Raw genomic sequence first — 72,089 nt, forward strand, 5'->3', positions numbered from 1 at the left:
TGGTACCTTGGTTTGCGAGCATAATTCATTACAGAAGCATGCTTGCAATCCAAATCACTCATATATCAAAGCTTATTTCCCCATAGGAAATAATGGAAGCCCAGATGATTCATCCCACAACCCAAAAACTAATGTACAGAATAAAATAACCCAAAAACTAATGTACCTGAATAAAATAAAAAAGAGAAAGATGCTGAGCCGAAGGAGGAGGAGGAAGAGGAAAAGAACCTCAGCCTGGGTGGCTCCCCGGTATTGCTGCTCCTGTCTTAGCCACCATTGCTTCCGGAGCTGGGCTCGGTAATGCTGCAGAAGCAGGCATGACTCTGTGTGGAGCAGAAGTGGTGAATCCACAGGCGGTATTCGCCATGCTTTCCCAGGCTCCGCAGCGTCCCAGTACACACACTGCAGGAACGTAAACACCACCGGACCTGTACACATGCGCCATCCATGTAAACACCACCAGCACTGGCCGAACCTGTACGCATGTGCTGACCCCGCCTCCAGAGCTCCAAACGCACAAAGTACAGGAGTTCTAACCAGGCGCGCAAGCTGCACAGAAATAGCCTCACCTCAAGCGAATGCGTGCACCGCCCATCTCCGGAGGAAGGCACCTCCTCAGATCCGGTCACCTCGCAACAAGGACACGCTCCCAGCGGGAAGAAGGTATTTGACTGTTCGTTTTGCGAGTCACAAATTTTGCAAATTTGTTGCTCATATTGCAAAACACTTGCAAACCATGTTACTCGCAAACCGAGGTTTGACTGTATATATTACCACAAAAGTGGATTTTTAATGGTAGTAACAAGTGGCATGATTTATAGAACGGTGCTGGTGTTTATATTAATGCATATATTTAGCAATGCTGAACAACAGGTCTAAACTAAATGTCTAAGTTATCCATATAACAGACAAATTTTGTCACTATGCTCTGCAGCTCTCACTATACTTTACTATATGGACAGTATCAGTCAGTTAGGTGTCAATTCAAAAATTAAAAACCTAAGAAATAACTACTCGACAATTGTCGCATGCGAACATCAATCAACTGATATACATGGAAATGAAATACTAGCGGACATGATTTGGAGTTCCTTCCACAATTTAGAATGGAATAACTACATCAAGTTATACAACAAATACTCTAAATCATCTTCAGAAATTCCAGAGAAAAAAAGGAAGAAATCTAGACCCAGAGCCTAACCATACTTACCAATCACAGTGAATTCACACTGATCCAGAGTTTCAGTCAATACTTTCAGACACATTCTCCTTGCATAAGATCCTAGGAGACTTCTAAAAACATGGTCCGCGTTTTGACAGAAAGTCTTCTTCAGGGGTCCCTGAGGGTCCTATAATGGTGAGTGAGTGGAGAATCTAATATGTGGTGAGTAGTGAGAAAGACGCTGCTTGAATGCACATATTAGATTCTCCACTTGCTCACCATTTTAGGACCCTCAGGGACCCCTGAAGAAGACTTTTTGTCGAAACGCGGACCGTGTTGGGTCCTGCGCCCCTAGTGGACTAGGTCCTTTAAGATTTTTATGTGGATTACTTTATTTTTATGTGGATGATTTTATTTTATGTGGATGATTTTAGTGTACTTTTGGAACTTTGACATTTACAGATAAAGTCCTTTTAAGGAACATCGTGACTCCACAGAGTTTCTTTTGTTTTCCTCTGGATTTTCTTCTCTGTGGATACTTTGGGGTCATTCTCTTTGGTTTTTGCTTGTTTTTTTCAGCATGTCCAGCCATCTGATTGCAGGTCACCTAGCCTGTAAGTATATGCAAATAAATAAGATCCTAGTCATTCCTTAAATCAGAGTGGGTTTTTTTTTACTTAAACACTTTACAGTGCAGGTTTTCAGTGGTTAGTGCTTTTCCCCCTTACATATATATTAAATCTCTCTCGCATAAATAAGAATCCTTAATAATTCTTATTCTATCCAACTCCTTGAAAGACTATAGTATATATATATATACACACACATACACATACATATATACATATATATATATATATATATATATATATATATATACATACATACACACATTAATAAGTAGGTTTATTAAATGGCTCCATATTTTTAGGACATGTAAATTAATTCCTGGTTTTTACCATACTTCACATACAAACTTATGACAATTTTCAGAAGATATTTAAACACAGCAGATTGCTCTGGATGAAAAGTGTTCTTCTCACAGTGTACAAAAGTAAACACAGGCTTTCACAACATGCATGCTTTGAGTTGAATTATAAAAAATTGTTCCTTGTATTTAGGTTGAGGGATTATCAAATGTGTATGTGTTCTTTTACCCCCTAGCTTCAGGTGAAGAGTTCATGGACATTTTTCTCATCATGTTCCATTAAGGCAAGAACAAGGAGAAGTAATGGGGTCAGGCCCTATCTAGGGCCAGGATTAGGGAGTACTACCCCAGATGTTGTACAAGAAATGCCATCAGACAACACTCAACTCCCTTCCTTCACTATGTTATCCATCTTCCCCATCCTTCCAGGCTGAATGGCTCACTATGCATCTTCTCAGTAGCAGGAGACATGTTTAATCTGACTTCATCTCCCTCTGTCTTGGTGTCATCTTTCATGATAAGAGCTGTGACATTTGGTCTCACAGAGGCAGGAGATGTCAGATTAAATGCAACTCCTGTTGTTGGCCATTAGGGATTCATCATGGGAGGAGGATTGAGCGTGGGTAATCTCATGGTGGCCTGTTCATCCAGAGAGAATGGGGAGGGTGAAAAACTGAGGGAAGAAAGGAATTAGGAGCAGTGGTGTACCTAGCATATGTGACACCCGGGGCCCATCATTTTTTGGCACCCCACCCACCCTCTGTACGAAAAACATGATTTTTAGTAACAAGCTACATGTTACACATGAGTACCTAGGAAAAGGCAGCATCTTACATACTGCAGTGAGCAGTACAACATCAATACACCCATTGCAAAATTAAACAAGCCAGACTAGTACAGATCAATCCTACACCGTCAATCCTAACAGAAAACCATGTCTTTCGAACACACAGAACACAGAAAACACCTTCGCCTAGTATGGAATATGTCACCACAAACTAACCCCTCCCCCTTTTACAAAACTGTAGTGTGGATTTTAGCCACGGTGGTAACAGCTCTGACTCTCATAGAATTCTGAGCATCAGAGCTGCTACCACCACAGCTGGCGCTAAAAAATGCTCCACAGTTTTGTAAAAGGGGGGATAAAATAGAAATACATAGACAAAGGTTAAATTGAACCAGCAAGAAGTTGGACTCTGCATACAATGCAACATCACAGAAACAGTGACACATGTCTCCTAAAGCAATAAATAAATAGAACCTTTTTGTTCTACCTTTGTCTTCTCTGGTTTCTGCTTTCCTCATCTTCTTGTTACTCTCTTCCTTCCATCCACTGTCTCTCTTCTCTCTGCATCTTCCATTTGCTCTGTTACTGTGACTCTCCCTTTCTCCCTACTTCCAAATTGGTCTGGCACCCATCTTCTTCCCTCCACTCCTCCCATAGTCTGGCAACTCTGTCTTCTTCCCTGCCAGCGTCTTTTCCCAATTCTCTCTTCCCCATTTCCCTTCAGCGTCTTCTCCCCACTCTCTCTTCCCCATTTTCCTGCAGCATCTTCTCCCCACTCTCTGTTCCTCATTTCCCTTCAGCATCTTCTCCCCACTCTCTGTTCCTCATTTCAATTCAGCATCTTCTTCCCACTCTGTTTTCCCTATGTGCTTTCAGCGTCCTTCTCCCCCCTCTGTCTTCCCCATGTGCTTTCAGCGTCCTTCTCCCCCCTCTGTTTTACCCTGTTTTCCTCTCCACCCCACCTTTTCTCCCTTTCTTCCTCCCTGCCCCTTACCTTTGTGGCGCTTTCTCTCCCTCCCCTCCCTGCCCGGACAACAGGTCCGGTCTGACAAACCTCCCTGCCCTGTGGCCGGCAATGTCTAAACTGTCTTCTTACAGCAGCCGGAGCTTTGTAGTTGCATATGGCTGCCGTAAAGGTCATCTCTGATGCAACTCAATTTTTTATCAGAAGAAAGGAAAACATTGGAAACTGTAGGCCGGTAAGTTTGACTTCTGTGGTAATGGAAACACTTTTAAAACTGAGAATAGCGCAGTTTCTAGAATCCAGTGGCAACAAGGATTCACTAGAGGCAGGTCTTGTCAGACAAATCTGATCAATTTTTTTGACTGGGTGACCAGAGAATTGGAGAGAGAAGGAGATGTGGTTTATTTAGATCTTAGAAAAGCCTTTGACAGTGTTCCACACAAGTGTCTAATAAATAAACTGAGTGCCCTCAGTATGGGTAGCAAACTGATAGACCGAGTCAGGAACTTGTTGAGTGGAAGGTGACAGAGGGTGATGATCAATGAGGGAATGAATGTTATAAGTGGTGTGCCTCAAGGCAGTGGCGTACCTAGGATATGTGGCACCCGGGGCCCATCATTTTTTGACACCCCCCCCTCCCCCATGTAAAAAAATATTTTTTGTAATAACCATGAAACGGAATAAATGGTCAGAATAGAAACAGGCAGTGAAAATTTTCTTTTATTGAACCTCATATATGTAACCATTATTCCAAACATAACATAACATAAATTATGTCTGAATTGTCATGACATCAGAAGTACATATGGAGTAGTTGCAGGTGATGCTTGGGACAGTTCTGATTGTGTTAGTTCGGTTTTATATGTTTTTTGAATAGAAGGGTTTTTATTTATTTTTTGAAGGTTTTGTAGTCTGTGGTTGAGGTCAATAGGTTGGAGAGTTGGGGGTTCGAGTGTTGCAGCTCGAATGGCTAGGAGGTTGTCAAACAGTTTTTTTCTTTTGACATTTTTGGTTGGAGGGTGTGTGAATGGTGCGTGAGTTCTCCTATGTCTGGTTGAGCTGGATTGAATTATTTAGCTGAAGAAATTAGTTACCCTCCCCCCCACCCATTCCACACACATTAATTCTCTTCCATTTTTGTTCCCATTATAAAAAACACTGATAAGTTCCCAGAAAAAAATACATTAAAATAAGAAGTGAAAACAAAGGCCCCTACAGATGGGAACATAACATAAGAATAGCTTAACTGGGTCAGACCAATGATCCATCATGCCCAGTAGCCCATTCTCATGGTAACCAATCCAGGTCACTAGTACCTGGTCAAAACCCAAAGAGTAGCAACATTCCATGCTACCGATCCAGGGCAAGCAGACACTCCCCCATGTCTTAATAACAGACTTTGGACTTTTCCTCCAGGAATTTGTCCAAACCTTTCTTAAAACCAGCAACGCTATCTGCTTTTACCATAACTTCTGGCCACTTCATTTTTAAGCTTAGATCTTTCCTTTCAAACAGAGACCTTGCTAGATATATCAAATACAGAAAGGACAAGGTAACTTCACAAGGACTTAGCTGTGCAGGAAATGTGAATCTCCTCATACACCTACCATAAAGTGCAAAAATGTGCAAAGGTCTATTTTTTTCTTTCGATCACTATATAGCCTAATGCCACATAAGCAGCGCTGTTACGAACATATTCTGAAGGTCAATGCTAAGGTTAACAAAGTTAAAATACTGACAAACCACTGGAAGAGATCCCAAAACAACTACCCAGGCACAACACCCAAAGACCCACTCAGTGTGTGAACCAGTTGACTGGAGTGGACTAACTGGGGGTTGGAAATGGGCCCGGAGTTTGCTCAGCAGAATTTCCCAGACCACCTCTTCCTCTCAACACATTGACACGCTGTCACCACCACCACCACCATTAGGAACACTTCACCGGGTAGGCCAGCAATGCTTATAAACTTTATAAAACACATTATTATATTTTCTTATAAAGCACATATTTTAACTGAACTCTCTGACATCCTCAGCCTTGCCATTCACATAAATAGAAGGAAGAAAAGTTCCCGTTTCCTGCTGTCTCATGTCCCCGGCCTTTACAATATTTTTCTTCTGCAGACCCTTCAAAAGTCTGACCAAATCCTTGTTTCACTTGCATTATAAAGTACTGAGGATGCCATCTCTCCACAATTCCAGGTCCTAAAGTCTAAGACAGTAGCGCAAACTAGTGCTGCCCGATTCAGGAAAAAAAAATAAAAAATTTTGATTCGATTCAGCCTATTGAATTGGTTTTTCGATTCAATTTTCCTGCCCAATTGGGTGGTTTTTTTTTTTTTCAAACATCCTGGTGGGTTTATTTTATATCTTTTTCACCCCCCTTTGGCTTCTCATAACCACATTGGCGCTGTGGTGTAAATAAAATAAAGAAACAAAAAGGACTTTTCCTCTCTGTTAAATCCTAGCTCACGTTTGCGGTCTAAGCTCTGGCAGGATACACATTTCAAATCTGACATATTGTAATCACAAAACAGAAAATAAAATTAGTTTTTTACCTTTTGTTGTCTGGTTATTTTTCAAATCTTGTTGGTCCAAGGCTCTGGTTGTCTTCTGATAACTTGCTTGCCAGGGTCTCCTTTCTTCTTTCTCCATGCTAACCATCCATCTGCCATCTCTGTCCTCCCCTTCCCTCCCCCAGATGTCTGGCATCTTTCCTTTTTTTGTCTCCCTCCACAGATCCACCTTTTCTTAACCACCCTTTCATTCAGCATCTCTCCCTCCTTCCCCACCACCCCAGGTTCCACCATCTCTCCCTTTCTTTTCCCAACTACCCTCCTATCCATTATCTCTATCCCCCCTTCCACACCATCCCTTTTGTCCAACTTCTCTCCCTTTCTGTTCCTTCCCTCCCTAAAACCATGGTCCATCATCTCTCTCCCTCTCCTCTATTTTCAGATCCATTATTTCTTCCCACCCAAAGTCCAGCATATGCGTGTCTCTTTGAACCCCCCCTTCCCTCCGTGTACTTCTACACCAGGGCCCCCCTCCCTGAAGGCCTGTCCCCCCCGAAGGCCTGCACCCCCACGAAGGCCTGTCCCCTCCTTGAAGGCCTGCCTGTCTGTCCCCCTTGAAGGCCTGCCTGCCTGCCTGTCCTCCCCTTAAAGGCCTGCCTGCCTGTCCCCCTGGCCGGCCTGCCTGTCCCCCCCCTTGAAGGCCTGCCTGCCTGTCCTCCCCCCTTGAAGGCTGGCCTGCCTGCCTGCCTGTCCCCCCCCTTGAAGGCCTGCCTGCCTGTCCCCCCCCTTAAAGGCCTGCCTGCCTGTCCCCCTGGCCTGCCTGCCAGCCTGTCCCCCCCCTTGAAGGCCTGCCTGCCTGTCCCCCCCTTGAAGGCCTGACTGCCTGTCCTCCCCCCTTGAAGGCCTGCCTGCCTGTCCTCCCCCCCTGAAGGCCTGCCTGCCTGTCCTCCCCCCTTGAAGGCCTGCCTGCCTGTCCTCCCCCCTTGAAGGCCTGCCTGCCTGTCCTCCCCCCTTGAAGGCCTGCCTGCCTGTCCCCCCCTTGAAGGCCTGACTGCCTGTCCCCCCCTTGAAGGCCTGACTGCCTGTCCTCCCCCCTTGAAGGCCTGACTGCCTGTCCTCCCCCCTTGAAGGCCTGCCTGCCTGTCCTCCCCCCTTGAAGGCCTGCCTGACGTCAGAGGTGGGGCGGTCAGAGGTGGGGCGGGACCGCGACAGAGGAAGCAGCACCGAAGCACCATAGGGATCGCTGGCATCGCGATCCCGCTGCGGGCAGCTTCTCCGCCTCAAATGGTTGGGAGGGGCCGGGGGGAAAATCTAGACGTCGGGGGGGGGGCGGAACTGGACGCCAAGTCCGGGAGCACCCCCTCAGGGCTTGCACCCGGGGTGGACTGCCCCCCCGCCCCCCTATTGGTACGCCACTGCCTCAAGGTTCGATTCTTGAGCCTTTTCTTCTTAACATTTTTGTAAGCAATAATGCTGAAGGTCTGTCAGGTAAGATTTGCCTCTTTGTAGACGATACCAAAGCCTGCAATAAAGTAGACACCCCAGATCAGTGGTCTCAAACTCAAACCCTTAGTGGGGCCACATATTGGATTTGTAGGTACTTGGAGGGCCGCAGAAAAAAATAGTTAATGTCTTATTAAAGAAATGACAACTTTGCATGAGGTAAAACTAGTCCTGCATGAGGTCACTAGTACCTGGCCAAAGACTAAAGTGTAGCGACAATCCATGCTACCAATCCAGGGCAAGCAGTGGCTTGCCGCATGTCTTTCTCAATAACAGACTATGGACTTTTCCTCCAGGAAATTGTCCAAACCGTTCTTAAAACTAGCTATGCTATCCACTCTTACCACAACCTCTGGCAATGTGTTCCAGAGCTTAATTATTCTCTGAATGAAAAAAATTTCCTCCTATTGGTTTTAAAAGTATTTCCCTGTAACTTCATTGAGTGTCCCCTAGTCTTTGTAATTTTTGACAGAGTGAAAAATCGATCCATTTGTACCCATTCTACTCCACTCAGGATTTTGTAGTCTTCAATCATATCTCCCCTCAGCCGTCTCTTTTCCAAGCTGAAGAGCCCTAACCTTTTAGTCTTTCCTCATACGAGAGAAGTTCCATCCCTTTTATCATCTCGGTTGCTCTTCTTTGAACCTTTTCTAGTGCCGCTATATCTTTCTTGAGATAGGAGACCAGAATTGAACGCAATACTCCAGGTGAGGTCACCCCATGGAGCGATAGAGAGGCATTATAACATTCTTAGTCTCGTTAACCATCCATTTTAAAAAATAATTCCTAGCATCTTGTTTGCTTTTGTGGCCACCGCCGCACATTGGAAAAACAAGACAGGAAGATATGCTAAAGACGTTTAAATACCTACATGGCATAAATGTGCATCAGTTGAGTCTCTTTCATTTTAAAGGAAGCTGTGGAATGAGAGGGCATAGGATGAAATTAAAGAGGCTATTACAGCCAAGAAAACATCCTTTCCTTTAAAGAATGGAAAAAGGATCCCAATGAAGAAAATAAGCACTGGCAAGTTAAATGCAAAGCATTGATAAAGAAAGCTAAACCAAAAAAAAAAAATATGAAGAACAACTTGTCAAAGAGGCAAAAACTCATTGTAACAATTTTTTTAGGTACATCAACAGCAGAAAACCTGTGACAGAATCCATGGGAACTTTGGATGATCAAGGAGTAAAAGGTGCACTCAGGGAGGATAAAGCTATAGCTTCAGTCTTTACGGAAGAAGAAGCACAGTTACTTACTGTAACAGGTGTTATCCTGGGACAGCAGGTAGATATTCTCACATGTGGATGACATCATCCACAGAGCCCTGGTATAGTCAGTGAAAAGTGTAGTATCACTTTAAGCTTTTAGACTGCCCGCACTGCACATGCGCGAGTGCCTTCCCGCCTGATGCCAGCTCGCATGGTTTTCAGTTCTATGCCCAAGTGAAAAAGCCAACTAGGGAAGGTGGGCGGGTTGTGAGAATATCTGCCTGCTGTCCCAGGATAACACCTGTTACAGTAAGTAACTGTGCTTTATCCCTAGACAAGCAGGCATAGGGATTTTCATATGTGGGACTCCCTAGCTTTAGTAAAGGGATGGAGGGAGAGTAGGATTCCAAGAACTCAGAAAAATTCAAACTGCCTCGCAAAAACCTAGACCTAATGTCTGATATGAGAGCGCAGAGGCAAGGGAAGGAACATAATGGAAAAAATGCTCTACTAAAGGTAAAAGGAGGATTCTGAGAAAACCTATATGCATGGCAGTTGGAAAAATAATAAACGACCTCCTAGCGGCAAGAGAATCTAAATATAGGCAATGGAGATGCCAAAAAGATTCAAGAAGTAAATAAAAAAAAAGACTACTGGCTAATGGACCAGCAGACCAAATGAGATGATGCCATGAAGTATAAAATTAGAATTACATAGCAGTTTATTGTGGAGAAAATAACCTCCTGATAAAAAAATATTTTTTATTATAAACAGTTTTTTTATCTCGCGAAGGTTGAGAAAGGATTGTAATAGGCCTTAAAACAAGAATATCAGTAGAGAACAGGAAGGGGAAGCATATTACATAATATGCCAGTAAACACAAAATCCCCTCAGAGATTTAGCAAGGAAAGTGTGAACAGATTTGCTTAATATCCTTGTAAAAACAAAAAGCTGGTCAAATGTTTTGGGGTTTTTTTTTTAAAGGCTCCCCATGAAAGCATATTTCTAGAAGGAAAGTAGTGAAACTTTCAAACTAATGTCCCCTGCTAATGGCATGTTAGACATAACACAAAAAGGCAGACCTAGTCACATCAAGGTACATTCGGAGGACGCTCAGGGACATAAACTTTACACACGAACCACGTACAGTATCGTGTGAATGAGATCAATGTAAAGGGTGCTCTCAGTGTGAGTCCAGCTCCAACACTTCACTTCTAGGTCGAGGCGGTAAGCCCCCACCCACACACCATCATAGAGCACCCAGAGTGTGTTAGAAATCAAAGCAAACTTTCACCAATTAAACCAATAAATAAACAAGTGAATAAATCAATATAAATCAAACGATGTAACCTGAGCGACCCCCAAACAAACCCTGCCAGCCAGACCCCCCGAGAAATGCAACCACAAAATCAAAAAGTCACCATGTTAGAAACTTCGAGAATAAAAATATATAAATTTTACCCTAGTAAAAATAAGGAACGGAGAAACGAGTCATGATAGATGTGGCCCCGAGTAGTAAATAAGTGCCACATGAAAACATGTGTACCCAAGAAGGTGAACAGGAAAAATACAAGTAACAACCCCTTGTCATTAAACTCCTGTACTCTCTTACTTTGTTATAGAATAGGGATCATGGGTAACAGAGCTTAACTGTGTGGTACCCCAAAAAATTGAAGAAATTACTTCTGAGCCAGTGGCATCAACTGAGGTTAAGAAATACTAGAGAGTTGATAGTGACCTAACTAACTGAAAAGAGGCAATGTGCCTGCAGATTTGAGGTGCTGAACAGAATCTTCTTGGGAAGCAATAGAGGTACTCCAAGGAAAATGGTCACAAGTGGCAGAAAACACAAGAGGAAATGGGCAACCATCAGGAGAAAACCTCAGTGTTGTACAGAGAAGTACGCAATAGAGAAAAACAAAATGAAGAGAACTAGAATTGCTGGAGCATAAGTAAAATAGCAGAGGTTCAGCCAGAAAACAACGTAGACTCAGAATAAGGTCTTCTGTGTGAATTTTAGAAATAGAAACCAGAGAAACGTGCTAGAACATTTCCCACACCCAACCCCATTGAAGGACTACAAGTAGGACGAAATACACACTATGATATTTCCTCCCGAAATATAGAAGTATAATGGTAGAAAAAAGTCAAACAGACCAACCACTCTGCCCCTCCACAGCAGCCTCGAACTCTTCTTTTCTAGGCAAAAGTAAGAAGTAAATTAACCCTTCAAAACCATTAGAAAACGGTTGTAGCAAGAAATTGCACAAGGTCACCAACTAAGACAATTTTTTTTGGACCTACAGGTCATTTAGAATGATTCTGAGGGTGGATCAAGATTACAGGCTTTCAGTGCCACCATGGAGGGGTTCTGAGTCTTTTCATGAGGAATAAAGAAAATTGAAAACAGGAAGAGGTGACCTAGAAGTAGTCTAGAGGTCATAACATGTAAACCATGTTAAACGAGATCCCAGAATACTTCAGAGAAGTGCAACAGGTAGAGCAATAATGCACTGAATGAAGATAGATATAAAACCCAAGGACCTGTGAAAAAGACATGGCTTTGTTTCAGTGCTGGAACGATACCCAATGGTACTATGCAATGATATAAAAACATGAATATGCACATTGCGCCTGAGCATGTCCATTTTCTCCGCCTAAAGACTGAAATGAAACTGAAAGATAGAAATGTGACCCGTATAGAATGCAGAGCAGGAACAGGTTTAGAATTATTATCGTAATCTATTGGAATTTGGGTTGTTCGAACGTACTCTCTGAAATTTTAGTTCAGAGACTCTGATATAAAATGGTGTAATGGAATAATTTAAAAAAAAAAAATCCTAAAAAGGATGCAGTGGCCTCCTCCTCCCCTACAGCCACTCCCAAACCTCCAGGTTCCTTTCGAATAAAAAACAAAGAGATGGAGTAAAGGGTGTTGTGGATAATGTCCATTAAACAATAGGAAAAAACACATGTAGAGAAAGTTACTCAAGGTAATTGCAAGAGCATCCTGAAAAGTACTGTATGAACATTGATGGAACAGTGGGAGGCATGCTTCAGTAAAAAACCTAGTTGATCCTGCTTAGAGAATAAAGCAGTGAACCATTCATAGCATTTTCCAAATTTTTGCTTCATTGCTTAATATGAAGAAAAGGAACTTCCAGAAAGAAAAATACGTAATCCACTTAGAGTGTAGAAGCACAAAAGCAAACACTCCTCTTCTTACTTTTTTCTTTTTAAACATGGAAGGAAATCTAACTTAACTGGCTCTACACCCATGTTAGATTCCCCCACTAGTCCATATAATGTAGAAAAGATCCGTGTTTTTCATGTTCAAGCATCCAGATAACAGGAAAACCCACCTTAAAGGCTCTATACCTATGGTGGATTCCTGAAGTAGTATGGAAAGGCGGATGCAATGTTGATCGATGCCTCAATAGAAAACTGGATTTGGTACCTTGTAGCCCCAAAATGCTATGCTTAGGTAGGCCCAGTACCGAAGAAAACAGCCTCTAGAAGCAGGTCAAAAAGATTGAGCTGGTTTCTGAGATATAAATAGTGGTATACTGCAGGGATCTGTGCTGGGACCAGTGCTATTTAACTTATTTATAAATGATCTAGAAATTGGAACTACGAGTGTGGTGATTAAATTTGCAGATCACATTAAACTGTTCAAAGTAGTTAAAACACATGCGGACTGTGAAAAACTGCAGGAAGACCTTAGGAAATTGGAAGGCTGGGTGTCCAAATGCCAGATGAAATTTAATGTGGACAATGCAAAGTGATGCACATTGGGAAGAATAATCCAAATCGTAGTTATCGGATGCTAGGGACCACCTTGGGGGGGTCAGTGCTCAAGAAAAAGATCTGGGTATTATCATAGACAATACGCTGAAGTCTTCTGCCCAATATGCAGCGGCGGAGGCCAAGAAGGCAAACAGGATGCTATGAATTATTAGAAAAGTGATGGTTAACTAGACTAAGAATGTTATAATGTCTCCTTATCTCAAAAAAGATATAGCAGCACTAGAAAAAGTTCAAAGAAGAGAGACCAAGATGAAAAAGGGAATGGAACTCCTCTCGTATGAGGAAAGACTAAAGATGTTAGGGCTCTTCAGCTTGGAAAAGAGACAGCTGAGTGGAAATATGATTGAAGTCTACAAAATCCTGAGTGGAGTAGAACGGGTACAAATGGATCGATTTTTGTCTGCATCAAGATTTACAAAGCCTAGGGGACACTTAATGAAGTTACAGAGTAAAGCTTTTAAAATCAACAGGAGGAAATATTTTTTCACTCAGAATAGTTAAGCTCTGGAATGCGTTGCCAGAGGATGTGGTAAAAACAGTTAATGTAGCTGGTTTTAAAAAAGGTTTGGACAAGTTCCTGGAGGAAAAGTCCATGGTCTGCTGTTGAGACAGACATGGGACTGTAGCATGGAATGCTGATATTATTTGTTTTGCCAGGTACTTGTGACTTGTATTGGCCTCCGCGAAGACAGGATACTGGGCTAGATGGCCTATTGATCTGACCCAGTAAGGCTATTCTTATGATCTTATGAAGTTAAGAGGTGATAAGCTCAGGAGTAACCTAAGGAAATATTTGTTTACAGAAAGGATTGTAGATGCGTGGAACAGTAGATTGTTGGAGACAAGATGAGGGTTTTTGCATAAAAAAAGAAAGAGGTTAGAAACTTCTACATTATATCAGTCAGTTTCCCATTTTCTACATGTTTATTTACATCTTCAAAAAAATTCTAAGAAATTGATAAGTTAAGAACTTGCTTTTACAGAACTCAAGTTGGTTCCTCCTAGGGTTACCATATGGCTCCAGAAAAAGGAGATGTCTCAATCTGTCCTCCTTATTTCCATTGCTTTCAGTAGAAGTACAACACGAATGTCTCAATCCATCCTCCTTTTTTTGGAGCCATATGGTAACCTTTGTATGGGGTAGAAGTGCTATTTAGAAAAAAATATGTCTATAAATAGGGTTACCATATGGCTCCAGAAAAAGGAGGCTGGATTGAGACATCCGGGTTTTATTGCTTTCAGTGGAAGTAAAACCCAGATGTCTCAATTTGTCCTCCTTACTTCCATTGCTTTCAGTAGAATTAAACCCGGATGTTTCAATCTGGCCTCCTTTTTCTGGAGCCATATGATAGCTCTAGTTCTTCCCCATTTGTCTGGGTTGAACTATGGCATTGAAGACTAAGGATTAAAAGAACAAGCTTCCTGTAGACAAAAGCTAAAATGTAAGGTGGTGGTACAAGCTGTATAAAATCTTTCTAACCCCATTATCAGTGTCCTCGTTCTCTCTCTTCAGACAGTGGAAATAGTCCTGCTGACAGAGCTTTGGCATATCTCACTGACACAAGCAAAGATTCCTGCTCAAGGTCCTCCTGGCTGTTTTTAAAGAAGCATTATGTATGAAGTTTTTCAGAATATCATCTTATCTCATTCTTGGCTCTGTTACCTCTTCTGGTTTTATTTATAGGTTTCCTTATTATACATCTTCTTCGGGTACATTATACCACACAATGCCCAATACAGAAAATGCATTTCCCATGCATTAAAAAAAACCCCACAACCAGGGCACAACTGGAATGCAACTATCCATGCTAAAACAAAAGAGCAATTCCAAAACAAGGTATCTAGCATGATGTACTGAATTTTAAAAGTACTGCCTGAGAATATGGAAAATCTAGACTGACCTAACCCCCATGCAGCCCAGAGTTTTGAACTTGTACTGTATTTGCATATGTATGTGTATATATGTTTAATAATTCAAAGTATGGTTTCCAATCATGTTACAGAATTTGTTTAGGGGGGGAAGAGGCATGGTGTTGGGGTGATCATGATTATTCAGTTTATGATCAAAATTTCAGGAGCCTAGGAACCTGGAAGTTAATTAAGAGGAGGGAGAATAAAGATTCCTAAAGCTCTTCCTCCAGCCCTGTGTATCAGGTGTATATGTGTGTGGTAATATATTGATAATTGTCATAATTCACTCTGCTCTTAACACCTATGAACTTAAAATGTTTACAAACATTACAAAACACCGCAGCTAGACTCCTACGCTCATGTCTATTACAACTGTGCTCCTCTTGTGAAATCTCTTGATTGGTTACCACTTTCACATCGCTTTCATTCAAGATTTTCTGCCTAGCCTATAAAACCCTTCATCAGGGTATTCTGTCATATCTATCTAATCTCATGCTGACTCGCAGCCCTTCATGAGCTCTTCAAACCTTAGATTCAAATCACCTGGTTCTCCCTCCGCCATCAAAAGCAAATTACAAATCCACCAGACATTCCGCATTTTTCTTTAGAATCCCAAAACTTTGGAACTCATTACCTCAAACTATCAGGAGTCTTCCTACACTAGTTGCTTTCAAAAAAGGTCTACTCTAAAGGCTTATTTTTATGAACAGATTTTCAGATGATCTGCTGGGGTTGGCTATGTGGGCCCCTGTGTTCTAAGCACAATCTTGCAAAATTCTGTCTGTATAAATTATTATTATTTTTTTTTGTAGTACAAGTGTCATATACCCACTATCCTTTTAATTATAAAGTTCCTATCCTTTGTTTTAGATTCTAAACCACTTTGACCACCGGAATTGTGGTATAAAATGTATAGACAGGGGAATATGTTCTCTGTGGCAGGTAGATATATCATAACAAGGGTCTATATGTTCATAAGCAGGGGCAAATGCATATACTGTACAGTATATGTATACAAGGTGATAGTGGCTTATATATGTGTGTACTAGGGGCTACTGAAAAGTTCTCAGCCCAGCCAACAAAGTTGGGACAGTCTCCATTGAGGACTACACACTTAGTCCAATGATTTTTCCACTTACTTCATTCCGTCGGAAAAATACAGAATGAAAAAAGTGAAAAACCACTGGACTACGTGTATAGCCCTCGATGGAGACTGCCCCAACTTTGTTAGTTGAGCTGAAAACTTTTCAGTGGCCCCTCGTATGTATCTATATATATCAATCCGTCTATATATCAAGGGCATAGCCCAGACTTGGGATGAACTTAGACAAGAAATGGGTGGACACCAATTTTTCTCTCCCTCTGCCCCCAACCCCTCTATGTGCATTTTCCTCACTCAACTTTAGAAAAATGAACTTACCTGAGCTGGTGGGGCTCCTAAACCCCATCAGTTGAAGACCTTCCCTTAATGGCGCTCTCCACCTAGGCCATCTATAGCAACTCCCTGGACTGCCAACACCAGCACATCCTTAATTTATGTGCATGCACTGAAAACTGAGTGTATGCAGCTGCTGGCATTAGCAGCTCAGAGCACTGACACCGACTGATAAGGTGGAGAACAGCATTTTTGGCGCCATTGGGGGCAGGTCTTCAGCTGTCAGGATATAAGACCTTGCTAGCTATCGTTAAGGGTTCGCTGCTATTGGATGGAACCCATAGCTGCTCCTTCAAAGGCCTTAACAAACAGAAAGGTTTTCAACAAATTTCTACATTTTTTTAACAGAAACTTCTGCCTGAGTTACAATGGGAAGCTGATTCCAAAGTGCTAGGCCCTCTAGGGCAAGGCAAAAAAAAAAAAAAAAAGCACCATTCCTGGAAGTTACCAGGTGTGCCAAAGGAGGGTCAGAAACAGCTAAATTTATGAGCAACCACTGACCTAAGATCTTCCAGATACATATGGGCTAATCAAAGCAACAAAGGGCTAGATGCACAAAATATGGTCGTTAAGACTGTGCGAGTCACTTTTGGCAGGTTCTGGAACAGTGATCGATGTTCCAACAAGTCTGCATGCAAATAATTTGCACAGAGGTTCATCGTAATCCCATCTGATCGGTCGCTCTGAGTGACTTTGACACATGCATAGAGCCGGTTTGGGGAAGCCCGAACAGCTGAGCAGTAGGGAAGCCCCAAAGCAGCCTCCTGCCATTCAGCTGTTGGGGCTTTTTTCTTTTTTTTAATGGTACAGATGGTGTGCGTGTTACACATGCACACTATCTGTCCCATTAAAAAAAAAGTGTGTGAGTTGCCCCTCCCCCAATGATGGTCCCCCCCCCCACTGACCCCCAGAACAAAAAAAAAATAGCAGAAGGGATACCTACTCGCTCCTGCCGTAACAAACCACCCCTGCACTTAGTCATGCCAATCAGGGCCTTAGACTCATCCCTCTGGTATAAAAAATAAAAAAAGAGGGAGCAAGACAAACTGACAGATTGGAGACAAGATGGGAGGAGGGACATGGTAAGTTAATAAATACTTCAAATTTGAAAGAAAAAAAAGGGGTGGGAAGTGGAAGAAGATACATGATGATAGGGCTCGCTTCAACAGCAGCGTTTTGATGAAATTCATCTAGGAGCTATGTGGACTCTGTAAGAAAGGAAGTGGATCAGAGATTGTGAGCATCTTTAAAGAGAAAAGTCTTACGTTTGGATTTGAATTTTTCCAGAGAATTTTCTAAGTGGAGATCTAGTGGGAGAGCATTCCATAATGAAGGAGCCGTAACTAAGAAAATGAATTTATGTGTTGTATCATAGAATAGCTTGCATATTGAAGGGATAGTAAATAGATTTTGACTGTTGGAGCAGAGTGACCTGAGGGGAGCATAAGAGATCAGAAGTTTGTCTATAAAAGCTGGTGAGTTGGAATGTTTGGTTTTGAATGTAATTAGAAGTATTTTATTGGATAGCCGATGGGTAATGGGTAGCCAGTGCGCTTTACGAAGAAGGGGGGTGACATGGTCAAATTTATTTGCTTGGTAGATTAGTTTAACTGCAGTATTTTGCAGGAGTTGAAGATGACGCATCTCTTTCTGTGTTATGCCCTGATATAGGGCGTTGCAGTAATCAATGTGTGAAATTACAAGAGAGTGAGTCAAAGTATTGATAGAGGAGGATCGAGAAGAGATGGAGCGTATGAGTCTGAGTTTATAGAAACATTTCTGAATAACTGTGATAATTTGTTGGTGAAAAGTGAGATCTTTATCCAGGATGATTTCAAGAAGTTTGATTAGGTTAGGGCAGGGGTAGGCAATTCCGGTCTTCGAGAGCCGGAGCCAGGTCAGGTTTTCAGGATATCCACAATAAATATGCTTGAGATAGATTTGCATCTCAAGGAGGCAGTGCATGCAAATTCATCTCATACATATTCATTGTGGATATCCTGAAAACCTGACCTGGCTCCGGCTCTCGAGGACCGGAATTGCCTACCCCTGTGTTAGGGCATCAATCGGATGCCTGGTTTTAATATTAATGACCTCATTTGCACGCTAGAATTGGAGAATGTACAACTGCATGCAAAACCACGCAGTGAGTTGTTTTGTGCATAGGATCAACAAATTTGATCAGTCGCTAAACCAGTCAAACTGGCTTAGCAACGATCGTTAGACAATCAGAGAGTTTAATGCATCTAGCCCAAATTATGGTGGAAGCCTCTCAAATAAGGCTTTATGAGCGAGGACAAGCAACTTAAAGTCTATCTGATAACAAACCAGAAGCCAATGAAAGCATACAAGCAGAGGAGTCATGTGATCAGACAGTACAGTAGTACCTTGGATTACGAGCATAATCCATTCCAGGAGCATGCTCGTAATCCAAAATGCTCGTTTATCAAAGCGAGTTTCCCCATAGGAAATAATGGAAACTCACTTTGATACGTTTCCCCCCCCCCCGATAACCGGCATCGCTCCCTCCTGTTCGCAAGGGCCCCCTTGCTCCAACCGGCACTCCCCCCATGCGAACCGGCCCCCCCGCCTGAACAATTTAAGCTTACCCCTCTCCCCGTCTGGCACCGGCACACAGGCACAGATCGTGCCGGTGCCTAGAAGATCTTCCGGCTTCTGCCTGCCTTGAGCATGCATCTGCGCATGCTCAAGGACTTCTAATTCTCCCTCTCGCCGGAAGATCTTCTAGGCACCAGCACGATCTGTGCCTGCGTGCCGGTTTAAGTTTAAGTTGTTTGGGCGGGGGTGCCAGTTGGAGCGAGGGGGCCTTTGCGAGCGGGGGGAAGCGATGCCGATTATCGGAGGAGGGGGGTGCTCGCAAATCGAGTCAACACTTGGTTTGCGAGTCAAAAGTTTGCTGAGTGTTTTGCTCGTCTTGCAAAACACTTGCAAACCGGGTTACTCGCAAACCGAGGTTTGACTGTATTTGCAAATGCTTAAGAGCATATTAAAAAAAATATCACTCCAAAACGAAAGCAAAGCGAAAGAAAAGCCTCAGACAAATGGAGAGGGGAACCCACACTCTTCCACCAAAGCATCATAGGCAAAAAACTTTTGCACAAGTTTAAAGTTAGCAGGTGGGAGCAAAAAATAGCTGAGAATGATTAATGGTAAAAACCACTGAACACAAATAGGCCAGGCCAACGATCGTTTTGTGGCCGGTAACCACTGCTTCAGGGCCTTAGCGCCAAATCCTGATATCAGTATGCAGATCCTAACTGCTGCTTTCAAAGCTTTTGACGCCCCCTCCCCGGTCCCCTCCCCACCCCCCTCCACATACCTGTAAGAGAGCAGGAGGGGTGTTCAGTCCCTCTTGCTCTAATGCCTCCCGCAACGTGTTTGAGGCCTTAGGCCCTGCCCTGGTGCATCATGTGATGCACGGGGAGGGGCCTAAGGCCCTGATTGGCTCAGGCACCTCGGGCTCTTCCCTTGGGAGGTGCCTGAGCCAATCGGGACTTCCTTAGTGAGTAGCCTAAGGAAGTCCCTGATTGGCTATTGCATTGCCCCAGCACAGGTGCAAAAGCAGAATACAGAAGCCAGGAATGCTATGCAGTATGCTAATTTCTTCTGTAGCTGCTACTGTGCTGTTGACAGAGACAGAAGGAGCATGAGCTTAGCCTTTGCTGGAGTCTGAAACCACCACTAACGAAAGAAGGGAAACAGAAGGGCAAAAGAGTGAGGATGCAGTTGGGTGCGGGAAGACATAAAGAGGGGTATGCTAGACCAGCAAGAGGGAGCGAGAGAGAGAGAGAGAGATCATGGTGTTGGAGAGAGATAAAAGGGAGGTGATTCTGGTCAAGGGGCAGAGAAGGGGGAGAGAAAAGGACATAATCTTTTAATTTGGACATTATAATCTTTGACTCATAATTGACTTGTACTTGTTTCTCTTAACAGAGCAAGATTAGATGTGCCAAGAGATTCCACTGTTTTTCTATCATGCTCCAGCATTCTGGAATTCATGACCTCAATATTTCAGAAATAAAATAAATTTCAAAAAATTTAAAATTGGTTTAAGGACATATTTCTTTTCTAGGCTAGGGCATTTGAATAAAAGATTATGAGGTTTGGATGCGCAATAGGTATTAAACGTCAAGCAGTTGGACAAAGGAATGTTGTTAATTTTAAATTTATTTTATTGTATATTAATAGATATGTTTGCTGTTTTGTTTGTAATTAATTAGTTTATTATATTTATGTTATTTTAGTCTGTTAACTGCTTTTTGAATGGCAGTATAAATGTTTTAATAAACAATAATGGGAATGGTGACTATTGGAAAGACAAGGGAATGCTGGGAAGGGGAAAAGAGAGGGGGAAGTGCTGTGGAAGGGTAAAGAAAGAAAGGTGCCTATTGCTGGAATGGGGGAAGACAAAGAAAGGGGATGGTATATAAGAATTAAATTAAATTAAAATTAAATGCTGTTGGTTGGGCAGAGGGTGAGCAAGAGAGAGATTGTGGGGAAGAGGAAGTCTTTTCTAAAACAACAGTCATGATCTGTTGCTGTTACCTATTTTCTCCCCTTCCCTCCACCAGACCCACATCTTTAGAAAACAGCCCCCACTTCTGTGCCTATTGGAGCTAAGAAATAAATTCTGCTCTATGTGGTCACCTTCAAGACCCCCAGAAAGGAGGTTTCCCTGAGACTTTCATTCAGGGAGCATCCTTCAAGGCCACAAAACTGGTCTCCCAGGAATCTGAGAGAGAAAACTTTCTCCAGGGCTGATCACATCGACCCTCCCCTCTTTTACCAGTTTTTACTTCTCAAATGCCTCCTCTTCACTGTGGGGCCTGAATGTGTCATCTCTATATGCCTGAGCTCCGCTTGCACAGACAACAGGAAACCTGAACTCAGGCCTTTTGTCTTATGTTGTGTGGCACTTCCTCCAAGCCACAGTTCTGCCTTACAGTAACAATTCTTATCAACTTGTTTATAGTTAATTCTCTTTAAAAATGTTCCACATATGAAAAACAGAAAAATTCCAATCTGTTACAATACTCGTATTTCAAGACTTCTGGCACAAAAATATATTTCAGGTAACAGAAGGTTCATGGCTTTCTCCTGCATCATTCAATCCACTACAATATACCTGTAAATCACTAAAAACTTTTGAAAGCCAACCTTGCTCTTGTAATGCATCAATGTTCCTGCTCACATTACATTTAAGCAATGAATAATCTCACTGAAGTGCTCCATTTTGTAGCTAACATAAGATATAGTCCCTCCCTTGGAAGAGATCTCCTTTGGTTCCAGGGCCGGGGGATGAAACCAATGGTAGGTCATACCCTGCTTAGGGTGCTATGTTCGATTCATGTTGTTTTGGAATTTAGTTACAATTTTAAACTTTTGGACCACTTAAATATACATATTGATAGGTAAAATTCTGAGTTCAGCAGTTGTCCTAATAGCACTGTACATCCAATACTTTATAACATAGAAATACAGAATAATTAAGGCAAATAAAGACTATATGGTCTATTCAGTTTCTCCATCCATGTCATCTAATATCTCTACCTCTCACTTAGAGATCCTATATACTTCCCCCAAGCTTTCTTGAATTCAGATAGTCTTCATCTCCAGCAGGAGGCTGTTCCACAAATTCATCACACTTTCCTCAGATTACTCCTGAGTAGGGATACCAGATGTTTGGGAAAACCAGTGGCATTCCTAGGGTATGTGACATCCAGGGCCGATAATTTTTTAACACCCCATATAAAAAATATTTTTAGTTATTTTATTTATTTACCCCTCCCCCCTTTTACAATACCGCAAAAGTGTTTTTTAGCGCCAGCTTGCGCTCTGAATGCCCTGCACTGCTCCAAACACTCATAGAGTTCTTATAAGCATTGGGAGCATTCTGTGCGCTGGCCTGCGCTAAAAATCACTTCCACGGTTTTGTAAAACATAGAAACATGATGAAAGATAAAGGCCAAATAGCCCATATAGTTTGCAAATCCACAATAACCATTATCTCTTTCACTCTCTGAGAGATCCCATGTGCCTATCCCAGTCTTTCTTGAATTCAAAGGTCTCTGTTTCTGCCACCTCTTCCGGGAGACAGTTCCACGTATCTACCATCTTTTCCATAAAAAAGTATTTCCTCAGATTACTCCGGAGCCTATCACCTCTTAACTTCATCCAATGCCCTCTCATTGCAGAGTTTCCTTTCAAATGAAAGACTCGACTCATGCACATTTATATTACGTAGGTATTTAAATGTCTCTATCATATCTCTCCTCTCCCACCTTTCCTCCAAAGATTGAGATCTTTACATCTGTCCCCATACACCTTATCATGAAGACCACATACCATTTTAGAAGCCTACCTCTGGACCGACTATATCCTTTTTATATCTTTTTGAAGGTGCGGCCTCCAGAATTGTACACAATATTCTAAATGAGGTCTCACCAGAGTCTTATACAGAGGCATCAATACCTCCTTTTTCCTACTGTCCATACCTCTCCCTATGCAATCTAGCATCCTTCTAGCTTTCGCCGTCACCTTTTCAACCTGTTTGGCCACCTTAAGGAGCAGCGAGGGATTGTTTAACAAGACCAATCAGCACTAATTGATGCTAATTGGCACTAATTAGGAGTTATGCACACACCTTGGTAGGCGCATTGTACGTATTATGCGACACTTCTTGTGCACAACTCTGAAAAGGAGGCATGGCCAAGTGAGGAGCATGGGCAGATTATGGGTGTTCCTAAAAGTTATGTGCACTGTTATAGAATATGCTCAATCTGCGACCAACTCAGGTTTTCTAAATGGGTATGCCTAACAGTTATGACATGCCTTTTATAGAATTGTACTAAGCACCATCCTGATTGGCACCATTTTTTTTTTTTTTTACAATCAAGCCCTATGTGTGCATATATGATAGTTCACGCATAAGAACATAAGAATAGCTTTACTGGGTCAGACCATACTCACTGTGGCCAATCCAATAGTAGCAACATTCCAGAATCTCAATGAGTAGCAACATTCTAGAACCCCAGATAGTAGCAATGTTCCATGCTACCAATCCAGGGCAAGCAGTGGCTTCCCCAATGTCTTTCTCAGTAACAGACTATGGACTTTTCCTCCAGGAAATTGTCCTATCCATGCCTGATTGCATGCAGGCCGACAAATTCACTAAAGGCCTGCATGCAAATAGGGACAATCGTTGGCATGCCCCCCCAACCCACCGCTAGAGAGCAAACCTTGAGTGTGCACAGACCATCTTCCTTGCTTGTAGATGGTCTGCGCATGCTCTCAGTAGGAAACTTTTTTTTGCAAGCCCGTGGTTTTAACCCGCTTTAAGACAGCAGGTTAAAACCACGGGCTTGCACTGCGGGGAAGGGCGGGGGAGTCGGGGTGGCAGGAGAAATTCGGGGCTGAGAGCAGGAGATTGTGGCAGGCAGCAGGTCGAGGCTGAGAGCAGGAGATCGGGGCAGGCAGGAGATTGGGGCTGAGAGCAGAGAAGCAGGGCAGAGAGCAGGGCAGCTGGAAGGAGAATCGGAGCAGAGAGCAGGGTGGCAGGCAGGAGAATGGGTCAGACAGCAGAGAGCAGGGCGGCCAGAGCAGGAGAATCGGGGGTTTTAGCACAAGTGATTGGTCCTCACCAGTAGAGAATGACACGGGGAAAAAATCTGTCCCCGTCACCGCCGTTCCCTTCACCGCCCCGTCACCGTCACCGCCATCCCTTTCACCGCCCCGTCACCGCCACTGCCATCCCATTCACCGCCCTGTCACCGTCCCCGCTGCATCCATATAAGCCTTAGTACTGTAATATTTAGCTTATTCCTTTCTTATAAATCAAAGTTCCTGCTGCTGAACTAGAGAAAGAGATGTTCAGCTGGCAGGGCTTTGTTTATAAATTTTTATCAACACAACTAATATACTATTTTATCCTAAAGCAAAAAATAAATAAATAAATATACTTTTTTTTTTCTACCTTTGTTGTCTGGTTTCTGCTTTCCACATCTTCTCATTCAATTCCTTCCATCCACTGTGTGTCTTCTCTCTGCGTCTTCCACTTGCTGTTACTGTGCCTCTCCCTTCAACCCCCCCCCTCCAATTGGTCTAGCACCCATCTTCTTCCCTCCGCTCCCCCATAGTCTGGCATCTGCCTTCTTCCCACTGTCTTCCACATTTCCCTTCGGGGTCTGTTCCTCTCCACCCTCCTTCAATGTCTGTCCTATTCCTTTCCACCACCACCCTTCCCTCCCTCCTTTACCATCTGTTCCTTTCTACTACCCTTCAGCTCCTCTCGCGTGGCCTATCTATCTACCTTCCTCCCTTTTATTTTCATGGCACGTTACAATGTAATTTGTGCAAGCCACTGGAGCCTGCAAGCTCGGTCCCTGTCCCATCCCCACAAACCATCTCGCTTTTGTGCTCCTATTTTCTCCATTTCTAATATCTCCCCTATGTATCTGTCATTGCCCCCCCCCCCTGTGTCCATATACCATCCCCATGGCATGTCCCCTTTATGTCACTGTCCCTATGCCCCATGCACATAATTTTCCCTCTTTCTGTTACCTTCCTGTGTCCAGATTTCCCCTATCTTCCTCTTCCATACCAGTGTGTCTCTTCTTTTCAACCCCATCTAGCTTTTTTCCCTCTTTCTTCCCCTCCCCCCCCTTGCTTCTAGCATCTGGCTCACCTGCCTGTCCTTCCCTTTCTTTCCTGCTGTGGGTTTTTCTTTCCGTCTTCATCTCCTTGGCCCAGAATCCTTTTCCCTTTCACTCCCTCCTTCCAATTTGAGCCGGGAACACGAGCGATCGCACGGTCCCCGCAGCCACCACCCGCCTGCCCAATCGATCCTACTGTTTAGCCAGCTCTCTCCCTTCTCCTCACCTTAGTTTGTAGGTTTTGTTTTTCGGCGACATGCACGCTTTCCCAAAGAGCCGCGCACATGCGGCTGCTCAGTGTTCAATCTTCTGCTCTGCTGCAACTTCCTGTTTCCGGTTGCGTCAGAGCAGAAGATCTAAACTGAGCAGCAGCGGGTGTGCGGCTCTCTGATAGCGTGTGGGTCGCCAAAAAAGAAAACCTACAAACTAAGGTGAGGAGAAGGGAGAGAGCTGGCTAAACAGTAGGATCGATTGGGCAGGCGGGTGTGTGCTGCGGGGACCGCGCGATCCTTCATGCCTCACTGCGGGGACAAGACCATTCACCGCCCCACGGGCGGTGAATGGCCTTGTCTCCGTCGCCGCAGCAACTGCTAGTTTTCGTTCCCCGTTTCAGCGGGTGACCCGCGGCTAAAATGCGGTGGCCGCAGGTAAACCGCCACCGTGTCATTCTCTACTCACCAGTTGCTAGTTTATTGATCAGCCAGCCAGTCAATAAGTTTAGTGAATCGCATCTTTCCTGCTTTGCATGCCGATTCCCCTCATTTGCATGCACGGATCGGGATTGGATTGGAGGAGAGGTTAGTGAATTGGGTTGGAGGGAAATCAGGTCGCAAAGGGCTCACAAACCAATCGGTACATGATCGGTTTGCTTAGTGAATCCAGCCCTAAATGCTAAATATGCCCATTATATTCCTATGGGTGTCTTTAGTTTTACCACACACTAACGCAATTAGGGTCATATTCTATAAACAATGGAAGGTGCCCTACTGCTGCCTAACTTAATTGTTTTAATTGACTTTAATTAGTGTGGTAACTGACCACATCGAATTCAAATTAAAACTCAACTCAGACAAAACTAGATTTTTCTTAGCAAGCCCAAATGACAAAATTAAAGACTCAACAATTTTTGTGAATGGTCAGGCCTTCCCTACTGAAGATTCCATAAAAATTCTGGGAGTGACTCTGGACAGACACCTTACCCTAAATGTACACATGGATTTATTGGTTAGGAAATGCTTCTCGATATTATGGAAACTCAGAACCATCAGAAAATATTTTGACGCAGTATCATTCCGCTTATTGGTTCAATCTTCCATTCTAGGCATACTTGACTACTGTAGCATCATTTATTTGGGAACCTTCAAAAAAACCCTCCAAAGACTCAGAGTCATTCAAAATTCAGCAGTTCAACTGATTTTGGGGTTGAGAAAATGGGAGCACATTAGTCCCTATTATCAAAAACTTCACTGGCTGTCCCTGGAAGCACGAGTTTTGTTCAAATTTTTTTGCCTTTGTTATAAATCAATTTTTGGCCTGGTCCCTATGTACCTGGTTTCTCAATTTAATCTGGGCAGTTCTATTAGGCCCACACACAGAATTAATATGTTCACCTTTCTATCTTTAAAGGACTGCCACTACAAAAGATTCCTGGACAGAACTCTTGCCTCCCAGGCAGGTAAATGGAACGACTGGCTGGGTAACATTATCATGCATTCCTCATCCTACTTCAATTTTAGAAAATCAATAAAAACAAATCTGTTTAATTGATTGTAACCTAAGAATCTTATAGTGTATCACTTCTGCCAACCTGTAACTTATATTCGATGACTTTGTATTGTAACCACTTCGCTGATTGTCCAGCACCTCTTGTTGTAAACCGCCTCGAACTATCATGGCTTTGGCGGTATATAAAAAATAAAATTAAAACTCATTAAAAAAGTAGGTGCCAGGAGGCATCTATAGTATAGGCATTGGAACTGCATCTACAGCAGGATGCGTAATGATGCCTTATGCTTAAGTGGGCATGGTTAGGAGCAGAGTGGGACTTAGGCACCATTTGGCACAATTCACTAAAGAACTTAGGCATCTGCAATGTAGGCCAGTAAAACCCTGGTAATGTTTTCTGGTAGGAGCCATTAGCCATGATTCTTTAATTAGCGCCTAAGCGTGATTGACACAAGGCCAGGGTCATTTCTGTAGGCGGCTGCTGATTTAGCCGCTGTTTACAGGATCTGGCCATTAGTGCATTCTAACATGGCAGTGCCTTTTGATTAATTTTCCCCCTAAACGTGTTAACATGTTAATGTGTGTTAATAAATGTTAATTTAACTTAAACTTCATTATTTAACAGAAGCTCTGTTGCCATAACTTCTTTTAACATGCATTAATATGCTTTGACATTCATTGACATGTTAATTCACATCACTAAACTTAGCCCTTGCCCTCTTGGGCAGAGGAATAAGTACTGTGTAACTCACCTTGAGGTCAGACTTGGAGAAGACAAGTAGTCAAACCTAAAATCCAATCCAAGAATTTTTGCTATGGAAAACAACTCTTGTATATGATGTTTCGAGGGGTTTTTTTGTTTTTTAAATATGTAGATTTAGGGCCTCTTTTATCAAGCTGAATAGTGTGGACTGCTGCGGTAAATGCACCACAGTCCATAGGGATTATTTGCCGCACAGTACTCGCTACCGCAGCTTGATAAAAGGAGAAATTAGGTTCTTACCTGCTAATTTACTTTCTTTTAGCTTCTCCAGACCAGTAGAGGTTAACTTTACGAATGGGTATATATCTAATCATGACCAGCAGGTGGAGACTGAAAACAAAACTTTGGGACAGTATATCCTAGCCCCTCCTCTCTATTTCCCTCAGTCTGCCGAATAGCCAAGCAGAACCAAGAACTGGAAAACAACAGAGAGAAAAAAACAATACTCCGAAAGGAGTAACAAATAACAAAACCCAAAATGCTGTTGGAAAATGCAGAGGAGAAATTCCCGAAGGAAGAATGTCCCCACAGCTCGCCAGCTAAGCCAGCCGAGCCACAGCCGCTGTTCTTCAATTCTCCCCGGCCCTAGAAAAATACTAGAACCCGCAGTAAAAAACCAAAAACTGCCCGCGCAACAGCCCCAACAACAACAACAACAGACAGGGTGGGGACCTCTACTGGTCTGGAGAAGCTAAAAGAAAGTAAATTAGCAGGTAAGAACCTAATTTCTCCTTCTTTAGCACTCTCCAGACCAGTAGAGGTTAACTTTACGAATGGGACGTACCAAAGCAGTCCCTCTCACGGGCGGGACCCCCGAAGGGCCGATACCAGTACACGCTCACCGAACACCGCGTCCCGACGCGCCTGCACATCAACCCGATAATGACGAACAAAGGAATGCAAGGAGGACCAAACCGCAGCCTTACAAATATCCACAGGAGGCACGAGCGACGACTCAGCCCAAGAAGCCGCCTGACCCCGAGTGGAATGAGCCTTGAGAAACTCCGGAACAGGCTGCTGTTTCAGAAGATAAGCGGAAGCAATCGTCTCCTTGATCCAGCGCGCAATAGTAGCCTTAGAAGCGCCAGCTCCCCGACGAGGACCCGCCAGGAGGACAAAGAGACGATCGGACTTCCGGAATTCCTGGGTCCGCTGCACATAAGAGCGAAGGACCCGACCGACATCCAACTTGCGCAGCTGCCGTTGCTCAGAAGAGCCCTCCCGACCACCCAAGACCGGGAGAACCACCGATTGATTGACATGAAAAGGAGAAACAACCTTAGGCAGAAAGGAAGGAACAGGCCGCAAGACGACCCGCTCCCTAGAAAACTCCAAGAAGGGAGTCCTACAAGAGAAAGCCTGCAGCTCAGAAACACGCCTAGCAGAAGTAATGGCCACCAAAAAGACCGCCTTCAAAGTAAGGTCCTTCAAAGAACAGTCGTCCAACGGCTCGAAAGGCGGACGCACCAATACAGAAAGCACCAGATTAAGATCCCAAGAGGGAACCGAGGGCCGTAGGGGAGGCCTAAGCAACTTGGCCGCCCGCAAAAACCTAATCACATCAGGAAGAGCCGATAAACGCTGACCTGACACCAACCCTCGAAAAGCCGACAGGGCCGCAAGATGAACCCGGAGAGAAGACCAAGCCAGGCCTCTATCCAGACCGTCCTGCAAAAACTCCAGAATGTTAGGCAGAGAAGCGCGAAAAGAGGTCCCTCCCCGCGCCCGACACCATTCCTCAAAGAGACGCCAAACCCGCACATAAGCCCGAGAGGTAGAAAGCCTCCGGGACCCCAACAGTGTAGAGATCACCTTGTCTGAATATCCCTTCTTGCTAAGGCGACCCCTTTCAAGAGCCACGCCGTAAGACAGAAGGGAGACGGGTCGAACATGGGAATGGGACCCTGCATCAGCAGGTCGTCCGAGAGAGGCAGAGGAAGAGGATCCGCTACCAGGTGCCTCACCAGATCCGCATACCACGGACGGCGAGGCCAATCCGGCGCCACCAGCACCACCAAACCCGGATGGTAAACAATGCGAAGAAGCACTCTGCCCACCAGCGGCCAAGGAGGGAATACATACAACAGCCCCTCCGTTGGCCACTGCTGGACCAGAGCATCCAGACCCTCGGCCAGACCGTCCCTGCGACGACTGAAGAAGCGGGGCACTTTGGCGTTGCCACCCGTGGCCATCAGGTCCATCAGGGGCTGCCCCCAAGCCTGCACTATCAACTGAAACGCCTCGGCGCCGAGACACCACTCTCCGGGATCTAGGAAGTGACGACTGAGGAAGTCTGCCTGAACATTTTCTACTCCGGCTATGTGAGAGGCCGAGAGGTCCAGCAGATGGGATTCCGCCCAAACCATGAGCAGAGCCGCCTCCTGCGCCACCTGAGTGCTCTTGGTGCCCCCCTGACGATTGACATAAGCCACCGCCGTGGCATTGTCCGACAGCACTCTGACCGACTTGCCCCGCAACAGGGAGTGGAAAGCCAACAGCGCCAGACGGACCGCTCTGGTCTCCAACACGTTGATCGACCAGGCGGCCTCCTCCGCGGACCAGGTGCCCTGGGCTGAGTGACCCAAACACTGAGCCCCCCAACCCAGGAGACTCGCATCCGTCAGGAGCACCGTCCACTGCGGGAGATCCAGACCCACCCCCTGAACTAGGTGAGGGGTCTGGAGCCACCAACGCAGACTGCAGCGCGCCAAGCCTCGCAGGGGAACCGGAACATCCATCCCGTGCCTCTGGGGAGACCACCTCCGGAGCAGAGCATACTGGAGAGGACGCATGTGGGCCCGCGCCCACCTCACCACGTCCAGGGACGCCGCCATCGACCCCAAGACCTGGAGGAAATCTCGCGCCCGAGGACACCGGGACGCCAAAAGCAGGCGAATCTGAGATTGCAATTTGCTCACCCGGCCCTCTGGGAGGAAGACCTTCCCCAAGGAGGTGTCGAACAGCACCCCTAGGTACTCCAGACGCTGAGCCGGGACCAACCGACTCTTGGAAAGGTTGACCACCCAGCCCAGCGACCGGAGAAACTCCACCACCCGAGCAGTAACCCGGGAGCTTTCCTGCAACGACTTTGCCCGAATTAACCAGTCGTCCAGGTAGGGGTGTACCAGGATGCCCTCCGACCGCAAGGCTGCCGCGACGACCACCATCACCTTGGTGAACGTCCGAGGAGCCGTGGCCAGCCCAAAAGGAAGCGCACAGAACTGAAAGTGCCGACCCAAGATCGCAAAGCGCAGGAAACGCTGATGAGAGGCCCGAATGGGAACATGCAAGTAGGCCTCCGTCAGATCGAGAGAAGTGAGAAACTCCCCCGGCTGAACCGCCAGAATGACCGACCGCAGAGTTTCCATACGGAAAGAGGGAATCTTGAGAGCCCTGTTGACCCCTTTCAAATCGAGGATGGGCCGAAAAGTCCCCTCCTTCTTGGGCACCACAAAGTAAATGGAGTACCTGCCCGTGCCCCACTCCGGAGGGGGCACCGGAACAACTGCCCTGAGATCTAGCAAGCGCTGAAGGGTCTGGCGAAAAGCCTGCGTCTTCCCCGGAGTCTGACATGGAGAAGCGAGGAAAAAATCCGGTAGAGAGCGGGCGAACTCCAGGGCATAACCGTCCCGCACCACCTCCAGGACCCACTGATCGGACGTGATCTCGGCCCATTTGGGGAAAAATTCGCGCAGCCGGGCCCCCACCGGAACCAAAGGGGGCGCCGGCAAGGCGTCATTGTGCAGGACGGGAAGCGGGGGAACCGGCGGAGGGATTCCCTGCCCCCCGACGGGCCCCCCGAAAGGGCTGCATACGCTGGAAGAACCGACCCCGGGAAAATCCCGGAGACTGGAAAGAAGCAGCCCCACGCCCAGGGCGATACTTGCGAAAATCCCGCAAACGCCCCCGGGCCGCACCCCCCCGAGACGCCGGGCGGGCACGGTCCTCCGGCAGACGGGGAACTTTCGAGTCCGACAGAGTCTGAATCAACTTATCCAAATCCTCTCCAAACAAAAACGACCCCCGAAAGGGAAATTTAGTAAGCTTAGCTTTGGACGCAGCATCCGCCGCCCAAGCGCGCAGCCACAACACACGCCTTGCGGCCACGCCAAAAGCCATAGACTTAGCCGAGATCCGCACCAAGTCATAGAGAGCATCCGAGAGGAATGAGGCCGCCATCTCAATCTTCGCAACCTCCTGATCCACCAGAGACCAGTCGTCAGACTCTCGATCCAAGACCCGCTCCGCCCACCGAAACACGGCGCGAGCGACCAGTCCCCCACAAATAGCCGCCTGGACCCCAAAGCCAGAGACCTGAAAATTTTGCTTAAGGAGGCCCTCCAATTTGCGCTCCTCAGGATCTCGCAAGGCAGAACCGCCCTCAACAGGCACGGTATGCCGCTTGGAAATTGCCGAGACCACCGCATCCACGACCGGCGAAGCTAACGTAGCCCGATCCCCTTCAGGAATGGGATACAGGCGAGCCATGCTGCGCGCCAGCCGAAACGGCGTCTCCGGCGTTTTCCACTGCTCCAGGATAATATCCCGAATATCCTGATGCATAGGAAAAGAGCGGGAAACGGTACGGATCCCCCGCAACAGGGGGTCCCCCACACGCGGAGTCTCCGGCGGCGCGTCCTCAAAACGCAAGACCGAAGAAACCTGCTGAATAAGGTCAGGCAACTCATCTTTCTGAAAAAGACGCACCACAGACGCCTCGTCACTGGAGAACGGGAAATCCGACAACCCGCCGCCAGCTTCCGTCCCCTCCAGAGAGTCCTGGAATTCCTCAGAAGGGTCCAGGTCCTCCTCCAGACCGACCCGTTCCTCCGACCACAAATTCTCGTCCCACGACACCCGCGGACGCTTGGACAAGGGAGGCGGCGGAGGGGACGTCACGCCAGACGAAAGAGGCAAAGCCGCAGGAAGCGCGGAGGAAAAACCACCCCCCGAGACCCCCTGGGCGCAACCGGGACCCCCAGCCGCCTGAAAATAGGCTCTGCATAAAGAAAAGAAAAATTCAGGAGAAAACCCCCCCGAGGGTCCCAAGGGACTCCCTGCCACAGCAGGGGACCCAGCAGAACCTTGCCCCTGCATAGTCAAAACAGGGGGAAGGTCACCTGAGGTGGAAGACAAAATGGAGGGGCCAGACAGAGAAGATGGCGTCTTTCCCGCCAAAACAGCTCCCTCCACAGCCTGCAGCGGCTGAGAGACCTGAAAAGTCTCAGCCGCTAAAACAGGCAAGCCGGCATCAGCTGTCAAAATATCAGCTGAGAGGGAATCCTCAAAAACCCGACCGTCGGCGGCTCGGGGAATCCCTCCGTGGGCGGACGGAGAAGACCGGGCTTCTCCTCCGTTCCCTGCCGACTCGCGAGGCACCATCGGCGGGGAGCTCTGGGCGCCTGCAGCCGCTGCCGACGGAGCTCCTCCACCGCACCGGCCTGAACACCGCTTGCACAGGCCGGCCGCGAGTGCCTCGCGTCTGGAGCACAATGAGCACTTTTTCCCTTTAGAAGTGCTCATTGCTCCATACGCGACCTAGCTGTAAAAAAAAAAGTGCCGGTTAGTTGAAAAAATACAGTAAAATACAGTTTTCTTAAAGGGATACAACCCTCCAGACCAGCACTACCTCAGGATTTTTTTTTTTTTTTTTTTTTTACAGAACAGACTCCACAGGCTCTCAAAGCAATAGTCTTGCTTGATTTAGGGGGCAAGGCTTATTGCTGAGGCTCCTCTAAAAAAATGTGGGGAGGTGGAGGAAGTGGGGGGAGGGACCCCGCTCGTGACCCGCCGGGTTTGACACCCCCGAGGTCGGACGAACCCCCAAACAGAGTCCGTCCAAGCTCCGTCCGGCTAAAAACAGGGACAATAAACCCCTTAAACAAATTCCAACAGCCCTACCAAGGGAGATGGGTACAGATCACTCAACACCTGCTGGAGACTGAAAGAAGACTGAGGGAAATAGAGAGGAGGGGCTAGGATATACTGTCCCAAAGTTTTGTTTTCAGTCTCCACCTGCTGGTCATGATTAGATATATACCCATTCGTAAAGTTAACCTCTACTGGTCTGGAGAGTGCTAAAGAAGAGGGCCTTACTAGAAACATAGAAAGATGACGGCAGAAAAGGGCTATAGCCCATCAAGTCTGCCCACACTATTTACCCACCCTCTTAAGTCTACTGACCCCCTGAAGTATAATTGTAATTATACTGTCACTCTACTGACCTGCTCATTCAAGTCCTGACCCTATCCCTTGGCATCACCTCGTAGGGATCCCACATAGGTATCCCATTTGTTCTTGAAGTCTGGGATGCTGCGTGCCTCGACCACCTGCACTGGAAGCTTGTTCCATTGCTCAATCACTCTCTCCGTGAAGAAGTACTTCCTGGCGTCTCCACGAAACTTCCCTCTCCTGAGCTTGAGCGGATGTCCTCTTGTGGTCGAGGGTCCCTTGAGAAGAAAGATATCATCTTCCACCTCGACCCGTCCCTTGATGTACTTAAATGTCTCAATCATGTCTCCCCTCTCCCTACGCTCTTCGAGAGTGTAGAGCTGCAATTTGCTCAGTCTTTCTTCGTACGGGAGACCCTTTAGCCCCGAGACCATCCTGGTAGCCATCCGCTGAACCGATTCAATTCTGAGCACATCCTTACGGTAATGTGGCCTCCAGAATTGCACACAGTATTCCAGATGAGGTCTCACCATGGCTCTGTACAATGGCATCATGACTTCAGGTTTCCTGTTGACGAAGCTTCTCTTGATACAACCTATCATCTGCCGTGCTTTAGATGAAACCTTCTCCACTTGAGTGGCTGCTTTCATGTCAGCACTGATGATTACTCCTAAGTCTCATTCTGCCGTAGTCCTGGTTAAAGTTTCTCCATTCAGGGTGTAAGTTCTGCAAGGATTTCCATTACCGAGATGCATGACTTTACATTTCTTGGCGTTGAAGCCCAGCTGCCAGATCAAGGACCAACTTTCTAAAGTATGCAGGTCTTGCTCCATAGCATCCTGTAGATTATAGCCGTTTACTATATTGCATAGTTTGGCGTCATCAGCGAATAAGGTTACCTTGCCTTGAAGCCCTTGAGTCAGATCCCCAATGAATATGTTGAAGAGGAGTGGGCCCAGGACTGAACCCTGTGGCACTCCGTTAGTCACCTCCGACATTTTAGAGAGGGTACCGTTAACCACCACCCTCTGAAGTCTGCCACTAAGCCAATCTTTAACCCATGCAGTTAGAGTCTCTCCTAATCCCATCGATTTCATCTTGTTCAGCAGCCTGCGGTGTGGGACGCTGTCAAACGCTTTGCTGAAGTCCAGGTACACGACGTCCAATATTTATTATAATGAAAATGAGTCACGTATGGAACTATTTTTTCATAGAAAAGGTGGTGGGTGCATGGAACAAACATTTAGGGCTCCTTTTTACTAAGCGGCGTTAGAGCATTTTACTGCGGGATGGCAAAATAAAATGCTCCAATGCTGATTGAATTTCTATGAGCGTCAGAACATTTACCTTGCCAGCTCTAATACCGCTTAGTAAAGGTCAGCATTAAATTGAGCTAACACTGTTTAACTTCAGCATTGACAGCAATCACTGAACGCTAGATTTTTTTTTTACAATTTTTGTTATTGCCATTTACTATGGGGCTAATAATCAAAATAGAAAAACATCTAATAACCAGCCTAAATCGGCACTTGGATGATCTAAAAGACAAGTCGTCAAAGTGCCGATAATCGAACCGGGTTTTAGACATATCTAAAAATGACTTAGGCCTTCACAGTGCTGTAGTACACCCAGAGCTAAAAGGGGCATTTCAGGAGGAATGTCGAGGGCGGGATTTGGGCGGGACGTGGGACATCCTAGACTTAAGTCGTACTGCATGTATAACCAAAAGTTTTACAACACTGCCTAGATGGAACTTGGACATTGTGACTTAGGCCATCTAAAACCAGGTCTAAGTCACAACAAGGTATCCAAAGTGACCAGATAAGCACTGCAGACACAAAATACAGACCCCCACACACTGTCCCTGTGATCACTGACCCCACCCCCCAAAAAAATCAAAACAACAACTTTACATATCTGCCTCCAGAATATCAGCACCTGGCAGCCTGGCATAGGAAAGCCTAGTAAAGCTGCACAGAGATGGCTTAAGTGGTCTCGGGGGTGGGTTAGTGAACCATGGAGAGGAGGACCCAGGCCCATAAGCCACTCTAATCACTGCATTCTTGGTGAAAAATGTGCACCCCCCAAAAAAAACCCCTAACCCATTTGTACTGCCATATAAGTAGCTCCTGCAGCCATAAGGGTTATTGAGGTGTTAGATAGGTGGGTCTAGTAGGTTCTGGGGATGTTTTGTGGAGGCTCACCATGATCTAAAAGGAGTTGTGGTGAGATGTTTATGTTGCACCCTATTTGTGAAGTTCACAGCAGTTCCCTGTAGGGTAACCCACTACTTTGGTGCCATGTCTGGGTGTCCAGTTCCTCATTTTTCTGGCCCCTCCCATGCCCAAAAGTTCTTTTTCAAGGCATATTTGACTTGGATGAATTTTTGGGCAAAAATGGGGTATAAAGATGGATGATTTAGTGGTCTGGACGATCAGACGGCTGGACGTACAGACAATTAAAAAAAAAAAAAGTTGAACGTATTTTTCGAAAATGGACCTTTTCCCATGTCCGACTTTTGGGCGACTTGCGACTTAGGCCCAAAACAGACTTTAGACGTTTCTTTTGATTATGCCCCTCCATGTTACTATGCTATTAGTAGTAGACATTTTTAGAGGAGGCTCTTTTGTATGAATGCGGCCTTTCCTATTATGATTGGTGATCCTTTCTTTTTTCTTTTAGTTGTATTTTATCTATTATAAATCTCTTAGATTTGGTTGTGTACCATGATTTGACGATCCATCAGATTTTTAAATAAACATAAACATATTGTTGGATGTGCTGGGGGAAAAGTACAAACCCAAGAAAGCATGAAGTAAGCACACTGGTTCTTTGGCAGTCGGGATATCAGCATAAAAGCACGGATAGGGTCTGCTGTTTTGCAGTCAAGAAAGAAAGTGGGCAAACCATGGGCCTTGTGGTTTCTAGTTGCATTTGAATCACGCAATTAGGGCTTCTAGCTTGATGACTAAATTGAGTACAGTAAGTGGCAGGCGAAAACAAACAAGAAATGTATCCAGTAAAAGGAGAAGACTGTGTTCTTGTGGTGTTAGCTGCCTCAACCGCAAATCAGGAGGACATCATAATCAGAGTCCAGATGGCAGAACCTTGTTACTCAGCCCTCAATGAAGGGGTGACTATAGTACATGCATGTTTCTGAATACTAACAAATGTGGATTAGTTTTCTGTTAGAATGAAAACAATCATTATTGTAGAAGCCAAACAGTAACAAGACTGCTTTAAAGGACTGCTAACTGTGCAATTGACCCTGGCCCCCCTACAATAAGGGATCCTAACCTGAAGAAGGCACAGCCTGTTGGCAGGCTTTGAGTTTTCTTTCCAAATTTACGTCCTTGGCCTCAGAATGCCTAATACCAGCTCTGAGCAGTAGCAACGGAAGAAAGCAAAATGGCCACCAGCATAATTTTTTTAATCCGATTCATGCAGATTTTAGGTTGAGAATACAATTCTTCGGTTTGCATCAGTGCGTGGCATTTTCACCTTACTCATCTTGACTCCATGGAAAATTATTACAGGCTGTCTTTCCACAATGACCATGCAGAGTTAATCTGGTCTCACCATACCACAGCTGCCTTGTAGATGAATATTTTAATGATGGTCTATACCTGTGCCATTGTAACTGATTCTTTCCCACCCACCCCCACCCCCACCCCCAATCCAGAGAATCTGAATGCAGATACTAGCAGCTGCACATATGTCCCTGGGGGAAAAAGAGGAAGAAGAAAGGAATTTAAAGTTCAAGTTATTTCTAGACATTGCTATTATTGGTAGCATGGATCTTTAGTTTGTGCATTATTTCATAAACATGTACTGAATAGAAATGACTTTTTCTCATTTTTGCCTATGAATTCTATTTCCTTTAATTATTTCCTTATGTTACTTTTGCTGTTATTTTTTTTGAAAGGCCTATTTGAGGTTACTAAGATTATAAAGGGAGATGTTTTGGAAAGAAAACTGTTCTTACCAAGTGAGTGCAGTTCTCCTGAGGTTGCAGAGTTCTGAATATGAGCCAGATCCTTAGATGAAGAGCTGAGTGGGTTTTGATCTTTTGCCTCCTTTTCACCTAAGAAAAACAGAGCAGTTGCTGGAGTCCTGTGACTGGTGGAAGTTAAGAATCCAGTGGGGACAAGGGAATGAAATACAGTATAAGCCTGGAGAGATGTTACTGAATTTTGGGCTGTGACCTACCTGCCAGATGGATGAAGTCTTGGGTGCGAGAGAAATGTTGGGGGTCCTGTAGAAATTCAAAAGTTACAGGAGACACAACCCTTCCCTTGCACCAACCAGATAGCTATATTTGAGTCACAACTTCTCAGTTCTCTCTCTGACCTTCAGCAAGTTAACTGACCTGTCTCGCTCACTCTGAAACAGAAACATGATTGATTAGTTTCTTTCCAAGTTTCTGGGTCTGAGAATCTGCAACTATGCTGTGTTCTCCTGTGCTATCTGATATCATTTTATAATGAACCAAATTAAATTTTAAAAATCCCTCATCTCTCCAAAAAATAAAAAAATACAGTATATAGAAAACATGTGTTGACCTCAGCTACTGAAAAATGCATGAAGAGATTCCCTATGTTTTCTAATAGACAGGGGAGGAGGTCAAAGTCCTGTTTCAAGTTTCAACAGCCTACAGAAACTGGTAGTGTGTCTCTCTGGTCTAAGAGCACAGTTACTTACCGTAACAGGTGTTATCCAGGGACAGCAGGCAGATATTCTTGACTGATGGGTGACGGCACCGACGGAGCCCCGGTACGGACAATTTTAGAGTGATTGCACTCTAAGAACTTTAGAAAGTTCTAGCTCGGCCGCACCGCGCACGCGCGAGTGCCTTCCCGCCCGACAGAGGCGCGCGGTCCCTCAGTTAGTATAAGCCAGCTAAGAAGCCAACCCGGGGAGGTGGGTGGGACGCAAGAATATCTGCCTGCTGTCCCTGGATAACACCTGTTACGGTAAGTAACTGTGCTTTATCCCAGGACAAGCAGGCAGCATATTCTTGACTGATGGGTGACCTCCAAGCTAACAAAAAGAGGGATGGAGGGAAGGTTGGCCATTAGGAAAACAAATTTTGCAAAACAGATTGGCCGAAGTGTCCATCCCGTCTGGAAAAAGCATCCAGACAATAATGAGATGTAAAAGTGTGAACTGAGGACCAAGTAGCAGCCTTGCAGATTTCCTCAATAGAAGTGGAGCGGAGGAAAGCTACAGATGCTGCCATTGCTCTGACTCTATGGGCCGTGACAGAACCTTCCAGTGTCAGTCCGGTCTGAGCATAACAAAATGAAATGCACGCTGCCAGCCAATTAGACAACGTACGTTTAGAAACGGGACGTCCCAATTTATTTGGATCAAAGGACAGAAAAAGTTGAGGAACTGATCTGTGGGGTTTCGTACGCTCTAGATAGTAAGCCAGAGCCCTTTTACAATCCAAAGTGTGTAAAGCTTGTTCTCCAGAATGAGAATGAGGTTTTGGAAAGAAAACAGGGAGAACAATGGATTGGTTGAGATGGAATTCAGATACAACCTTAGGGAGAAACTTTGGATGTGTACGCAGAACCACCTTGTCATGGTGAAAAACCGTAAAGGGAGGATCTGCGACCAGTGCATGAAGCTCACTGACCCTCCTGGCAGAGGTAAGGGCAATAAGGAAAAGCACCTTCCAAGTAAGAAACTTGAAAGGAGAGGTAGCCAAGGGTTCAAATGGAGGCTTCATTAAAGCAGAAAGAACCACATTGAGATCCCAGATAACAGGAGGGGCTTTAAGAGGTGGTTTCACGTTGAAAAGCCCACGCATGAACCTGGACACCAGGGGATGAGCTGAGAGAAGTTTTCCATGGACTGGCTCATGAAAAGCTGAAATGGCACTGAGGTGGACTCTGATGGACGAAGACTTAAGGCCAGAGTCAGACAAAGAGAGCAAATAGTCCAACAACGTCTCCACTGCCAGGGAAGTGGGATCAAGATGATGAAGAAGACACCAGGAGGAAAATCTCGTCCACTTCTGATGGTAACATTGCAGAGTGGTTGGTTTCCTGGAGGCATCCAGAATGGAACGAACAGGCTGAGATAAGAGAGTATCATGAGATGTCAGCCCGAGAGATACCAAGCTGTCAGGTGTAGAGACTGGAGGTTGGGATGAAGGAGGGTTTCCTGCTGTTGCGTAAGCAGAGAAGGAAACAGAGGAAGAAGAAAAGGTTCCCTGGAACTGAGTTGAAGTAGAAGGGAGAACCAATGTTGCCTGGGCCACCTCGGAGCAATCAGAATCATGGTGGCTCGTTCCCTCTTGAGCTTGAATAAGGTTCTCAACATTAGAGGCAGAGGAGGGAAGGCGTACAGGAACAGATTCGACCAGTCGAGGAGAAAAGCATCCGCTGTCAGACGGTGAGGAGAGTAAAGTCTGGAGCAGAAGAGGGGCAGCTGGTGATTGTGAGGAGCTGCAAAGAGGTCTATCTGAGGAGTGCCCCATTGAGTGAAGATAGACTGCAGAGTTATAGGATCGAGTGTCCACTCGTGAGGCTGGAGAATTCTGCTGAGTTTGTCCGCTAAAGAATTCTGTGTTCCCTGAATGTAGATAGCTTTCAGGAAGAGATGGTGATCTATGGCCCAATTCCAGATCTTTTGGGCTTCTTGGCATAGAAGGCGAGAGCCTGTCCCACCCTGTTTGTTGATGTAGTACATCGCAACTTGATTGTCTGTGCACAACAAGAGGACCTGAGGAAAGAGAAGATGTTGGAAAGCCTTGAGGGCATAAAACATCGCTCTGAGTTCCAGGAAATTGATTTGATGCTTCTTTTCCTGGGCTGTCCAAAGACCTTGAGTCTGGAACTCGTTCAAGTGAGCTCCCCATGCATAAAGAGAGGCGTCGGTGGTGATAACCAGGTGATGAGGGGGCTGATGGAACAGAAGACCTCTGGATAGATTTGAGGATACCAACCACCATTGAAGAGACTGACGAAGAGATGATGTCACAGATATGTGTCGTGAGCAAGGATCCGTCGCTTGGGACCACTGAGTAGCAAGGGTCCATTGAGGAGTGCGTAGGTGAAGACGTGCGAGGGGCGTGACATGAACTGTAGACGCCATGTGCCCCAAGAGTACCATCATTTGCCTGGCTGAGATGGAAGGCAGTGAAAGTACCTGTTGACATAGAGACTGAAGGGTCTGAAGACGATTGGATGGCAGGAAAGCTCTCATGAGGAGTGTGTCCAGGATCGCTCCAATGAATTGAAGTCTCTGAGTAGGGATGAGATGAGATTTGGGTAGATTGATCTCGAACCCCAGAATTTGTAGAAACAAGATGGTTTGGTTGGTGGCCAGAAGAACTGCTTGAGCGGATGTGGCCTTGATTAACCAGTCGTCCAGGTAAGGGAAGACCTGGAAGTGATGAGAGCGTAGAAATGCCGCTACCACAATGAGACACTTGGTGAAGACCCTTGGAGAGGAGGCAAGGCCGAAGGGCAGCACCTTGTATTGGTAATGAGAATGATTGATCATGAAGCGTAGGTACTGTCTGGAAGCCAGATTTACTGGTATGTGAGTGTACGCTTCTTTGAGATCGAGGGAACATAGCCAGTCGCCTTGATTGAGAAGAGGATAAAGAGTGGCCAGAGAAAGCATCTTGAACTTTTCTTTGACCAAATATTTGTTGAGATCGCGGAGATCTAGAATGGGTCTGAGATCTCCTGTTTTTTTGGGGACTAAAAAATATCGGGAGTAGAACCCCTGCCCCTGCTGGTCTAGGGGAACTTCTTCTATGGCATTTAGAAGAAGGAGGGATTGAACCTCTTGGAGAAGAAGGGTTAATTGAGGACTGGAAGCAGACTCTTTTGGTTGACTTGGAGGAGGTAGTGACTGAAAGTTGAGAGAGTAGCCGTGGCGGATGATGTTGAGGACCCACTGGTCTGACGTGATAAGTTCCCAACGGCTTATGAAATAAGTAAGGCGTCCTCCTATAGGTTGTGGAAGTTGGGTAGAAGGAACAAAACTGGCTATGTTCTGGAGAATTAAGTCAAAAGGGTTGTGTAGACTTTTGCACTGGTGCAGGTTTTACCTGTTGTTGTTGCTGAGGCTGTCTAGCAGCCGGCCTTTGTTGTCTCTGGCGTCGTTGCTGGGGAGCAGCTTGAGGCAGAGGACGAGCCACAAATCTACGCTGGTAGGAGGATTGTGGACGAAAAGGTCTGGTTGTTGGCGGCTTCTTAGACTTAAGAAGTGTATCCCATCTAGTCTCATGAGCCGATAACTTTTGAGTGGTGGAGTCCATGGAATCTCCAAACAACTCATCCCCTAGGCAAGGTGCATTGGCTAGCCGATCCTGATGGTTAACATCGAGTTCAGAAACCCTAAGCCAGGCCAGCCGTCTCATTGCCACTGAGATGGCTGTAGCCCTAGAGGTCAGCTCGAAGGTGTCATAAATGGATCTAACCATGAATTTCCGGAGCTGGAAAAGCGAAGAACAAGTTTGGTGAAAAACCGACTTTTTCCGATCAGGGAGATATTTCTCAAAAGCAGAGATATTCTGAATAAGCTGCTTTAAGTAGAAGGAGAAATGGAATGCATAATTCCCTGATCGATTCGCCAACATTGCATTTTGGTATAGTCGTTTCCCAAACTTGTCCATAGACTTTCCCTCTCTGCCAGGAGGGACAGAAGCATACACACTAGCCCCCTTGGACTTTTTGAGGGTGGATTCGACCAAAAGGGACTCATGATGTAACTGGGGTTTATCAAACCCAGGGATAGGAAGGACTCTGTATAGAGAGTCTAATTTTCGGGGAGCCCCAGGAATGGTGAGGGGAGATTCCAAATTTTTATAGAACGTCTCTCTCAAGATATCATGGAGAGGTAACTTAAGGTATTCCTTTGGAGGCTGATCAAAATCCAGAGCATCAAGAAAAGCTTTGGATTTCTGTGACTCAGCCTCCAAAGGAATAGAGAGAGAGTCACACATTTCCTTTAAAAAGGAAGAAAAAGAAGATACTTCTGGTTTAGAGGAGGGCCCCAAGGCAGAGGTGTCCTCTTCACCAGAAGAACATTCTCCCTCAGAAAGGAGAGGGTCTTCTGAGTCGCCCCACAAGTCAGGGTCTTGAACTTGGAAGCTCCGGTCCCGAGAATCCGGCGTGGAAGACTGTAAGTGATGGGATTTTCTATGAGATTTCCCTGACCTGCCTGACTCGGTACCGGGGGATGTGACTGTATGCACCGGTGCCGAAGTCTGAACAGCTTGATGGTGGGATCTCGGCTCCGGTGCAAGAATCGGCATGGAGACAGAGGAAACAGACTGTACCGGTACCGACGAAGTGGAAGTTGACAAAGTAGGACGATCCACTGTCGGTACCGGCGGCTCAGACCGGACTGGTACCGGAAGACTCGGTACCAGGAGTGAAGGCAGAATGTGCTCTAACTGTTCTTTAAGTTGTAATTTTAGAACAGCAGCAATACGGTCTTCGAGAGAAGGCACCGGTACCGCCTTTTTCTTTTGCGGTACCTGCGGTGCCGCTCTACGCTCCGAGGATGAGGAACCCGATGTAGAGGGGCTCACCTCTATTGGAGCGGAGCGCTTCCGTGAGCGCCTCGAGGTCTGCAGGATTGGGCTCGCTGCTATTGAGACCGGAGGACGCTCCAACGGGGAAGGCTTCTTAGCCGGCTTACCTGGAGGAGCCGACACCGACGCGGTATCGCGTGGTGTCGACGATGTGGGTGCCGACTGAGCCGGAGTCGAAGTCGGTGCCGGAGTGGTATCGGACATCTCGGTGCCGAAAAGAAGTTTTTGTTGAATCTCTCTATTTTTAAGAGTTCTTTTCTTTAGAGTCGCACAGCGGGTGCAGGTAGACGATTGATGGTCCGGGCCAAGGCACTGTAGACACCAATTATGTGGGTCAGACAGTGAAATTGGCCGTGCACACCGCTGGCACTTTTTAAACCCGGGTTGAGGGGGCATGAATGTGAAGACGGCTTCAGCCAAATCGAAGGCCGAGGCTTCGATAGTGGCAGTAGGCCCCGCCGGGGCGAAACCGAAAAAAGAAAGAAAACTAAATCAGTTTTTTTTTTTTTTTTTTAAGAAAGAAAGTAAAATAAAATGAAGGAAATAAACCTTCTAAAGACGTTTACGCGAGCGGGAAGGCGAAAAATGGAAAAAGTTTTCAACAGCCGTTGAAACGTGCGACTTCTTAGCTCCGCGGAAACTAAGAAACTGAGGGACCGCGCGCCTCTGTCGGGCGGGAAGGCACTCGCGCGTGCGCGGTGCGGCCGAGCTAGAACTTTCTAAAGTTCTTAGAGTGCAATCACTCTAAAATTGTCCGTACCGGGGCTCCGTCGGTGCCGTCACCCATCAGTCAAGAATATGCTGCCTGCTTGTCCTGGGATAATATCAGTTACTGACATCATGAAACTCATTTGAATTTTTGCTTTTGTTTCCAAAGGTACACTCCTCAAGCACATACAGACATCATCTCATGAATGAAAGTCTGTTTTGTTTGTATTCACAATAAACTAATAAGAAATATAGTGCCTCATCAATATTTGATTGAAATTGCATGCCAATCGCTGTCTAGTATCCTAGTGAATTAGTCTGCAGTGAAATATATCATTAATCTAATCTAACCTTCAATTTGTGAGTCACACAAACCTATGCAAGCTCAAGATGACAGATAAAAGAGGAAGTGAGAAAGTATAGAGGAGGGCATGGAGATGCAAGGGGAGGGGCCTAGAAGTAGGGGGTACAATACAGAAGCTGAAAAGGGAATGTTACGCAGATCTTCAAAAAAATGTTCGAGGGGAGATCTGGGAAACTACAGACCGGTGAGTCTGACCTCGGTACCGGGAAAGATGGTAGAGGCGCTGATAAAGGACCGCATCATTGATCACCTTGAAGGACATGATCTGATAAGGATCAGCCAGCACGGCTTCAGCAAAGGCAGATCCTATATGACAAACTTGCTACACTTCTTTGAGGAAGTAAATAGGCAGCTAGACAAGGGTGACCCGGTCAACATTGTATATCTGGATTTTCAGAAGGCGTCTGACAAGGTTAGAAACATAGAAAGATGACGGCAGAAAAGGGCTATAGCCCATCAAGTCTGCCCACTCTACTGTCCCACCCCATTAAGTCAGAGTGCTGCTCGACCCACGTAGAGATCCCACGTGGATGTCCCATTTATTCTTAAAGTCGAGCACGCTAGTGGCCTTGATCACCTGCACCGGTAGTTTGTTCCAGTGATCCACCACCCTTTCTGTAAAGAAATACTTCCTGGTGTCACCACCAAATCTCCCTCCTCTGAGTTTGAGCGGGTGCCCCCTTGTGACTGAAGGTCCCTTAGGAAAGAATATGTCGTTTTCCACCTCGACACGACCTGTGACGTACTTAAATGTCTCAATCATGTCACCCCTCTCCCTGTGCTCCTCTAGAGAGTAGAGCTGCAACTTGCCCAGTCTTTCCTCGTATGAGAGACCCTTGAGTCCGGAGACCATCCTAGTGGCCATTCGCTGGACTGACTCAGCTCAAAGTACATCTTTACGGTAATGTGGCCTCCAGAATTGCACACAGTACTCCAGATGAGGTCTCACCATGGTTCTGTACAGTGGCATTATGACTTCAGGTTTACGGCTGACGAAGCTTCTATTGATACATCCCATCATCCGCTTTGCCTTGGATGAGGCCTTCTCTACTTGTTTGGCAGCCTTTATGTCTGCACTGATGATTACTCCCAAGTCCCGTTCTTCTGAGGTCTTAGCTAGTGTTTCTCCATTCAAGGTGTATGTTCTGCATGGATTTCTGCTGCCGAGATGCATCACCTTACACTTCTTTGTGTTGAAGCCCAGCTGCCATGTTGAGGACCAGTTTTCCAACTTGATCAGATCCTGCGCCATACCATCCGTGAGATCGCTTTCACCTACTATATTACACAGTTTGGCGGCGTCGGCAAACAGTGCTACTTTTTCCTGAAGCCCTCGAGTCAAGTCCCTTATGAATATGTTAAAAAGGGATGGTCCCAGGACTGAGCCCTGCGGCACTCTGCTAGTCACCTCCAATGTCTTAGAGAGGGTGCCATTGACCACCACCCTCTGAAGTCTTCCACTCAGCCAATCATTGACCCATGCCGTTAGTTTCTCACCTAACCCCATCGATTTCATCTTGTTTAATAGTCTACGCTTTACTGAAATCCAAGTACACTATGTCCAGAGACTCTCCCGAGTCTAGCTTTCCTGTCACCCAGTCAAAGAAGCTGATAAGATTGGATTGGCATGACCTGCCCCTAGTGAATCCATGTTGACAGGGATCCCTCAGATTCCCCTCATCCAATATCGTGTCTAATTTCCCTTTAAGTAGAGTTTCCATGAGTTTACACACTATTGATGTGAGACTTACTGGTCTGTAATTCGCAGCCTCCGCTCTGCAACCCTTTTTGTGCAGAGGAACAACATTGGCAGTTTTCCAGTCCAGGGGGACTCTCCCCGTACTTAGGGAGAGATTGAAGAGCATGGCTAACGGTTCCTCCAAAACATCGCATAGCTCTCTGAGCACTCTTGGGTGCAGATTGTCCGGTCCCATGGCTTTGTTCACCTTGAGTCTTGACAGTTCTTTGTAAACATCAGCTGGTGTGAACTCAAAACTTCTGAAATGGGTCATCCATGCTTTGCTTTGCATCCAGCCGAGGCCCGTGCCCTGGTGCCTCGCAGGTAAAGACTGAACAGAAGTAATCATTCAGTAGTTTGGCTTTATCGGAGTCAGTTTCCACATAATTCCCGTCTGGCGTTCTAAGGCGTACTATCCCGTTTGTGTTCTTTTTCCTGTCGCTAATGTATCTGAAGAAGGATTTGTCCCCTTTCTTGATGTTCTTCGCTAGAGTTTCTTCCATACGAAGTTTGGCCTCCCTGACTGCTGTTTTGACCGCTGCAGACTTTGTCCTGTATTCAATGTTTGCTTCTTTTTCCCCCATGCGTTTGTATGATAGAAATGCTCTTTTCTTCTCCTTGACGACGTATGATACCTCATATGTGAACCATTGGGGTTTCCATTTTCTTTGTTGTTTGGTTACCGATTTTATGTAGTGGATAGTTGCCTCATGAAGGATCGATTTCAAGGTTGTCCACATAGCTTCCACATTATCAGTTACTTCTTGAACCTGCAGTGTCTGGTAGATGAAATCTCCCATGCGTGCGAAGTCAGTGCCCCTGAAATTGAGTACCCTTGGTTTTGTTTGTGATCTAGGAAAGCCTTTCTTAAGGTTAAACCATACCATGTTATGGTCACTGGTGGCTAGCGTCTCTCCCACCGAGATGTCCGAGACGCTTTCCCCATTCGTAAGTACCAGGTCCAGGATGGCCTGGGCCCTAGTGGGCTCTAGTACCATTTGTTTGAGCCGTACTCCCTTCATAGACATTAATATCCTCCTGCTATCACAAGTTGTCGCTGATAGTGTGTTCCAGTCTACATCAGGAATGTTGAAGTCTCCTAATAGAACAGCCTCCCCCCGTAAGGTGATATTCTCAATGTCTTCAATTAATTCTGCGTCCTTTTCCTCCGATTGTCTCGGAGGTCTGTATACCACACCAAGGTACAGGCATTTTTCTCCACCTCTGGCCAAGTTTACCCAGATGGATTCCCCAGTATACTTGACATCTGTGATCCTGGTTGTCTTAATGTTCTCTTTGATATAAAGTGCTACCCCACCACCTAACTTACCCTCTCTATCTTGTCTAATCAGGTTGTATCCTGGTATGGTTATATCCCACCCATGAGAGTCTGTGAACCATGTTTTGGATATTGCTACTATGTCTATGTCTGCATTAACTATTTCTGTTTCTAGTTCTAGAAATTTATTCCCTAGGCTGTGTGCGTTAACATACATAGCTCTCCACTCTTTCTGTTTGCTAAGCTCCTGTTGTGAGCCACCCATTTGAGTCAAATTGTCTCCTAGCGATTCGTTTGCAGTAAGGGTACTTACCTCAAACCTAGAAGCGTAATGTTGGTTCGCTACATCAGGATTGTTACTTACTGCTCCAGTGTAAAAGTGGGTACCCACCCCCGACTTACCTAGTTTAAAGCCCTTCGAAGTAGGCGGGTTCTGCATGAACGACTACTTCGGAAAATTGTGAGCCATGGAATCGAGGGTGAAGTACTCACATGGATTAAAAACTGGCTGGAGGATGGGAAACAGAGAGTGGGGGTAAATGGGCAATACTCGGACTGGAAGAGCGTCACCAGTGGGGTGTCGCAGGGCTCGGTGCTTGGACCCGTGCTCTTCAACATCTTTATAAACGATCTGGACATTGGTACGATGAGTGAGGTGATTAAATTTGCGGATGATACGAAGTTATTCAGAGTAGTGAAGACATAGGGGGATTGCAAAGATCTGCAACATGACATAATCAAACTCGAGAAATGGGCAGCGACATAGAAAATGAGGTGCAACGTGGATAAGTGTAAAGTGATGAATGTCGGTAAGAAAAATCTCATGCTAGAGTTTTAGCTCTAGAGGCATCTTTTTATCTAAAATTTCCATGTAAATGTCTTGTTAAGTTACAAGACATAAAATATGTATTTTGGGATCCCATTCAATTGCAACAATTTTTGAGTGCTAGAGAACAGAAGTGAGTTAATAATAACGTGGCTTTTAGTTTTACACCGAGAAATAAGAGGATATAATTAAGATCCAATACAGAGTAAGAAATGGCTTAGGATTCGCGAGGATGAATCGCTAATCATTTCTTTAGTTCTTTCTTTATAATATGTCTATTTGGAATAGTATCATGTCTCCCTTTTGTTGTGGGCTTTGAAAGGAATTATGTATGAAGGTATGAATATTGTAAAACTTGTGGAAACTCCTTTTTTTCTTTTGGTATCGTTCGATATTGTAACTATTAAAATTATAAATAAAAAAAAAAACAGAAAAATCTCATGCACAAATACAGGATGTCCAGGGCAGTACTTGGAGAGACCTCCCAGGAAAGAGACTTAGGAGTTCTGATCGACAAGTCGATGAAGCCGTCCATGCAATGTGCAGCAGTGGCAAAAAGGGCGAACAGAATGCTAGGAATGATTAAGAAGGGGATCATGAAAAGATCGGAGAAGGGTATCATGCCGCTGTACCGGGCCATGGTGCACCCTCACCTGGAGTACTGCGTCCAGCAGTGGTCGCTGTACATGAAGAAGGACACAGTACTACTCGAAAGGGTCCAGAAGAGAGCGACTAAAATGGTTAAGGGGCTGGAGGCAGGGCCGCCATCAGGGCAGTACTACCAGTCCTGCATTCAGAGGCCCGGAGCTGACAGGGGGCCCAGGCTCCCCAGTGTGCTCCCCAGCGCTTTTCAGCCGGGCGCAACGCCCAGCAAATTTAAATGCCCGCCCGACTGTCATCTGCCGAATCCTGCTGCCGCCACTGCTTAATGCGCAGCCTGAAGAGACGCCGAAAAACCCGCCGGACTTTAAACAAAAAAAAAAAACCCAGCAAGCGACTCGAACACGGCTTCCCTCCGAAACCGGAAGTTACGTCGGGAGGGGGGGGGGTTAGAGAAGAGAAGCCGGCACGGACCATTAGAGCCCCGGAGCATGCGAGAGATAGGCCATCCACGGAGGGAAGCTTACTTGCTCTTGCTTACTTCGGGCCTTTCTCGCTGCCGGGTCCTGCCTTCTTTCTGTTTCCGTGAAGGCAGGACCCGGCAACGAGAAAGGCCCGAAGTAAGCAAGAGCAGCAAGTTGTAAGCTTCCCTCTAGTTGTAAGCTTTCCCTTGGTCGCTGCCCTTTGGGAGATAGGTCAGCGACCAAGGGAAACTTGCAACTTGCCTTTGTCTGTAGCAAATCTGCCCGGTGTGTGAGATGGGGGGGGGGGGAATGGGAGGAGTAATTCTGCTGCACCCAATTAAGGGGGAGGGGGAAGAGAAATGCTGCTTCTGCTGTACCCAATTGGGGGGGGGAAATAGAAATGTTGATGATACTGCTGTACCCAGTGGGGGGAGGGGGAAGAGAAATACTGCTGCACCCAATTGGGGAGAGAGAAGGAAGGAGGGAGAAGGAAGATCAGGAAAAGGAGGAAAGAGATGCAAAGACCATGGGAGGGAGGGAAAGGAGATACCATACCATGGAGTGGAAAAGAGAGATGTCAGGGCATATGGGGGGGGGAAGCAGGGCCAGATTAAAGGATAGGCCCAGTAGGCACAGGCCTAGGGCCCGAAATAGTCAGGGGGGGGCCTGCCAGTGCTGTGCTTTGGGGCCTCACCCTTGCTGGATTTGCTGGCAGCAGCAGCAGCCTAATCATCATCCCGGGCGACCCCCAACCCGATCCGACCCTCCTATCTCTCCCTCCTTCCCTCATCAGTGACGTGCCAGAGGGAATCACGGCAGGAGAAAGCCCTGAAGCAGCCTGCTTAGAGTAGAGCAGTGCTGTTTAGAGTCTCGCGATTGGAGGGAGGGAGAGATAGGAGGGTCATGGGGGGGGGAGAGTAGCAGTCTGCTCCAGGTGTTCGACCTGGCGTCATGAACTTCTTCGGCTAGCATCAGCATTTACTAATCACTGCTTTTGCCAGCTTCAGGCCTTCCTCTCTGCCGGGTCCTGCCTACTTTTGTTACCATAAAGGCAGGACCCGACAGAGAAGAAGGCCCGAAGCTGGCAACAGCAGCGAATTGTGAATGCTGCTGCCTGAAGAAGTTCATGATGCCAGGTCATGGGTGACAGAAGGAGGAAAGGGAGCAGAGGGGGAGAGACTTGCTGCAACCAACTGGAGGGAGAAAGAAGATGAGGGAGGGAATGAAACGAGATGCCAGGGATTGGAGGGAAGGGAGGGAGGAAGAGATGCCAGGGCATGGAGGGAAGGAGGAAAGTATGCCAGACCAAGGGAAAAGGAAGGGGGAAAGGAAGGAGGAGATGTTAGAGCCTGGAGGGGGAGAGAGAGATGGAAGAAAAGGAAAGGAGTGAGATGCTAGAGAATCAGGGAAGGGAAGATAGCAGACTGTGGGATGGGAAGGAAAGAAAGGAGAAGAGAGAGATGCCAGAGCATAGGGGACGGGGTGGTGACAGAGAGAAAAATGGAGAGGTGGCAGAGCTGAAATCAATCATGTACAAAGGAGAAGAGAAGGGGAACAGGATAGACAGTTTATTGAAGGAGCATAAAAAGAGGGAAGATGCCATATGGAACGGGGAGAGGGCGGACAGTGGATGGAAGGGGCTGATGCTGTATGGAAGACAGAGCGGACAGATGCTGGCTAGAAAGAAGAGTGAAGACAAGATGATTAAAGCAAAAACGACAAAAGGTAGAAAAAATTGTTTTGTTGCTTTACGTAGAATCAAGTAGTACTGTATCTATTGATTAAAATTTATAAATAGGAAATGGAAATAAGGCAGTTTTTTGGGGACTAAACTCCTTTCCTCAGGTCAGGACAGGATACCATAACAGCAGGGGTGCCCAAATGGTCAAGCGCGATCGACCAGTAGATCGCAAAGGCAATGCGAGTCGATCGCGTTGCCTTGGCAATCTTTTTCTTCCTGCCTCCCTGAGCCAGGCCAGGCGCGTAGAAGCGCCGGACTCACAAGACTTCACTTCCGACGTCAATTCTGACGTCAGAGAGGAAGTTCTGGGCCAGCCAATCGCTGCCTGGCTGGCCTGGAACTTCCTCTCCATCGTTAGAATTGACATCAGAGGTGAAGTCTTGTGAGTCCGGCGCTTGTACATTCCTGGCCTGGCTCGTGGAAGCAGGGAGGAATCGGCATGGTGGCTTAGGTTGTAGGGAAAGAATCGGGGAAGTGGAGAAATTGGCGCAATGGCTTGGGGGGGGCAGGGGGAGAGAGAAAGAAAGAGAGACAGAAAGAAAAGGGGAGGGGCAGAAAGAAAAAAATATTGGATTTATAGTCAGAAGAAGGAAGTGCAAACAGAGACTCATGAAATCACCAGACAAAAAGGTAGGAAAAATGATTTTATTTTCAGTTTAGTGATCAAAATGTGTCTGTTTAGAGAATTTATATCTGCAATAGCGTTTTTTAGCGCAGGGAGCCTATGAGCATCGAGAGCAGCACAGGGCATTCAGTGCATCTCCCTGCTCTAAAAACCGCTATTGCGATTTAGTAAAAAGGGAGGGGGTATATTTGTCTATTTTTGTATAGTTGTTCCTGAGGTGACATTGCATAGAATCGTCTGACTTGATCTCTTTGAAAACCCGCGGAATATAAATGATAATTAATATTTTCTCTGCATACAGTGTGCTTTGTGGTTTTAAAAAATTTTTTATTGTTGGTAGATCATTTTGACTTGGTCATTTTAAAAGTAGCTTGCAAGCCCAAAAAGTGTGGGCACCCCTGCTGTAGAGCCATTTCTTGTATGACTGGATGAGCTATATTTATCTTTTTTTTTAGTTGTTTAAATTCATGCAGAAATAAATGGCTAGATTGAACCTAATGACTTCATTAACGCCTGTCCCTTTTTAAAACTTCTATATCATTTGAAAGAGGGCAAATACTTCTTAAATTTAGTAAAAATATTCTGGCACAAGTGTCAAACCTTAAAAAAGGAAGTCATATTGAGCATTGGAAAATAATAATAATTAACTAATAAAAATAGGGCTCCTTTTACTAAGTTACGATAGTGGCTTTAGCGTACACCACGCGCGCTAGATGCTAACGCCAGCATTGAGCTGGTGTTATTTTTCCCACATAGAGCAGGGGTTTGTGCGCGCTAGACATATGTTAGTTTAGAATAGATAGGTATAGATTAGTTTAGTTTAGGTTAGGTTAGGGCCCTGCTGAAAGAGTCTACCTTGATGTGGTTGCAGGCTTACAAATCTTTTGGTCAAAGAGTGCGGTGACAGAGAAAAGTATGTGTGTATTCGGTCCATGGAAGAAGGGAGGGTCGGGGGGGAAGGGGTGCGTGGGGGCCCCAATAGGATTGCTCAGTAAGGGGCCCAGAAATTTCTGATGGCAGCCGGGAAGGCATTCACGCATGCACGGTGCGGGCAGTTGGAAAGTTTCTTAAAACTTAAAGTGACAATACACTTTTCATACTGTCCATACCGGGCTCCGTGGATGACGTTACCCATATGTAAAAATATGCTGCCTGCTTGTCCTAGGATAAACTCCTTTTTAAAAACTGCTCCCCTTGCCAGCTCTTTGTATTGTCGCACATAAAGACCTAAGGGGCCATATCCCAGTACTGGTTATAACTGAGCTGGAAGAAAAAGTGAAAACAGAGAAACACCTGACCAAAAACTAAAATATTTCACTATAAAGGGTCAGCTAAACAGCACTGTCCCTCTGAGTACAATTTTTGGCACTTTGAATTTTGCAGAACCAGCAGCAACAATGGCCTGTACTGTTTCAAAACCACACACATTGAAAAAGTCTTTCCAACACAACAACTGAACTATCAACTTCACACTGAAATAACAATACAGTTCTGATTAAAATTACAAAGAAACACAAGGGATATAACCTGTCGGTCAGAGAGACAGTACAAATCTTCATCCAACCAGGCCTAAGTCACGCACAAACGTGAAGCACCTGGGATTTATATTCCTGGCCCTACAGAATCTGTCAGATGTCTTCACCAGCGAGAATAAGGTGAGATGTCATGTTTCACAAAGAGGAAATGGCTCATAACAGCGGACTGTTTTCACTTTTAGTTCTGGTAAATTTGCTGCATACTGTTTGTATCCTTCTAATTAGCATCTTTAGGAAAAAAATCAAGAATAATCATTTAACCAAACTAAATAAGTATAACTACATCTAATATCGTAAAATAGAATTACCAATACAAAACCCCAATTATAGCAACTTTAATTATTTTGTCTAAAGAGCAGGTATCCTTTTACAAAGGGAATGGATTTAACTCTTACCTGCTTTGTACATCAGAAAAAAACAACTTCCACAGAATGAGTCAGGAATTGGGCATTGCTGTTTTTCTCAGTTGATAGTAGCTCCCTGTGCCCTTTGGGCAATGCTCATAAGGTCTCTTGTAATGTTACACTCAATTAACGAAAGTAGAGATGAAAGAGATGCTTCAACTGGGACTTTATTGCACTAAAACAAACATCAGACTCAACACAGCCTATGTTTCAGCACCTTAGTGCCTTCCTCAGGAATCAAACTGTTGATATAGTCTGTTGTTAGGCAAATGACACTTCATATAATGGTACACAAAAAAGCCCAAACACCGCAATATCAAGCTTGATTTATTTGAACATAAGAGATTGATATTGCAGGGTTTGTTTTAGTGCAATAAAGTCCCAGTTGAAGCATCTCTACATTTGTTGATTGAGTGTGATATTTTGTAGAGGTGTTTCTCTGGTTTGGTTTGCTTCTTGTAATGTTAACCTGCCAGCTCAATAGGCTTAGGCACCACCAATAAAGAGTAACAAGATAAGTAAACAGTGATCCCAGTTAACAGAAAGTATAAAATCTAGGACCTTAGAAAGCTTTGGGGGAAGAGACCAGTCTGTGTGAATCCGAGGTAAATTCTAGAGGCTCGTTACCCTCAATGTAGCCCCCATGCTGCTGGCTTCTCTGCTTATTTATTTAATACAAGGCTCCAACTATTTTTATAGTTTATGAGGAAGGAAAAGAAAATTCAAACTTGGCAAGTTCTAACCAAGTTCAAAGTGCTAACCATGTTCAAAGCATCCTTAAAGTCAGAATTTTTCTAGAAATAAATATCACAGATACAAAAGAATCTGAAATATCTATTTTGTGTTGGCTTTAAATATACGAGAAATAGATAATTCATTTTTGTTTTTTTGATACACAGAGTGGGATAACAAATGCCAGGAATATATAGTATATCTCTGTTAAATCTTAAGTCTCAATGACTAGCTTAAACTCACAACCTATAGCCACTCAATGTCAGTCAAAAACTCTTGTAGCTTCTATTATGGATCCATAAGCAGCTTATTTTCAAGCTCAATCATGTCACCAAAATCTTTATAGGTCCAAGTGTTTTATGATTTCAATTTTTTATGTACGTATGTATCCCTTATTTTAATTCTTCATAAACCATCCATTCCTATTTATTCAATGTTATGTTATTCACTGTGTATTAATCTTGTAACTTGCAAATATGCACTTATCTGTGGTTTAAAACGTTGTAAGGAACACTTCTTCCAACATGATCATGTTTCAATTTTCTTCCTCAGGGTCAAGGCACCTCACACTTTGTTATTCTCTATAAAAAGAGAAAAACATTCTTTTAATATTCACGGATCCTGTTGCCAATTTTATATTATAGATACAGAAGTACCAGGAGCCAAATTTCCAACAATAATCATTACCAATTCTCATGAAGAGTGACCCAATATTGTTTCAACTTCCTTCACACAGTGTTAAGCAATTGCTGGCAACGTCTGACGTCAATTTATATTTGCTGTTGAAATGTCAAGCTGACTTGGGGCTAAGGGCTCCTTTTATCAAGCCGCGCTAGCGGTTTAACGTGCGTAATAGCATGCGTTAAACCGCCGGCTGCGCTAGCCGCTAACGCCTACCTTCAGCAAGCGGTAGTTTTTTGGCCAGTGCGGGGGTTAGCACGCGATTAAAAGTCACGCGCACTAACCCCGCTAGAGCAGCTTGATAAAAGGAGCCCTAAGAGTTTGGGGAAAGCTTCAAATGATAGAACACCAATCAGTTTCTTTCTTTAATCCCTCTGGAGCAAGAGTATTTAAACAATATATCTATCGTTGTTCCTTAACAAGTAGGAAAGCTAAGAAGATACATGGCACAGAAATGGCCTGATCAGGGAATCAAATTAAGGGCCTTCTGCACAGGCATGCAGGAATATATATATATATGACAGATCCCTCCTATGAGACTATCCCCCTCTTCTATTAAACTGCGCTAGCAGTTTTTAGTGCAGAGCCACGCTGAATGGCTCGTGCTGCTTCCAATGCTCATGAGCGTCGGGAGCAGCGCAGGCCATTCAGCACGGCTCCCCGTGCTAGAAAACTGCTATCGCAGTTTAATAGAAGAGGCCCTATATTTATAGCTATCTGGAGATCTTTTCCCCCATTTTAATATCCTGTCCCAATGCAAAAAAGATTATTGGATCCTATGGCTATGGCAAAAAATGGCCTTAGCACAGCCTTACACAGGTCTTTCCCACATGCTAATGCTATTCTTATTGCAGTCATAAAATGGTTGATTTTCTATTTTCTGAATAAATGACTATGAGCTCCTTTTACTAAGGTGCACTAGCATTTCTAGCGCACGCAGGAAATTACCGCACATTACGCTTCTAGAACTAACGCCAGCTCACTGCTGGCGTTAAGGTCTAGCATGCGCGGCAAAGTAGCGCACGCTATTCCGCACGTTAAAGCCCTAACGCGGCTTAGTAAAAGGAGCCCTATGTGGTAATGTTGCCATTAGTGCTTTTTTTAAAAAAATACTGCGTGAACACTTACCGCCATCCATTTTGTAGCAGGTAAAGGATCATGCAGTTTTCCTACGCTGACTAGTTAATATGTGGTAATATACCATAGATGTGCTAACTGGTTAGCACAGGAATGTCCCTCACCCCCCCAAAAAAAATTTATTTTTTTGTGCATGCACATTTCAGAGTTACCACGGGATGTCTGAGCGCAAACTACTCCGTATTAGATGCATATTTGTACCTAATGCAGCTTAGTAAAAGGGCCACTATAATTCCACCCCCAGCAGCTTTCCATTCCCAGCCAACCCAGGTAGTGAAAGACCTGAACCAGGAATTAAATCCAGGTTCTTCCACGATATTTTTTAAACCAACTGCAGTGCAAGATTTTTTAAAAGTGTTTCAAGTGACAGTTCAAGACACTAAGTAGCATCCTCATTTTCATTTTGAATTTATTTTGTTCCTGTGGATATGGCGATATTAGTACTTGAGGGTTAAGAACATTCTGGTTTAATGCAAAAAGACAAAAAAAAAAAAAATTAAAAAAAAAAAAAAAAATCCACACTCCCCCCCCCCAAGAAGAAATTAAAGAGCAAACCAAAGGAGTTCTCTACAGTTCTCTCAATAGTTCCTCCTTTATATTCCTTTTTGATCCAAATAAGTGCTAGAGTTCTGGAAACATAAGCCTTTATTTACTACTATGCAAGGATGTTTGCCTGTTTTAATAGAACTACCCTTCCAGTGTTAGAAGTCTGGTCATTTAAACAATGGCCCCAGTGCCAGGATTCTTGCACTGGCACTCATTTTGGAATCCTGCATCATGGCATCTGAATTTGGTTATGACCCCTCCAAATTTAACATTGATTCTTCTTCCTCCCCTGATCCCAGAGGCTATGAATACAACCTCCACAGCATGCCTGGTGCCCACTCCCAAGGAGATGATCTGATCAGGGAATAAAATTAAGAGCCATCTATATAGACGTGCATTTGTTTTTAAATGTAGCAAAAGTCTATATTCAATACTAAAGGGAACTTTCATTCCCTTCCAATATTTTTATCAACTATTTTCTATGCAAACTTGTTTGGAAGAAAATATAAACACACACATGAAAGAATGAATTACAGCCAGATGAACAGGAATCCCTTGAAGCTTCTCCCTCCCCCTCTTACACACACTCTTTCCCATTTACTGCAGCTGAACTCTCAGGTTCAAATACTAGCTGAATATGGAAAGTGAAAAAGCTAAGAAGACACATGGCATTTGGAATTTGAGAATGCTTTTTGACATATAGAAGAGATAGGTGAAGGGAGCTGTGTTCAAGTTTTTTTTGGTACAATGGTGTAGGGCAGGGGTAGGGAACTCCGGTCCTCAAGAGCCATATTCCAGTCGGGTTTTCAGGATTTCCCCAATGAATATGCATTGAAAGCAGTGCATGCAAATAGATCTCATGCATATTCATTGGGGAAATCCTGAAAACCCGACTGGAATACGGCTCTCGAGGACTGCAGTTCCCTACCCCTGGTGTAGGGTTACAAGATTGCCTCCATAAAAAAAGAGGACATATGGCCCTGCCCCCATTCTGCCCCTAGTCACACCCCATTTATCATTAACTTATTTTCTTTTCTTTCTTTTGTTTTATTTCTATTACCAATAACAAGTGATGCATGTGATCTTTCAAGGAAATCAAGGAAATGTGAACAGAAGTCACAGAAACTTGGCAGATGAAAAGAAGAGTCACATGCAGCTTGAGAAATCAGTGAATATGGCTATGGATCTATTTCACTAATATGGCTAAGAAAAAAATCTCAACAATCATACATGGTGAAAGAAAAGTTAGTAGCCATCAATTGGGTAAGCAACAGAGCAACATAAACCATTGCATCATATGACCTTGGAGGTTGAAAACCTGAATAAAACTTCAGGATTTCATAAATTATGTTGACTGATGCAAAACTTGCACAAAAATGGGTCAGGTATGCAGCAAATCCAACATTAGATGCAGCAGTGTCCATGTGGTTTACCCAAAAAAAGGTCAGAAGGAATGCTTTTAAGTGAACCAATCCTTCAGGCCCAAGCTAAGAAATACAAGTAAGAACTTGTTTCAGGTGAACAAAATGTGGCTGCATTGATTCAACAAGCACCAAGGAATTGAACAGACTTCCATATCAGATTAGAATAGATCTCTTGATGAAACAGCTACAAACTTATTTCCATTACAACTTAAAACTTTTTATTGAAACTGAAGGCCTGAAGGAGTGCATATATAATTGCAATGAGACCACCTTATTTGTAAAGCTTCTATAAAATAAAACATTGGCTATGAGAAATGATTAGCAAAAATATTAAGAGACTTTATGAAAATGAAAGACTGCCTGATATTACTTTTTTGTGTTAGTAAGACTGAGGGCCATAAACTTCCATCACTTATGATGTTTGCACCACATCAGCAAAACTATACTGCCTGTTGTATATAGAAATGCTTGGATGTCCAAGGCAATATTTGAGGGCTGGTTCAAGAAGTACTTTGTTCATTCTATCTGTAAGAAGATCAATACAAAAGCCATTCTTTTATTGGCTGATTGTCCTGCTCATCCCACTGAGTCACTCATATCTACAGATGGTAAAATCTGAGTCAAGTATTTGCTGATGAATACTACATCGAAAATCCAACCTTTTATTCAATGAATTCTTCTTAATTTTAAAGCAAATTACAACCACCAATTGGTCACTGCATTATCTGCGAGTGAACTTCCAGTGACAGAATTCTTAAAGTAACGTAAAGCACAGTTACTTACCGTAACAGGTGTTATCCAGGGACAGCAGGCAGATATTCTTGACTGATGGGTGACGGCACCGACGGAGCCCCGGTACGGACACTTTTAGAGTGATTGCACTCTAAGAACTTGGAAAGTTCTAGAGGCCGCACCGCGCGTGCGCGAGTGCCTTCCCGCCCGACCCAGGCGCGCGGTCCCCAGTTAATATAAGCCAGCTAAGAAGCCAACCCGGGGAGGTAATGGGTGATAATGGGACGGTAATGGGTGGGACGCAAGAATATCTGCCTGCTGTCCCTGGATAACACCTGTTACGGTAAGTAACTGTGCTTTATCCCAGGACAAGCAGGCAGCATATTCTTGACTGATGGGTGACCTCCAAGCTAACAAAAAGAGGGATGGAGGGAAGGTTGGCCATTAGGAAAATAAATTTTGTAAAACAGATTGGCCGAAGTGACCATCCCGTCTGGAAAATGCGTCCAGACAATAATGTGATGTAAAAGTATGAACTGAGGACCAGGTAGCAGCTTTGCAGATTTCCTCAATAGGCGTAGAACGGAGGAAAGCTACAGATGCTGCCATAGCTCTAACCCTATGAGCTGTGACCGAACCTTCCAGTGTCAGTCCAGACTGAGCAGAGCAGAAAGAAATGCACGCTGCTAACCAATTCGGCAACGTACGCTTAGAGACAGGATGCCCCAATTTATTTGGATCAAAGGACAAAAAAAGTTGGGGCGATGATCTGTGGGGCTTGGTACGGTCTAAATAGTAAGCCAAAGCCCGTTTACAGTCCAAAGTATGAAGAGCCTGTTCCCCAGAATGAGAGTGAGGTTTCGGAAAGAAAACAGGTAGTACAATAGATTGGTTGAGATGGAATTCAGAGACAATCTTAGGGAGAAACTTTGGATGTGTGCGGAGAACCACCTTATCATGATGAAAGACAGTGAAAGGTGGGTCAGCAACTAGTGCATGGAGCTCACTCACTCTCCTGGCAGAGGTGAGAGCAACAAGGAATAGTACCTTCCAAGTGAGAAACTTGAAAGTGGCGTTAGCTAAGGGTTCAAATGGAGGCTTCATTAAAGCGGAGAGAACCACATTAAGATCCCAGACTACAGGAGGCGCTTTAAGAGGTGGTTTCACGTTGAAAAGACCTCGCATGAATCTGGAGACCAGGGGATGAGCTGAAAGGAGCTTTCCATGGACCGGCTCATGAAAAGCAGCAATAGCACTGAGATGGACTCTGATGGAAGTAGATTTGAGGCCAGAATCAGAGAGAGAAAGCAGGTAATCCAACAGGGTCTCTACTGCAAGGGATGTAGGATCATGGTGATGACGAAGACACCAAGAAGAAAACCGAGTCCACTTTTGATGGTAACATTGCAGAGTGGCAGGTTTCCTGGAAGCATCCAGGATAGAACGAACGGGCTGGGACAGAAGAGAATCATGTGAAGTCAGCCTGAGAGATACCAAGCTGTCAGGTGTAGGGACTGGAGGTTGGGATGTAGAAGGGTCTCCTGATGCTGCGTAAGCAGAGAAGGAAATATTGGAAGCAGAAAAGGTTCCCTGGAACTGAGTTGAAGTAGAAGGGAGAACCAATGCTGCCTGGGCCACCTTGGAGCAATTAGAATCATGGTGGCGTGTTCCCTTTTGAGTTTGAACAAGGTTCGTAGCATGAGCGGAGGAGGGAAAGCATACAGGAACAGATTGGACCAATCCAGAAGAAAAGCATCCGCTGCCAGACAGTGAGGAGAGTAGAGTCTGGAGCAGAATTGGGGCAGTTGATGATTGTGAGGAGATGCAAAGAGGTCCACTTGAGGAGTGCCCCATTGATCGAAGATGGACTGCAGGGTTAATGGATTGAGAGTCCATTCGTGAGGTTGGAGAATTCTGCTGAGCTTGTCCGCTAGTGAATTCTTTTCTCCTTGAATGTAGATCGCTTTCAGGAATAATTGACGAGCTGTGGCCCAAGTCCAGATCTTCTGGGCTTCCTGGCACAAGAGACGAGAGCCTGTCCCACCCTGCTTGTTGATGTAATACATCGCAACCTGATTGTCTGTGCACAGCAGGAGGACCTGAGGAAAGAGAAGGTGACGAAAGGCCTTGAGGGCATAAAAAAGAGAGCATTTTGAATTTCTCTTTGACTAAGCATTTGTTGAGGTCGCGAAGATCTAGGATAGGTCTGAGATCTCCTGTTTTTTTGGGGACTAGGAAATAACGGGAGTAGAATCCTTGTCCCTTTTGTTCCGGAGGGACTTCCTCTATGGCGTTCAGAAGGAGGAGGGATTGAACTTCCTGAAGAAGGAGGGAAGATTGGGGAGTGTGCAAAGCACTCTTTTGGTAGACTTTCGCCCGGGAGGGTTTGAAAGTTGAGAGAGTAGCTGTGGTGGATGATGTTGAGGACCCATTGGTCCGAAGTGATAACTTCCCACCGGCTGAGGAACAAAGAAAGACGACCTCCTATGGGTTGAGGCAGGAGTGGTGAAGGTTGGATGCTGGCTATGCCCTGGAGAATCAAGTCAAAAGGGCTGAGTCGGTTTTTGTTGAGGAGGCTGCTTGACAGGTTGCTGCTGCTGTGGCCTAGGTGTTTGCCTCTGCTGCTGACGCTGACGCCTAGGTTGTTGAGGGGCAGACTGTAAGGGACGAGCCACATAACGGCGTTGGTATGCCGATTGCTGTCTGAAAGGACGTGCTGGTGGAGGCTTCTTCTTGGTCTTAAGGAGAGTATCCCAGCGTGTTTCATGAGCGGAGAGCTTTTGGGTAGTTGAGTCCATGGATTCTCCAAACAGCTCATCCCCTAAGCATGGAGCATTAGCCAACCAGTCTTGATGGTTAACATCAAGTTCGGATACCCTCAACCAGGCTAAGCGGCGCATGGCCACAGACATAGCCGTTGCTCTAGAGGTAAGCTCAAAGGTATCGTATATAGATCTTACCATAAATTTTCTGAGCTGAAGAAGAGCATTGGTGAAAAACCAAACGTTTCCTCTCAGGAAGGTACTGCTCAAAGGAAGCCATGGTGGTAAGGAGATGCTTTAAATAAAAAGAGAAATGAAAAGCATAGTTGCCAGATCGATTAGCGAGCATGGCATTCTGGTAGAGACGCTTACAAAATTTGTCCATGGCTTTGCCTTCTCTGCCAGGAGGGACAGAGGCATATACACTAGCTCCTGAGGATTTTTTAAGTGTGGATTCCACAAGGAGAGACTCATGTGGGAGCTGGGGTTTATTGAACCCTGGGATGGGGATAACCTTATACAGGGAATCCAATTTGCGGGGAGCTCCCGGGACAGTGAGAGGAGTCTCTAAATTTTTGTAAAAGGTTTCCCTCAAGATGTCATGAAGAGGGAGTTTCAGAAATTCCTTTGGAGGCTGATCAAAATCAAGAGCATCTAAAAAGGCTTTAGACTTTTTAGACTCAGCCTCCAATGGAATGGATAGAGATTCACACATGTCTTTTAAAAAAGAAGAAAAAGACGTGGAATCATGTTTGGAGGAAGGGTCAGGATTAACAGGCTCATCCTCCTCCGAAGAACACTCACCCTCTGAAAGAAAAAGCTCTTCGGAATCACCCCACAGATCAGGGTCTCGAATGTGGGAACTACGGTCCCGAGACTCGGGGGTGGATGGTTCCAGGTGTCGGGACTTGCGTACCAACTTACCCGACCTCATCGATGCGGTACCGGGAGATGTGATCGGTTGCACCGGAGCCGAGGTCTGTACCGACTGGTGTTGAGTTGTCGGCTCCGGTGCAAGGACTGGCATCGATACCGATGAGGCCGAGTGTAGCGGTACCGAAAGAGTGGGAGTAGACAATATAGGCCGTTCCACTCTCGGTACCGGCGGCTCAGTGGAGACTGGTACCGGAAGGCTCGGTGTCAGGATAGCTGGAAGGAGTAGCTGCTCCTTCAGCTGTACCTGTAAGATGGCCGCAATGCGATCATCAAGGGAGGGCACCGGTACCGCCTTTTTCTTTTGCGGTACCTGTGGTGCCGCTCTACACCCCGGAGATGAGGAGCCCGATGTCGAGGGACTCACCTCAATAGGGGCGGAGTGCTTCCGCTGGCGCCTCACGGTCGGCAGGACTGGACTCGCTGCAATGGAGACCGGAGGGCGTTCCAGCGGGGAAGGCTTCTTAGCCGGTTTACCTGAGTGCTGCGACGCCGGCGCGGTGTCGACGAGGTGGGTGCCGACTGTGTAGGAGCCGATGCCGGTGCCGCGGGGTCGGACATCTCGGTACCAAAAAGTAAGCGTTGCTGTATTTGGCGATTTTTCAGTGTTCTTTTTTTCAGCGTGGCACAGCGGGTGCAGGTGGAAGCCTGATGCTCCGGACCCAGGCACTGTAAGCACCAGTTGTGCGGGTCCGTAAGGGAGATAGGCCGTGCACACCGCTGGCACTTCTTGAACCCTGGCTGGGGGGGCATGAACGGAAAGACGGCTTCTGCCAAATCGAAGGCCGAGGCCTCGATGGTGGCAGTAGGCCCCGCCGGGGCAGAACCGAAAAACAAAAATAACTCGATGAAAAATAAGTATTTTTTTTTTTTTAAAACAGAAAAATAATAAAGGGCAAAAAGACCCTAAAAAGGATTCGCGAGCGGGAAGGCGTAAGGAAAAAATTTTCAACAGCCGTTGAAACTGCGACTTCTTAGCTCCGCGGAAACTAAGAAACTGGGGACCGCGCGCCTGGGTCGGGCGGGAAGGCACCGGGGCTCCGTCGGTGCCGTCACCCATCAGTCAAGAATATGCTGCCTGCTTGTCCTGGGATAACATAAGATATAATTTATATGGTGAGAAGGGATAAAGGGTATGGGACTTGAAATACTGCTTTTTCTGTGTGGTTTACACCAGTGTTTCTCAACGCGGTCTGGAGTACCCCTTCCCACAATGAATATGCATGAAAGAAATTTGCATATAATGGAGGCAGTGTATGCAAATTAAATTTATGCATATTTCTTATGGATCTCAGGAAAACCTGACTGGCAAGAGGGTACTCCAGGACTGACATGAGAAACACTGGTTTATACCACAGTTCTTCAACCGCCGGTCCGCAGACCGGTGCCGGTCTGCAGGAAATTTTTGCCAGTCCACGCAGGACCGGCAAGATTGACTCATTTCAACTTCCTGCCGTCCGCGCAGGACCGGCAAGATCAGCATCGGAAGCGTGCGCTGGGCCGGAGAGATCTTGGGGAGCCTCCGACAGTGGCTTTCTCCTCTCTCTGCAGCTCTCCTTTACTTCCCAGCGCAGCGATTCACGAAGGCAGCCTCGGGGCTTTTGCTGAGTCGCGGCTGCCTCTGATGATGCAACTTCCTCTTTCCTCAGAAGCGGCGCGACCCAACAAAGGACCCGGGGCTGCCTTCGTGAATCGCTGCGCTGGGAAGGGAGAAAACCACTATCAGAGTCTGGGAAGCTGCTGGGCAGGGGAAAAAAGGGACAGCTGCTACTGGAAAGGGAGAAGGAGAGATGCTTCTGGGAGGGGAGGAGGGAAAGGAATCTGGGAAGCTGCTGGGCAAGGAAAAAAAAGGGACAGCTGCTACTGAAGAGGGAGACGGAGAGATGCTACTGGGAGGGGAGGAAGGGAAGAGAGTTACTACTGGACAGGAGGAGGGAAGGGAGAATGAAAAAAGGAAGGAAACAGCTGGCAGAGAGATTAGAGGAGGGGAAGGGGAGACACAGGCATGAGAAAGTAGAGAGATTGATGATAGGAAGGGGTCAGCAGAAAAATAAGCAGAGGGACAACGATGATAGATCTGGTGTAGGAGAGATAAAAATGAAGAGAGCAGTGAAGCTGGAATGAATCATGTAAAAAGGAGAGAGGGGCACAAGCTGGATGGAAAGGGGAGAGGGACATAGAAAGAAGACAGATACCATATGGAAGGGGGAGAGGACAGACAGTGGATGGAAGGGGCAGATGCTGGATTGAAGAGACAGAGAGAGCATACGCTGGAAGGAAGAGAGTGAAAAAAAGATTGAAAGCAGAAACTAGAGACGACAAAAGGTAGAAAAAAATAATTTTATTTCTATTTTGTGATTAGAATATATCAGATTTGAAATATATATCCTGCTAGATCTGGTGTTAGACATAACTGGGGACTGCAAAACCCAGGCAGTGCTTCTTTAGCTTCCAGCTGGCTTAGGGCGCTCTCTGACCAGGGGGCAGTTGCTCTAGTTGCATTCCCCTAAAACTATTCCTGTCATGTGTTACTTCAGTATTCTGTTAGCATGATATTTCTGTGTAGCATTCTGTAATAATTTGGCTTGTTCAGTTTTCTTGATAGTAGAGGGGATATATGTGAAGGGGAGGGGAGACAGGGGTTTTGTTGATCCTTGATCTGAATTATTTGTATTTATAAAATAACAATTCTACAGAATATTGTTTCTTTTTATACTTTAATAAAATACATTCAATATAAAATCATAACTGAGGCTTGTGTGGATGGGATCAGATGATTTGTGGGGACCGAGCTCGCAGAGATAGGGCGGAAACGGGGTTTTTAAATTTTAGTCCTAGTAGTTTGCCGGTCCACATAATAATTCTTTTTTTTCTGCCGGTCCACGGGTGTAAAAAGATTGAAGAACACTGGTTTATACAATCATAGAGGTTTAAATGGGACAAGGAAGTATTAAGTGAATTGTCCAGAGTCACAAGGAACTGCAATGGGAATCAAACTCTGCTGCTCTAACCACTAGGCCCATAAGAAAAGCATGAGATACCATCAAGACCATGTCAATTGAAAACTGTTGGATGAGAGGACTTAGTGACATCTTTCATGTACCCGCTCTTGAACAGAAGAGTTCTGCAGATGAACTTGGGAAGAAGACGTCATTGACATAATATGCCTGAAAAAAACAACAAGAGTATTTGATGAGTTTACATTAACTAATGAAGAGAGTTGGACAAGAAACTTCACCTGATCTTTTGTCAGAATAGCTTGAAGAGTCATGCCCTTTCACAGAGCATCTCTCTGAAGAGATTAAGCAGCAAGCTCAGCCAGCTTCTGGTGTTGAAACTGCAGAAGATGAGGAGGATAATGGTGAGCCGCAGCTCTACACTATATGCAAGAAGCATAAGAACATAAGAATTGCAACTGCTGGGTCAGACCAGTGGTCCGTCATTCCCAGCAGTCCGCTCATGCGGCGGCCCTCTGGTCAAAGACCAGCGCCCTAACTGAAACTAGCCCTACCAGCGTTCGTCCTTGTTCAGCAGGAACTTGTCTAACTTTGTCTTGAAACCCTGGAGGGTGTTTTCCCCTATAACAGCCTCCGGAAGAGTGTTCCAGCTTTCTACCACTCTCTGGGTGAAGAAAAACTTCCTTACATTTGTATGGAATCTATCCCCTTTCAACTTTAGAGAGTGCCCTCTCATTCTCCCTACCTTGGAGAGGGTGAACAACCTGTCCTTATCTACTAAGTCTATCCCCCTTCACCTTGAATGTTTCAATCATGACCCCTCTCAATCTCCTCAGTTCGAGGGAGAAGAGGCCCAGTTTCTCCAATCTTTTGCTGTACGGCAGCTCCTCCAACCCCTTAACCATCTTAGGCTGAGGCTGAACCCTTTCAGATTATTCATGCACATGACATAGCTGCCTTCATTAAAAAAAAAAATTTCTAACATGAAACAGCAGAAACCGATATCATATTTTATTTAAAATGGACATTATGAACATTTAGAGGGGCATCCTATATAATAAAACGTTAGCCGTGCATGCGCACTCAGACCTGCGTGATCCGTGATCTGTAGGACCGTGGCCAGAGTGCGTATGCGGCGGAAGATTGGGAAAGCACAGCACAGCCGGCGACTCCCGTCCTCACTCACTGCCCCCTCCCGCCCTCACTCACTGCCAAAACCACCACCTCCTCCTTCTCGCCGGCTCACCCGCTTTTCAATGAAGAGAAAAGCCCTGGCTTTGCTGTCTTCTGTCCACTGCGGCCCGCCCTCTCTGACTACTTCCTGTTCATGGTCTAACTCACAAAAAAACCACCTTAAGTCACCAGAGAAGCACTGCAAACACATAAAACAGACCCCCCCACACACTACCCCAGTGAACCCCAACCCCCCACCCCTAAAAAATATTAATCACACCTTAAAATTCAGCCTACAGACCATCATCACCTGGCCACCTGGCACAGGAAAGCCTAGTCGTCCAGCACAGAGGCAGCTTAAGTCGTCTTGGGGGTAGGTTAGGGACTCATGGAAAGGAGGACCCATGCCCATAAGCCCCTGTAGTCACTGCACTGATAATGAAACATGTGCATTCCCCTACACACCCCAAAACCCTTTTGTACCGGCATATAAGTGGCTCCTGCAGCCACAAGGGCTATTGGGGTGGTAGATAAGTGGGTCTAGGGCAGGGGTAGGGAACTCCAGTCCTCGAGAGCCTTATTCCAGTCGGGTTTTCAGGATTTCCCCAATGAATATGCATTGAAAGCAGTGCATGCAAATAGATCTCATGCATATTCATTGGGGAAATCCTGAAAACCCGACTAGAATACGGCTCTCGAGGACTGGAGTTCCCTACCCCTGGTCTAGGGGATTCTGGAAGTGGTTTGGGGGGCTCACTGTGACCTATAAGGGAGCTGTAGTGAGGAGAAGACATGGCACCCTTTTTGTAAAGTTCACAGCAGTGCCCTGTAAGGTACCCCACTATTTAAGTGCCATGTCTGGGTGTTCAGTCCATCACTTTGCAGACCCCTCCCACATCCAACAGGGCTTGTTCTAGGCGTTTTGGACTTGGATAAAAAGTTAGACGAATTTGTGGTATAAAGATGGACGATTTAGCGACTTGGACGATCAGATCTGCAGGACGTATAATTAGACGATTTTCGAAAGTAAAAAATTTTGGCTTTTTTTTTTTTTTAACTTTGGATGACTTGCGAGTTAGACGTAAACAGACTTAGATGTCCCTTTTGATTATGCCTCTCCAAGGGTTTTGGGGCACTTACCACAGCAGCAGCTACTAGTGCAGCTTTGTAAAATGGGATGGTGGGGGTAAGTTTTACTGAGTTCTATTAGAGCCCCTTTTACAAACCCACAGTAATGATTCCCGCATGACAAATGTGATGCAGCCCATTCAATTCCTATGGACTGTATCGCATTTGAAGCATATTGATTCTGATCCATAAAGTTTTATGATGAAGGTTTTATGGAGTAGGTCACTAGGTCTTTCCCCAGCCCATAGCATAACTTAGCCACACAACCGCCACAGTTGGTATGTCATATGTTGCCACCCTTCCAGCATTTTGAACCGCTATGGAAAGAGAGGGTCCCTCATTGATCACAATGGTAGTTTGAAAGCAGAAATCAAGAGTTGATTAGCACTGGGGTGTGCAGCCATGGTGAGCATGGACCAAATATGAAAGTGCAAGGATATCTCAGACACCATCAAACAATGGCTGATCAATGCCATTTTTTGTGTTCCCAATCGTGACATTTGGCTGCAAGACAAGGACATTCATGAAAGCAAATATAATGTAATGTAATTTATTTCTTATATACCGCTACATCCGTTAGGTTCTAAGTGGTTTACAGAAAATATACATTAAGATTAGAAATAAGAAAGGTACTTGAAAAATTCCCTTACTGTCCCGAAGGCTCACAATCTAACTAAAGTACCTGGAGGGTAATAGAGAAGTGAAAAGTAGAGTTAGAGGAAAAATAAAATAACAAGACAGCATTGATCTAAATACTTGGAAGGTAGAAGAGAGGAGAGAAATTGACGCCTTTGAGCTGTGGTGCTGGAGAAGACTTTTACTAATCCCATGGACAGCTAGGATCACCAAGAAAGATGTTCTTGATCATATAAACCCAGAGTTATCCCTGGAAGTTAAGATTACCAGACAGAAACTGACCTATTTTGGACATGTGATGAGGGCAAATTCACTAGAAAAAGAGATGCCACTAGGAACAGTCAGTGGTAAAAGGAAGGAGGAGAGATCAAAGGCCCATTGGCTGGATACCATCAAGAATGACAAAGGAATGAACATCAAGCACTTGAAAAAAAAGCCTTGGGAAACATGACGAGGACTGGTCTACAGAGTATCCAAGGGTCAGATACAACTGAATGGATAGTAGTAGTAGTGTCGCTTATGCTGTGCCAGAACTTGCTATTGTGGCTTTGTAAAAGAGGCTCTTAGAGTAAACTATTTGTAATATAACAGTCCAACCCTCATCCTTTTAAATGAAAAAAAAAAAAAAAAAATCTGCAACTTCAGTCACATTTTCTCAGACAATCACATAAGTAAAAATATCTGCAGAGGAAAGAATAAAAACTACACCATTTCAGTTAAAAAAAAATAAAAATGATTAATCTGCAGAAATATTGCAAAATTTGTACAGGAAAATTTTGAGAAAACAAGAGAACCATTTCAATACACAACTGACATTTTTAATTTTTCTAAAAGTGATAAAATGTAACAACCTAGTTAAGCTTTACTGGACGAAAGTGTGGAAAAATAAAAAGCTACGGCAGATGTCACAGATTTTTCAGAAGAGCCAAAATATCCAATCCATGGGACCACAGCTGTCAAGTCTACAGAAAGCACAGTTACTTACCGTAACAGGTGTTATCCAGGGACAGCAGGCAGATATTCTTGACTGATGGGTGACGGCACCAACGGAGCCCCGGTACGGACAATTTTAGAGTGATTGCACTCTAAGAACTTGGAAAGTTCTAGTAGGCCGCACCGCGCACGTGCGAGTGCCTTCCCGCCCGACAGAGGCGCGCGGTCCCCAGTTAGGATAAGCCAGCTAAGAAGCCAACCCGGGGAGGTGGGTGGGACGCAAGAATATCTGCCTGCTGTCCATGGATAACACCTGTTACGGTAAGTAACAGTGCTTTATCCCAGGACAAGCAGGCAGCATATTCTTGACTGATGGGTGACCTCCAAGCTAACAAAAAGAGGGATGGAGGGAAGGTTGGCCATTAGGAAAACAAATTTTGCAAAACAGATTGGCCGAAGTGTCCATCCCGTCTGGAGAATGCATCCAGACAATAATGAGATGTAAAAGTATGAACTGAGGACCAAGTAGCAGCTTTGCAGATTTCCTCAATAGGAGTGGAACGGAGGAAAGCTACAGATGCTGCCATAGCTCGAACTCTATGGGCCGTGACAGAACCTTCCAGTGTCAGTCCGGACTGAGCATAACAAAATGAAATGCATGCTGCAAGCCAATTGGACAACCTACGTTTAGAAACAGGACATCCCAATTTATTTGGATCAAAGGACAGAAAGAGTTGGGGACATGATCTGTGGGGCTTAGTACGCTCTAAATAGTAAGCTAGAGCCCGCTTACAGTCCAAAGTATGCAGAGCCTGTTCTCCAGAATGAGAGTGAGGTTTCGGAAAGAAGACAGGCAGAACAATGGATTGGTTGAGATGGAATTCCGAGACAACCTTAGGGAGAAACTTTAGATGTGTACGCAGAACCACCTTGTCATGATGAAAGACTGTAAAAGGTGGATCAGCAACTAATGCATGGAGCTCACTGACCCTCCTGGCAGAGGTAAGAGCAATAAGGAAAAGTACCTTCCAAGTGAGAAACTTGAAAGGAGCGGTAGCCAAAGGTTCAAATGGAGGCTTCATTAAGGCGGAAAGAACCACATTGAGATCCCAGATTACAGGAGGGGCTTTGAGAGGTGGTTTCACATTGAAAAGACCCCGCATGAATCTGGACACCAAGGGATGAGCCGAGAGAAGTTTTCCATGAACTGGCTCATGAAAAGCAGCAATAGCACTGAGGTGGACTCTGATGGAAGTAGACTTGAGGCCAGAGTCAAACAAAGAAAGAAGATAATCCAACAAGGTCTCCACTGCAAGGGAAGTGGGATCATGATGATGAAGAAGACACCAGGAAGAAAACCGTATCCACTTCTGATGGTAACATTGCAGAGTGGCCGGTTTCCTGGAGGCATCCAGAATGGAACGAACGGGCTGAGACAAAAGAGTATCATGAGAAGTCAGCCCGAGAGAAACCAAGCTGTCAGGTGCAGAGACGGAAGGTTGGGATGCAGAAGGGTCTCCTGATGTTGCGTAAGCAGAGAAGGAAACAGTGGAAGAAGAAAAGGCTCCCTGGAACTGAGTTGAAGTAGAAGGGAGAACCAATGTTGCCTGGGCCACCGTGGAGCAATCAGAATCATGGTGGCTCCTTCCCTCTTGAGCTTGAACAAGGTTCTTAACATGAGAGGCAGAGGAGGGAAAGCGTACAGGAACAGATTGGACCAATCGAGGAAAAATGCATCCGCTGCCAGACGGTGAGGAGAGTAGAGTCTGGAGCAGAATAGGGGCAGCTGGTGATTGTGAGGAGCTGCAAAGAGGTCTATCTGAGGAGTGCCCCACTGAGCAAAGATGGACTGTAGAGTTAAAGGATCGAGTGTCCACTCGTGAGGCTGGAGAATTCTGCTGAGCTTGTCCGCTAAAGAATTCTGTTCTCCCTGAATGTAAATAGCTTTCAGGAATAGTTGGTGATCTGTGGCCCAAGCCCAAATCTTCTGGGCTTCCTGGTACAAGAGGCGAGAGCCTGTCCCACCCTGCTTGTTGATGTAGTACATCGCAACTTGATTGTCTGTGCACAGCAGGAGGACCTGAGGAAAGAGAAGATGTTGGGAGGCCTTGAGAGCATAAAACATCGCTCCGAGTTCCAGGAAATTGATGTGATGCTTCATTTCCTGGGCTGTCCAAAGTCCTTGAGTTTGGAATTCGTTCAAATGAGCTCCCCAGGCATAAGGGGAGGCGTCGGTGGTGATGACAAGTTGATGAGGAGGTAGATGGAATAGAAGACCTCTGGAGAGATTTGAGGATATCAACCACCATTGTAGAGACTGACGAAGAGATGATGTCACAGATATGTGTCGTGAGCAAGGATCCGTCGCTTGGGACCACTGGGTAGCTAGGGTCCATTGAGGAGTGCGCAGGTGAAGACGTGCGAAGGGTGTGACATGAACTGTGGAGGCCATGTGACCCAAGAGTATCATCATTTGCTTGGCAGAGATGGAACTTTGTGGAAGTACTTGCTGACATAGAGATTGAAGAGTTTGAAGACGGTTGGACGGCAGGAATGCTCTCATGAGGATTGTGTCCCGCACCGCTCCAATGAATTGAAGTCTCTGAGTGGGGATGAGATGAGATTTGGGTAGATTGATCTCGAACCCCAGAAGTTGTAGAAACAGGATGGTTTGGTTGGTGGCCAGGAGTACTGTCTGAGATGAATTGGCCTTGATTAACCAATCGTCCAGATAAGGAAAGACCTGAAGGTGGTGAGAGCGTAGAAAGGCAGCCACCACAATCAGGCATTTGGTGAACACTCTTGGAGAGGAGGCAAGACCGAAGGGCAGCACCTTGTATTGGTAATGACAATGATTGATCATGAAGCGGAGGTACTGTCTGGAGGCTAGATTGACCGGTATGTGAGTGTATGC

At 45.5% G+C, this 72,089-nt stretch overlaps 1 long non-coding RNA gene across 1 annotated transcript; it reads left to right on the forward strand.

Moving 5' to 3' along the window:
- Positions 1–1,744: 1,744 nt before the first annotated feature.
- LOC117361111 lies at positions 1,745–20,251 on the forward strand. The gene is made up of 3 exons (XR_004539593.1): positions 1,745–1,776; positions 14,563–14,715; positions 20,179–20,251. It is a non-coding gene; the product is annotated as an uncharacterized LOC117361111 (long non-coding RNA).
- The last annotated feature ends 51,838 nt before the right edge of the window (positions 20,252–72,089 follow it).

Source organism: Geotrypetes seraphini, chromosome 5 (genome assembly GCF_902459505.1).
Source record: "Geotrypetes seraphini chromosome 5, aGeoSer1.1, whole genome shotgun sequence".
NCBI lineage: Eukaryota > Metazoa > Chordata > Amphibia > Gymnophiona > Dermophiidae > Geotrypetes > Geotrypetes seraphini.